At 39.1% G+C, this 72,089-nt stretch overlaps 2 protein-coding genes across 3 annotated transcripts; one reads left to right on the top strand and one right to left on the bottom strand.

The window, feature by feature from the left end:
- Window positions 1-14,026: 14,026 nt before the first annotated feature.
- On the bottom strand, window positions 14,027-23,606 carry LOC105060452 (probable E3 ubiquitin-protein ligase LUL2). The gene is made up of 3 exons (XM_010944168.4): window positions 22,923-23,606; window positions 14,532-15,042; window positions 14,027-14,332 (listed from the first exon to the last, which is right to left on the bottom strand). The coding sequence occupies exons 1-3, from the start codon at window positions 23,456-23,458 to the stop codon at window positions 14,219-14,221; spliced, it is 1,161 nt and encodes a 386-aa protein (XP_010942470.1). The 5' UTR covers window positions 23,459-23,606; the 3' UTR covers window positions 14,027-14,218.
- Window positions 23,607-30,583: 6,977 nt separating this feature from the next.
- LOC105060453 (uncharacterized) lies at window positions 30,584-55,736 on the top strand. 2 transcript variants are annotated; one of them, XM_073260812.1, is made up of 6 exons: window positions 30,584-30,798; window positions 31,057-31,287; window positions 41,369-41,665; window positions 41,990-42,151; window positions 55,185-55,268; window positions 55,346-55,736. In XM_073260812.1, exons 1-6 carry the CDS (start codon window positions 30,769-30,771, stop codon window positions 55,523-55,525), a joined length of 984 nt encoding a protein of 327 aa, XP_073116913.1. In that variant the 5' UTR covers window positions 30,584-30,768; the 3' UTR covers window positions 55,526-55,736. The 2 variants fall into 2 exon arrangements, with proteins under 2 accessions (XP_073116913.1, XP_073116914.1); XM_073260813.1 differs by having other exon boundaries at window positions 30,594-30,798; window positions 55,418-55,736.
- The last annotated feature ends 16,353 nt before the right edge of the window (window positions 55,737-72,089 follow it).

Below are 72,089 nucleotides of genomic sequence, written 5' to 3'. Positions count from 1 at the left end.
TTTCTAGTATTAAACATTGCCCTCTTAGGTATTCTTCACCATTGAGTTTTCTTGTGCTAATTACCATGGAGTTTTACCAAACCACTTTCAAAATGATCTTCTGTGCAGATTATTGCAAGATCAACACATTTGGCTCCTCTCTCCACCTAATAGTATGTAAATCTAGGCTCGGGTTCGAGTGTGGCAGTGTCAAGGCCAGAGCATGTATCAAATTGTACATTCTACATCTAGCCCCTCGAATCTATCCCTTCAAATTTTAGGTTTGATATGCGACAAAATATAGTTGGTTGAGAAAAATCCATAAGCTACCATGTGAAACAAGTTCACAGGGACTGAAACAATGGTACTTCAATTGATATATTGCATGTGTTGTTACAGAGGTGGGAGGAAGAAGAGCATGAGTAAGAAGAAGAGAAGTGGTGAGTAAGACAGTATTATGGAGATTGCATCATTCGAGAATAGATTTATTGTACTTGGATTACTTTATAAGGTAACCAGGTTATCAAGGGTGATCAACAAATTCCAAGCTGGAGTGAAGAGTTTTGTGAGTTATTTTCTTCGACACCCTATAAAATGAACTTTACATCTAGCTCTAATCAGGTTTCCAATAAGGGGCCAAGATGAAAGATATGAAACACTGAGTTCAGCCCCATAGTGCAGAGTGGGCACGTGAACCCAATCCCCCCTATTGGATATTTCACCAGCGTTGAGCCTGTTATTTAAAAGCTTGCCAAAGAAAAACCTTGGACATTATCGGGACTTGAAGGACAAAAGGAAACCCTAACAACATAAAACCTCATCTAAAAAGATAGTTAAAAGATATTATTTGAATTTTTTGATTCTATATAAGTACGCAAGATGTTTCCAGTAAATAACGGATGTGGGACTATACATGACCGTACGAATTCTTACACGCTCTCTCCTATTTAAGTTCTAATGTCCTCTCTAGGTTAAGGATCCAAATCTATATTTTCATTCACAAATATTATGATCGGTCTATGATCAACCTCAATAAATCTGTACCGTTGTATCTCATAATCCACGTAAAATATGAGGTAGATCGATTCTAATATCATTTTATCTGTCATACCAGATCGAGGCTCGAGACGGGCATACGACAGATATTGTCTTGATTGAGGGAAAAGAGTTGACATATAATATCCTTGCTGAATTCAATTTTCATTTTCAAACTGGCTCATCGGGATAAAGGCTAAGCTAACTTACAAGATATTTGTAAGCTCTTTTTTTTTTTTTTTTGGCACAAAAGATATCTGTAAGCTCTTTGAAGAGGAATAGACCAACTGCAACTGAAGTTGATAACATGAGCTTCTCTATCGTGAGAGTTCTCAAATAAGTTGGGGAAGAGGATACCGTCCAACCCAAACATCCTCTAGAATTTGATTGAAAGTTCCATTGAAAGATCTAAAGATGAGGATATTTTGGCCCTTGAGGGCCTTATCCTATAAATATTGCATTTCTGTCTCCCGGATAATTGTAAGCAGGTTTATTTGGAACAGTTATTCCTTCCTTATTCCGATAATTTTCACCTGTATGGCAAGGACCTATTCCAAGCTTTATCGTGCTTTATCCAAAGCAAACACCAAGTAAAGAAGGTTCCTCGAGTACATTACCAATCAGAACACGGCAGATGCTGTGAAAATAAAACGCAGTTAGTAAATGCCCTTGAATAGGGTCATTATGGAGAGCTAAAACAATGAGCATTGGTATGGACACTAATCATCATTCCACCCACACATTCTTTTTTTTTTTTTTTTTGGGTACAATTAGAAGGACAAATCTTTGAAGTGTTGAGTATGTTGACCTATAATTACGTTTCCCATTGGAAGGTATAATTTGATAAGTTCATCCCTGTTCTTGTCTCTGCAAAGGATAACTAAGAAGAGATGCTTAAAAGAAGTGCAGCCAACAGAGGAGAAATATTTTTTTATAAATACTTTATATATATATAGAGACAGAGGTTGCATGATCAACATAGGTGACTGTTTGGAGTCTCTAGATGACAAATATGAAGCGTTTCTTTAAATGATGCAAGTGTATAAGTATAGCTTGAAGTTATATGGTGGAATATTTTGTCAAATCCTAGCACTAATATGTTGGAAATGTGAGTTGTTGGTACATTTTCATAAAATCCATAAATCAAGTTGCACTTCTTGAGGGCTTCAACTAGCTGTGTAGATAATTTGGGTTTGAGTCCCCTCCTCGACCAGACTTCCTGCCATCATAATTCTAGAAAAAGGGTAGTGCTGCAACTTCTCTTGATGTGAATTCTCTACATTGATGAGTGTAGAAAATTTGAGTAGTTTAGGTACATCGAAGATTGTTATTGTTGGAATTTGAGCATAACTTTCAACTCTCATCAGATTAAGGGACCACCAAACTTTAGTTCAAATGATATCATCTGTTGTCACCTGGGCAAGAGGTCAAGGGTTCAAATTCTGATGAGGAGTAGCTCCTCCTGCTCTCTCTCTCTCTCTCTCTCTCTCTCTCTCAAAAAAAAAAAAAAAAAAAAAAGAGATTACTCGGATAAGGGTTGGTGATTTGGAGACAAAAATGCCTAATTGTTACCAACATCCAACTTTCTTCAATTAGAGTTATAGAGGATTTGCACCAATTAAAGCTTGTAAACATCCTGAATATTACGAAAAAACATTTTTTCAAATGCAAGTGCCAAATGCTAACCACCAAGCCTAGAATGGCTGAAACTCTATAATGTGCCTAAGTGATTTTTTTTTTTTTTTTGTGTTTGCCTTCCTCACTCTACTTTACTCTCCTGAATCATTACATCAGCCCTAGCATATTGTCATGGCAAACCTATCCTCTACACTCATATAGACATCCAAAATTTGCCATCAGCTTCTTCAATCCATCACTCCCATAATATCTCAAACTCAACATTGTATCATATGGCATTAACAATGACATTATGTGCCTAATGGATCCCCATCCCTAACACAACTTGTTTGGATAATTGTAAACATTCAATTGCAATCATATTATCTAATCCATGCATCATGTAAAACCAAGCACAACCACTAGTGAGCACATCTATTACATGGACGAAAATATATTAAGACTGAAACCGGATCAGATATGGATCGGATACCAGCATATCCATATTTATATTTATTTTTTCTTCTGATGAATACAAATATAAAGATGGATATTATTCGAATTTATATTCATATTTATTTTAAATAGATATAAATACAATCTGGATATCCAAAGTACAGATCTAATTATAGATATAAGTTAGATAATTAAATTTTATGATTACATAATTAAAGATATTACTAAATAGATGATAAATCAAGTTAGTATATTTTTTTAAAAAATTAATAAGTATTATATAAAATTATATAAAATTTTAAGTAAATCCTAATATTTGGATACCCATCGAATAGTTATCTATTTATATTTATATTTATTTTTTTTATAAATATAAATATTAATATTAATTAAATTTTTAAATTTTTATTTATATTTAAATTAATTCGAATATGATAATGAATCCGTATAGATATTATTCATATTATTTTATCTCTAAAACGGATATGTTTCATGTTTGTAGATAGAAAATTTAGCATGTGTGTACTGAAATTATGATGCAGTAAAAGTGAGATGTGGAGAACAGTCCCCAAGAAATGCGTTCAAAAGGGAACATAAACCGAGTGGGATTTCACATGGCAATGATTCCACATCGCCAAAAGGAGCCAAGGCGTTTTTCCATCAATCATATTACTTGGAGTTATACCAACAAAAAGCTAGTGGAATAAAACATGTATGTTTTGGTGACAAAACAAGCGTGTTTTGGAGGCCAAATCCTATTTCTTTAGGCCGTGAACCATCTACTTCTTAGTGCTTGCAGTTTGCCTGCTTCTTTTCCGTAGTTCTGATGGAAACCGCAAAACAAAAGCATCCGGTGACGGCACCTCTTTTAAAAACCAGCGCCCCTTTTTTTTTTTTCCCCGGCTTCCCCTCTTTTGTGTTTCCCCAAGCGACCATTAATTTATGTCTGCTCCATGGCTGGCAATGGAAGCATGCCAGGATTAAAATTATATGTTTTGATCTTATTTTTTTATAATTATATTAGAATTAAAATTATTTTTAAATATCAATGATACTAATTTAGTCGATAAATATCAAATATTTTTTTTTACAATTTAATATTTAATTTTTTAAAAAATTACTCTATATGATCTTTTAATCTAGCTTAGGATAGAAATAAATGGTGGCGGAGAAGGAAAGTCTATCATTTTCTATTTTCTCAATCGTGATGTCAATCGGATGGTGTTTATGAGTTCTAAATATAATAATTATATTTCTTCTAATCCAATTATGAGCTTGAGGTAGCTTGAATTCTAAACTATAACTAATTCATTTAATTATTGAGTTTATAGTGTCCATACGATATATAATAATATAATTTTTTAAATTTTTAAATTATATATTTTGAGTTTAAAAATATAAATGATACTAATTTTGTCGATAATTTTTTTTTTTGATAGAGAATAAATATAAAACTTTTTAATAATAAGGATTGAAGGGCAAGCTCCCGGAGATACAGTACTGTCAACCCTTGATAACTTATACCAACACACAGTGGCTTTATCTATCAACCTAATTTACACACTGATAATACAATCTAATATTATTTAACTCATTGGTTAGCTTTAAAAACTTAAAATATTGAAAACAAATAAATAATATCTATCAAGTCTTATGTACATTTTGAGTTTAATCAATCCATATCAAGTTTAACTACAGCTTGAGTTGTTTGCCGATCAAATTAACCATTTTAAATTGGATCTCCATGCTAACACAAGCCTAGCTCACTAATATTAAGCTCTGAGAGCCGATCAACCACTTATCTCTAGCAGCAAAAACCAAAAAAAAAAAATTTAAACAACTTGCAAGTCCTTGCCATGAAGTCAGCAACAGTGAATTCACCTAACCTTGGTACCCATTGGCACACCTCCCAATGCCATTACATGCCTCTGGGTCAAACCAGAGCCAAAATAATTGTGTCGTCTACGTCCGAAAGAACTGGGACCCAGTGGGACCTTGGCCCTCTTTTTTGAATGGCTTTTTCTGAGGGAAGACCCAAGGATACGGCTGTGAGGCCTCGCACTCTTCTAGCTCAGAACAACACACTCTATCATGGAGCTCTCCTGCAGTTTGTATTGGGACTGGATGAGGGGTGCAGAGGAGAGTGGAGTGGAGAAGATTTATTCATCACTCCACTGTCACAAGCTTGTATGGCCGACATAAAAAATTAAACAAGCTCTGTTTTCTGGATTGGGTGGTGGTAGTGGTAGCAGTAGCAGCAGGTAAGGCTCATGGGTGTTGGATAGTTGGCTGTGGGTATGGGGCTGGCCATGTTGTGCACTTGAATTATTTATTTATTCATTTATTCATTCATTCAAGTTTGCAGGGTTCAGTGCATGAGTTATTAATTTGGATGAGGACCTTGTAGTGGCCCACCAGTTATATCATAGTTCATGTGCATCACTATACATGCTTATGAGATCATAAATTGGAGCTTGCAGTGGCCCACCAGTTCAAAAGCTTTTCAGATTTACCGCAGTTTAGGTGAAAAACTAGGAGTTGGTGCGATATATGGAGAGTTTGGCTACAAATATGGAGAGTTTGGATGCACTTATGTTCACAAGAAATTTACCCTGTGCAATACATTAACTAGCCCATTTTTCATCATCAAATACTCTCTATATTTGATACAGGTCGGATCAGATATAGATCGATTAAAAGTTTATCAACCCAAACATAATATATTTATTAAATATATAAAAATTTTATGTTTGAATGTGATTTTTTTATTAAATAGATAAGCAAATCTGACCTACATAATCTATTTATTAAGCAAGTCAAATCAAATTAAAATTGTTAAACATGCTAGGTGGAATCCTAATGGATTAAATGAGTTGAATAGGCGAACTAGGTTAAATTAAGCACCAAAGAAACAGATTGTTTAAATAGATTTTGATCGGATAGATTAAATGGGTCGACTCGTGATACGATCTAGTTATTAAATGATTTAAATAGATTAAAGACTTAAATCTATTCGACCAAAAAATCTTGATAATTTGATTCAAATCTATTTATATTAAATTTAAATTAATTTAAAATAAATCATGTGTAGACTGATGGATCAGACCATATATTATCACACCTATTAAGCAAATATAGATGGATTGTTATGGTGAACTGGATCTTTATAAGTGGATTGCATATCGGAAAAAAAATTCTGTCATGCATCAAGATAAATAAGTGTTATATGATGAGATATATTGGATCAATTATAAACTGCAAGATGGTAGTGAAAAATTTTACAGTTATTTATTTATTTTTTTTCATGAAAGATGCAATGTTGTTATTGTTGGGTGGGGCTTGGGTGTGGGTTGGAGGGGAGGAGGAAAGAGAGGCGGAGCGGAAGAATCTCTGACAGAAAAGTTTTGGCATGCGGGCGCGCGTATGCACTGCAGCCTTCACCGCTCTTTTGTCATTTGGTGTTTGTTTGCGATGGCGTTTTGTTTGCTGCGGACGCGGACGCGGACGCGGACGCGGCCGCACAACGGGCGCTGCATCCTGCATGGATTTAATGCCTCTGCCCCATCAACTTTATTTATAATAATAATAATAATAATAATTAAAAAAAAAAAGGGAAAGGGAAAGGGGAACTCTGGTCCAGGTCCAGTGTTGATGAGATACCTGGTGGGAATGCTGAGACCAAAAATAAAGCATTATGAGGTTGAGCATCCTTCTATATTATATGAGGTTTGGCATCCTCTATGATCCTGAATGATCTAGATTATTTGATGATCGTCCATCTTCTGATGACGGTCATCGATCGATGTATAATATTGATGTATCACAAAAAATTTTGATTGTATAAGATTGGTGGATTGTAGAAAAACAAAGAATATAAAAAACCTAAATAGATTGCTACAGAAATCTTGTTCAGTATGGAGAGTGGGAGCACGCAGAGTCCCTCCGTTTTTATTTTTATTTTTTTCTTTTTTTCCATTTCAGCTTGTTTGGAATAAGTTGGAAAGGAATGGAATGATCTCTTTAAATTGGTGCAAGCTAGAAAAATCTTAGTTGCCATGAAGGGATATTGAAATGGAATGCAAGAAACAAGTGGGAATAGCCAGTAGAGTGGCCTGGGAGGGAGTTTAAATGGAAATTGTGTGTGGGTAGGGTGTCAGCTGTTTGGTTTGGAAGAGATTCTCAAACAGCTGCAACTCCACCATTAAATCCCTTACAGAGTTGTGCTAGTTTATAACTATGAGGTGATGTTGGATGACATTATTGCTTGGTTGCGCTTCTTGTTCTTATTGCAGGTTTCACATGCGTACAGTGAGGAAAATCATGTCATGGGTTGGCTCTCCAAGGAAAGGACTTTGCTCAACTTATCCTAAGTAACAAGGTATTAACTTTTTCTAGGGTGGATGCATCTCTATTATGATTCACAGTGTAGTCAGAGTGTACTTTTATTGAATAATAATAATAATAAAAAGTATTAATAAGATGTCTCTAATATATGGTTGGCAACCCTCAGAGGGGTTTATTCTCAGGGAAGATCCATGGTTCAGACCCTGGGGATACCACATTACCATTGTATTGTTCAATAAAGGGGAAAGTAGGAACAAGTGATCCATATGAATTTGAAGCCTCTCCAATTTAGATAATTACTGGTACTCTCCTGTCATCATCTCCAAGTTACTGCTATATAAGCTATTGTGAGAATAATGGAATGAAAATGTGTAGGGGTGGTAATTTAATTCGATCCATTGGGTATCCAATCCGATCAATCTGAATAAGATGGATTTTATCTGATTCGATTAAAATTTAGGATAAATATGAATTTAAAAAAAAAAAATCTGAAATGAATACGGATCAGATATGAATAATAATATGCCTTGCCTCAAATCTGACCCGATATATATATATATACACACACATATCCAATACAAAATCTTAGCGTCTAAGCTTTCCGTATTTTACCGCTTCGCCTCTCTTAAGCTTGCATATTCGGCCACTCCGCCTCCCATCCGATTAGGACCGTTGAGGATGAAAAAAATGAAAGAAAATCAGAAGAAAAGACTTCCTTAAGCTTTCCTATTCGGCCACTTCAAGCCTTCCATCTAATTGAGACTTCAAAGGATGGGAAAAAAAATAAAGAAAAGCTAGGAGAAAATAAAAAAAAATCAAAAAAAAAATAGCAAAAAAAAATTAAGACGTAAGACTTTTTTCCACATAGATTGTCATTTATTTTTGCATTTCGTATTTTTTTTCTTTTCATTTGTTTCTTTTTTTTCAAAGATATATGAAAATAGAAAGCACTTGTGAGAGATTGGAGAGATAGAGAGGTTTCTTAAGTTTCGTGAGATATTTTTTCTATTTAGCCACTTTAAGCCTCTCACTTAATTGAGACTTAAGGATGAAAAAAATAGAAAAAAAAATAGGAGAAAATAAAAAAAATTAAAAAAATTAAAAAAAAGTAGAATTAATTGAGAGGTAAGACTTTTTCTCACATAAATGATTTTTTTTTTATTATTATCTTTTTTAGAGATATGTGGGAAAGGATAGCACTTGAGAGAGATTAAAGGGTTTCCTAGGTTCCAATTGAGTTTGTTTCTCAAGTATAGGCATTTTGTGTGAGTTGTGGTGGTGTGAGTTGGTTCTTTAAGGTTTTAAGAGCTTAATCTTGATAGAAGCACGATATTTTGTCAGGTTGGAGGCATGGTAGAGATGAACAAGGGCTATTGTAAATTTTTTTTTGAAAAATTATATAAAAATTTTGGATAATCCAATCTGATCTAATTTGTTCTTGAAGCCCGGACCGACGTGACTCAAGATGGATACGAGATAGGTACAGATATAATTTTTTTTATTGGGATGGATACGGATATCGATCGATCTGATCTATACTCGGTCTATTGCCATTCCTAAAAATGAATTACAGTCCTTTTTCAATTAGAAGAAAGTCTCATACACAACTATGCTTGATTATATACAAATATTTGTGTACACACATGTATGTATCTAGACTTAGCTCCACTTGAGTGGACCTTTACTTAAGTCCAATCGGGTATAAATTAGACAATGATCCAAGCAGTTGAAACATGATCTAATGCATACAAATTATTTATATAAAAAAAATTATATGATTTAAAAATATCTAATTTATCATCAAATGATTAAAAAATATATTGTTTCGTACTATTTAAACTATCTAAATATTTGGCTACTTGATATATGGTTCAAAAATTTTCAAATTATATGATTTTTAGATGATAAATCATATCGAACGGCCCGGATCACTTGTATGAGACCCCATCATCCAATCTAAGTCTAACTGCATTTAAGTAAGGATTTGTTCCAGTGTAACCAAATCTAATGCACTCTCTCTCTCTCTCTCTCTCTAGAGGGGGAGGGGGTACAAAAATGGTACAAAAACCCAATGGACACCAAATCAAAATGATAAAAGGGACTCCAAGAAACAGTATTCTTTAGTTCTTCCCAGTTTTAACACCTAGGATTCCATTTACGATTCAAATCAAAGTCAAAAGAAAAAAAAATAAAATATTTTCTAAATCACCAAATCCAGAGCGGCACTAGCATGACCGGAGCACAACAGAACATCCACCCATAGAAAGTTAGAAACTACCCATACTCTGCAAAACGAGAGCAAGCATGGCCAACACTAATGTCAAATGTGCTACTGTACGTGACGCACCAGGGAGACATGCAGCATCCAAATCCGTATAATCAATAGATAGATGGGGCAGGACCGATGACCAAACAAGATCTTTGCCAAGTAAAGAAGTGGGATTTTGGGCCTGGCTCCTTTCTAGACCCTATATCGTTGTTTTGGCTGGTGACCGTTGCCAGTAGTACCTGAAAGATTTGAAAGCTCCTCCGATCCAGAAGAAGGAGAAGAAGAAAGAAGAAGATGAGAACTACTGAACGGACTGTGGACAGTGAAAGATGGACGTCAATACGACTCAGAGAGGGTACAGCATTGAATTCATTGAATGGAGAGTGGTGGGGGGCAGGGGGGCAGGCAGGCAGTCCCCCTTTCTCTGGCACACATCACGTTCCCTTCCATTGAGACAGCAAGCAGCACCGACAGCTTGTCCGTTTCAAATCAATGTAAGAGGATCCGAGATCACCACCACCACCTTGGAGGCTTCTCTTTTCTTTTTTTTTTTAATTTGTTTCCCTTTACTTTTGATGGTCAGCCAGCCAGTCTCTTTTGAGCTAAAAGATGCTTGAATTTGATTGATGTATTACTTTTTGTTCACAAAGAGAGAAGAGTTGCATGAACTTTTAAAATAGCACACTACTGCAACGTTCGTAAGGTCGGTCCTTCCTTTGGTGTTTCATGTACCAGAGAAATTTGAAAGGAGAGAAAAAAAAATTACTATGCAACTTTAGTGTATTTTTATTTTTTTACAAACGTAGTGTTCTTTTCTTTTTTTTTTTTCTCCCTCGGATGAAAATACCCTGGGCTCTTCCCATTTGTAGTGTACCTAGGATTGCGAAGTTATCCAAGAGCTCGACTTGAAATAAGTTCAATGTAGATTAACCAAGTCAAGGTTGAACCTAGCTCGTAGCCTTAAGTCAAGGCCATAATTTGACTGATTTATTGTTCAAGTAAAACAGAATAATATTCTAAAGTTCAAAACTTTGTTATGCAATGAAAAAGAAACTCTTATTCCGATAATAATGGTTTGAGAAAAATTACCTAATTGTTTCTCGTTGCCAATCATTGTTTTTCATGAACGGCTACTTATAATCATTATAGAAACCAATATCTCCTATTTTGCCATGGGTTCCCATTATTAGAAGAGGAGGAGGGGGGTTGTGGCATTAAGCTAAGCTTGAGATTTAACGAGGGCACTTGTGTTGGGCTTTGACTAAATTTGTTTATAAATAAGCATTATATTTTGTATCTAGTTAATTTTGTAAATACAAATTATAATGCACTTGCAAATGCACAAATTCCTACTGGAGATTTTACATAGAGGACAAATTCAAAAAATATTTTAGCATGAATTATAAGCCAATAATATGTCTTTTCATTAAGTTGTTGACATTTATTCAGTATCTTACATTCTTAATTTAGATAAGTCTGAATCTGCTATAATTAAGCTACAAATTTGATGCATAGAATTATGAAATTTTCTAAGAAGAAATTCTCCCTTGGACTCCTCAGAATCTAGCTATTTTAGAATTCTCTTTTTCTTATACAACCTTAGTATACTTTAAACCTCCATGGGAAAAAAAAGAAAAAAAAATCTAATTAGGATTAGCATGGAAATTAAAATGTTGGAAAATATAGCTGCATTGACATAACATTATATTATCTAAAGTAGAATATATAATTGCTATTTGATTGATGCTAACAACAGAGATGAGCGGAAACCACATCTATGAAAGCCTCACAACTTCATTACTCTCAAATGAACCAATCATAGCTCACGAACAGCTTGAGTTTGATGCAAAATTGGGCTGCACTCAAGCTTAGCTCGGATGTAATAATAAGCTGCGCTCAAGAATGACCCATCTAGCTACCTATATGTATGGCAAACATCTCACCATGCATCATGCCACCAGGCACTTGCATCAAAAATTCATGAACATACTTGAGAATATGACAAATGCTATAGTGAATACATCAACCAACCAACATACAATGATCCTAACCTGACTCATGGCAAAAATTTTGTTGGAATCGTAGCGAAATATTAATTACTCCTGCTCCATATTTTGCATGCATCGAACACGCCAACCACTAACGATGGATAGAGTCAGATATCGTGCTAGATACTCCATGGGTTCTAGCAGGTTTGTGAAAGCTCTGGTTCCAACAGGTGGGCAGGGACCGTGTGAAGGTTGATCAGGTTGTGGTCCAATAAACTTGAAGGGCCTCCTACAGAGGGACAGGGCACGGATCTCATGAAGATTAGTCAGGTAGTGGTCCAACAAAACTTGATGGAGATCCAGGACAGAGACACAGGAGATTACCAGGCCACCATTTATAACATGCATGGTTGCAGAATTGCATCAACATTTGTGAGTCACCTGTGCAAAGTTTCTTCAGTTTCCCCTAGGTTGTTTTCCCACAAACTATATAATGCTAACAAGAGTGCCTGATGAATTGCAATGGATCTTCTGCAGGGTCTTCCCTGTTAGATATTGAGAGCATCCCTTGAACTAAGGGTGAATGTTAAATGCATACTCAAAGTCTAGAAAGGATGCCTCAGAAGCTGAGACAAAGGCCTTTTGGTTGAGTTGCTTTATGGTTGTCCAAAATGCTTTTATTGATGAAAAGGAACCTTTCGATGACTGCTATAATCTTTCCACTAGAGATTGTCATGAGAACATCAAGAATGACCGGTGATGAATATTTAGCAATCTTCCCTGATGCTCTAGGATATTAATCAAAGAAAGCAATAGGTGCAAGATTGGACACTTCAAGCAAACAACCACTTCCAACACCTTGAATGTAAATGAATTGTCAGACAAACTGCCAACAACATCACCTCTTAACCATCGTAGAAAATAATAAAGAAATATGGAGCAACGTAGAGTTCCACCCACAACTTCAAGCTGAGCATGTAATTAGGCTGTTCACTTGGGGCAAATCTGACCAAATAGGCTTAACTGTTTAGTGATAAAATAAATACATGCTATGACGAATATTTTGGGAAACATGCTTTATTAGATAGGTTTTTCAGAGACTCGCCAGAGAAAGAAGGGAAAAAAAAAAAAAACAGACTTTCACCTCATCCCTTCTAAAATTTGCTTTTTCTAGCATTCAGGTTATGCTGACATAAATTTCATAAATCTTAGCAAGTTAGCAGCTCTTAGGCAGTGGATTCTATGCTACTAAGTAGGCTTGGATAGAACATATGCTGAGGATTACTAGGTTCAAGTCGACATTACATGGATATGCTCGAAGTGAAAACTCAGTGGCAAGACAATCACTAGAGTTCTTCAAGGACAAGATTCCTTCAGAACACATTCTCATATGCTAAGCAAATTCTCTAACGCCAGATCGAATTGTGCAGTGTCTCCTTGCACATCAGTTGTCCACTCTCTTGGACCTTATGCACACTCCTTTGTGCAAGACCCTAACACAGGCTCACAAGTCAGGGCGAACACCTTCTTGAACATTTAGAAGAGCAGAAGAAAGAAACGAATGCAAATGTAATCTTCTGTTGGATCCATTGAGTCTACATAACAAACAAGTAATTTCTATTTATAGACCCCTGAGTCACCTCTAGGACCTCAGTTATGCCAAATGGGAAGTATTTCTCAGAAACCATCAATAATTCCCAAGATTTCAAGGCATTTACATATGTATAAGATCTACATACAAAATAAAACAGGTTTAAGCATTTAAAGAGCAAAATTGATTCATTCTCCTAGGGAATAACAGAAGTGACTGAGTTGGTGGTACTTCAAATTTATCCTTCAGTTGCATGAAGAATTTATGTTCATATTAATAATTATTCATAGATTGTGCAAGAAAACTTCCTTTGCAGTATTTCTTCCAAAACTTGTCCAACATGGGTTACATATCATGCCTGCTTGTTACCCACTAAGCAAAATGAGGGTCTTGCACATGTGGGTAACAATGCATGTATATGTGCACTCATTTTTCCACATTTCAGGCAGAAAAAATGCTCATTTTACACTATTTTTTATGGACAGAAAAGCACCATCAAGAGTGTCAGTATTTGTCTAACAGTATGTACAATGAATGCAGAGTAAAATTGACATTGCATGCCTTGCAACCAAAAATAACTTATATAACCAACTAACCAAACATGAAAGAGGACAATCCCCTATTTTGCAATTGCAGCAATTCTCTGCTGACATCCATTGAAGAACCCATTAAAGCAAGATGATACATCATGCAGGGAGAAGAATAAATGAACAATGATGATATTAAAAAAATGAACGATTGCAGTCATCATTCAAACATTCATTCTTGTATACCCATTCAATTAACTAAAATGCCAACTCCATAATGTACTTTGAAACTTTAACTGTACATTATTATACAAGAGTAAGGACAACGTTATTTAACATAAATATGGAACAAATTAAAAGAAAAACTGTAGAATCCAGCATACCAGCGCGCCTCATATGATGTTATAATGATTCACCGGTTAGCACTGTTCACCTTAATCTCCATTAGTTTTTCAACGGGCTGACGACATATTGGACATTTATTTGATTGACGTGTCAATGCTTTCGCACAGTCACTGCACATACACTGAAAAATAACACCAAGTGTCAGAAAAAACTGCTCTCAACATGTAAGAAGAAAAATACTATAATCATTAAAATCATTCTGTCAGCAAAATTGGGATCAAATGTGATGTCCCAAATAGTAGCCATTCACCACTTAAAATAGGAGGAAAGAATAGGAAAAAGTATGCGCATGAACACATGATGGTTTGTTTAGTTCTCACCATATGCCTACAGGGCAACACAGTAGTATCTCTTGGCTCAGACATGCAAATTACGCATTCTTTCCCAATATCCTCAGCATTATCACCACCAATTTCTGTTTTAACTGAGCTTGCAATACCATATATTTCTTGCAACTCATACCGTTCATTATCAGCCCACAAGATCTGCTTAATTACCCTGACTTGAAAGGCTCCACTGTTAGTCTTCTCTATGACAGCTTGAGTAATCTGTGCATTAGCAGCAGCAGTTGATGGGCCAACCTGTTCATCTGTGGATGGAAGTGGTGGGCAAGCTTCGGCACAAACAACAAGTGGGAAGACATCCCCACCTACTGGTCTTGCAAGATCATCTAAATCGAAAAATCCCAAATCAATACCAAATCCTGAAGGCTGGATGAATTTCTGGCCTAACCCTTTTTGAAAAGCTACCTTCCTGGGTGTGTAAATATCTGGATATATTGGAGAGAAACGACAATTGGCTCCTTCCTTTGCAAAGTAATATATAGTGACACTGCAATCCAAAATAAAAGTCAATGCAGCTTAAACCAAATGCAAACTAGCTGTACCACACAAAGTGATAATCCTCAATGAAAATCCACTTGACTTTATTATGGCATGTGCTGACAACCAGTGATATCATTTGTTGATATGATAGAACTTTTGAACAAAAACACTTATCTTTTACAGCAGATAAAAGAGCAGTAACATAGAAATCCTAAATTCTTCCGGAGTTGTTTTAGCTGAAAATCTTTAAATTGCATACAAAAGTGTTCTCGATTTTTCAATTCCAAAAACAACTTTATCTGATCATTGTATTAAAAATTTAAAATATTACAAATATTACTATGCTAGTGCCAATTAGGTTTTGCTCTTAAAAAGCTTAAAAAAGATAAACCTTCTATAGATAAGGGATCCCGATGTTGGACTTTGAGAGAAAATCTGATTTTTTTAAAAAAGAAAGAATTCAAAAACTTCTATAAGATACATTAGTATATTTGAATTCTAAAAACTTTTAAAGGAGGAAAACAGATAAGAAAAATGGTTAATTGTAAATTAATTATTCTCTAGATCTTTCTAGAATTAAAACTGCAGTCAACTTATTCCAAATCTAATCTTTAGCAGCAATGAGCATCTGGACATGCATTAAAACTAGTGAAAAATAGCTTCATGAGACATATGAGATTACCTATATCAATCTAATCTACTTGTCCCGTTTTTTGAGAGTCTACAAGCATATATTATAGAACACAAAATAGCATAAATTTAGTAGGGGTAAGAGAAGAAGCAGAAAAATTATCAGCCATCTTAGCAGCAGCAGCAGTGATAGACTGGTAGTAGTAGACCAGTAGCGGATGTGGCAGTAGATTAGTAATAACATGTGTTGCAGAAGAACTAGCAGTAGCAGCAGGAAAGGAAATCAACTGATTACTTAACCTCAGAGAAAGTTATTCCAGTAATTAAAAGATAATATCAAAGATTAAAAAATAGATCCACGGTATACTGTATTAACAATGGAAAGGAAGAAACAGAATAAAGGTATTCTATGCAAACTACAGGAATTTCTTTTCCCAAAAAAAAAAAAAGGCAACATCGATTAACCAATGCTACAAATTAAAAACTGCTATGACTCTGGAAAAATAACTTAAACGACAATGTAAGAAAGAATTATGGTGTATACTGGCTATAATAGTAAAATAGAAAGAAACCACAAATAGATTATGCAGAAATATAACAAGCCAAGCATCCGCAGATTTGATAGGAAAACTGGCCACAAGAATTGCAGTCAGATTGAAAAGAAATGTCTAGTCTCCAGTATTTTTTTCCAATTTACATTGTCATAATATATGATGCCAAAGCATGCCCATTTATTACAATCATGTCAGAGCCTACATTTCCCACAATGTACACTCATCAAGAACACCTGGTATCGAAGTGAAAGGGGTATTTTGGCACCAGAACGACATGATGACTTGTTGATTGGCATACATGATAAACTTGACACAATGGTGGCATCTCTACAAGATTTAATTAGCACTGTGAAAGACAAAATTGTGAACATATCGAATCACAAAGTTTCCAAATTGGGACATTGTTAGGTGTGCAACAAAGGCAAAGCATCATAACATTAACAACTCCAAGGTATACATGGAAAAGTATCACATCATGAAAAACCCAAGGGTGTTCTCAAACCCATGGAGTCATAATGAGGAAACATCATCATCATCTGCATCCTCCACCATACCTTACTTGCACCAGGAATCTCACATCTGCTCCACTGGAACAGGATTGGAGCAAGGAGATACAAAGGAGCCCTTGCATCCCATTGCAATTAACACTGCAGCTCAGGAAACTCAACAAGAACATGAAATTGCTGTTGAAGTTGAGGCCACCATGGATGACACCCTGGAACTGGACAGTTCTGATGATCTTGATGATTATGCAGACAAAGCAACACGTGTTGCTCATCCATCAAAAGAATGTTACTTGGGTGCTGAATTCCCTAAAGAAAAGGTCAAAGAAGTCAGAAAACTTGCTCTTTGGAATGTTCCAAGGTATAACGAGCAAGTTGGCACACATTCCTCCACAAATCGAAGAAGTTGGACCAGCTCCTCCAAAAGTTTAAGAACAAGTTGCTCAGCAAGCTCCACCACAGACTAAAGAAGTTATCAGTATTGAGGTGACTAAGGTTAATCCGAGACAGTTGCTACATTCCATGCTGAATCCTAATTGATATTGAAGACAGTTGCCTTAAAGATCATTATCAAAGGATGTGGATTCCTTTTGCATCAACACATAGAAGGAGAACTGGAGAACAATGCAGTCAAACACTTGCAAGCAGCTGCTAGAAAAGAACTTGGGACATTGAAGGCCATGGATAGGAATTCGTAATCAGATTTTAAAAGGAAGAGAACAAGAAGAAGACAATGAACTTGAGACAAGTTCCAGGGCAGCAGAAGCAAATGATGGAGATCCAGGATCATGCAATGATGCATCACAAGGCAGCAACTTAGGGTTTACAACTTAAAGTTAGATTTATCTTAGCAACCAATTATGTATTTTTTCTGGTTATTTTTGGTTTTAATCGTTATTTTGGAATGAAGGGATGAGACAAAAGATCCCAGATTTTACTAGATTGTTTAATGAGTCAAGTAAATGCAGTGATACCATTCATATTACTGTAACCATGAACAATAACCATGCCTTATGCGGACAGTTTTGGGATTACAAAAGATAATTAGGGATTCCTTTTCTCATAAATGTAATCAGCTTCTATGTGGAAGATGATGGAATATCAGTTTTCTCCTTCCCTCCCTAATGGTGTGATGCTGCAGAAAAAGCATGATGCTTCAAACCCCAGGAGTAATTCCTAGGTTCCATAGATAGTCCGATATGATAGTCTTTCACTTTTTTTTTCTTAATAATCTATATTCGCTTTTAATTCTTTATTGCTTTAGATATATTTCTGATTTTCCTTGTTTTCTATTGATCCCAAATTACTGCACTTGATATGTAAAGAGGCCATCATAGTCATAAATTTTACAACATAGAACAGTTGTTTAACAACCCTTTTCAAACCTTTTTTCCTTTATTTTAGATCTTAGCTCATCAGTTAAACCCTGGAACCTAAATTCTTAGGCTAGATTCTATGCTATCAATTGTTTTTTTCAACAGAAAAATTACCTTGCTAGTTCGTTGATATGAAAAACATATCTATTTTCTGATGGACAGCAAGGCATTAGCGCCTCCAAACTTGTCTTGTTCCCTAATCAAACCTTAGTTTCATATTCTCGAGATTCATCTCTGCATCCACTATCAATCTAGAGTTGAAATTTCAACTTTCATTTTTCAAATTTATTGAAAACTCAGGACTGAACTGAAATTCAAGCAAATCCTCATAACAGCTGTTTCATCCTAAACACTAATAGGTATTCTCCCCTTGATTATCCTACATCATGCGACTTGCAATTTTTCAATGGGTCTACTTGTCTACTTTTGATAAGCTACTAATGTTTTCTAAGTAGTCTATAATCTTCTTTCACTCATTCATAGATCTATTTCTACCATTTATGAAAGCTGATAGGCACATCTTTATGATTGTTTGACTTCTCTTAGTTTTCTCTTTCAAAGAAACTAGGAATTGAATGAAAGGTGTTTTGAATAAAGACTGGACTTCAAATAAAATTTGGTTGGACAGCTACAAAGGTGGAATTACTCCATAGCCAGTCAACTCTAGATGTCAATCTAATGGTTGAGATAATATGTTAAGCCTAAGCTGCATGGTAGAACATGAGGAATAGGACCATGCCAGCCTCAACCCACTCTCATCTGCTATCCAAGGAAGCTCCCTTCTTCCTCTATTCCTTTCTTCTTCCTTCTCATCTCTCTCCACCATCTTGTCCTCCCCAGTTTTACCTTCCAATGACGTTTGATCTTGCCATCCAATAATCTGGTCATCCAATCACAGCTCATCAATGCCTTGAGTTTGTCCATTAGAAATCCATCTCATTGCCTCATGTCAATATCAATATGCCTCCCTCCACCTGCCCCCATGATGACCACCATTCCTTTTCCTCTCTTTTTCTCAAGTTGTCAAAACAAATCAGGCTAAAATGAGTTAAGCTTGAGCCAGCTCAAGAGTTAATGAGCAAGCTTAAGCTTCACCCAGCTAGCTCATATCAAGCTCAAGTATGCCTCATTGATCACCAAGCCAACATCGAGCTTGCCCCAGCTATGGAGATCAATTCATTTACATCCCCAGTGGTGATGAATAATTTAGTATTTGCCAACTGGACTACTTTTATTTAAAACATACAGATCGCTGATAGAATCTTCTTAGTACATAAGTTAATAAAGGGTTTCAACCCTTGTTTTGAATCAGAGGAGAAATGTTTTAAAAAGCAGCCGCGATCTGTGGGTAGTCAAAGGGATCACATAGGGCATCTGCAATATGTAGGAACATATATAGTTGGCATTTTTTAAATATAAAAAATAAAATAAAATATAAAAGTACAACAACAAAATTACAATAATAATAGTAATATTCTTTTAAGAAATAATATCAATATTTAGAACAATAATAGTTAATAATAAGTGCCCATTACTTAGTACCTAATACTAGTATTGATAGTTACAATTAAAACCCAAATCCAACCTAACCATTTGTTTTGGACATGTTCCATTTGGATATGAAAAATTACAATAATAATAGTAATATTTTTTTTAGAAATAATATCAATATTAATAACAATTATATCTAATAGTTAGTGCTCATTATTTAGTAACCTAATATTAGTGGTGATAGCTACATTTAAAACCCAAATCCAACCTAACCATTAGTTTTGGACATGTTCCATCTGCATATGCCTACATAAGAGTGTACCACATATTTGGCCCCATAATACTATGTGAAGTTATATATGCAGCCGCATAATACTAACTGAACCACAAATATGGCCAAATAGTGCTAAGTGGATTGTCTTTCGGCCCATATGTAGTGAGTTTACATGTAGTGACCACATATAGGTGATGCAATACGGTCAAGAGATCATAGCCACATATGCACCCTTATGCGCCACATTTCAAAACATTGTAGAAGAGCTTTTATCAAGTTAGACTTCGAAAAGGATTATGAGAATGCAGACTATTGTGGCATGCATCAAGTTTTATGGGTTTCAACTCCACACAAGCCACTCAATGAAGATGTTTGCTGGCAATCCCTCCATCTTGGCAGATAGTTCTTCCATGTAACTTTATTAGGACAAATCATAGGCTTCATCAAGGTGACAATATAAACATAAATACAACTAAGGTAGAGAAAAGTTATTCAAGTCCAGTTTGCCCATAGTTCAAAGCACATACAAGCCCTTGGCCAAGGATTTGAAGGCCTTGGAGGGGTTTCTACACTATGACCTAAGAAGCATGGCCTTTATATAATCACAAAGAAGCATAGGTTGTTACTTAATAATTAATGCACTTCCACAGATTTCTAAATTGAAGAAAATCTTTTCCTAGTTCACAATTTTCTAATTGTCATACGAAAAGAAAACTTAATGGGCCCAAGGACAAACCATTCTGGTTTGATAGAAGAATTGAATTGAACTAAAATTGTGAATTAAGTTGGCAAAACATTACTTTAATCATATTTTACTAATTTTCTGCCTTGAAGCACTTGAAGAAAATAGAAAGAATGTTATGTTTCTTTGGAGGTGTCCTTGTATGTTAATAGTTGGCTGAAACTTTGTTGAAGAGAAGGTGGGGTTCTTTGGTTCTTTGAGGATTAGTTGAGTCGAATGAAGCAACTAGCTGAGTGTGAGCCCTGGCATAATGGTAAAATTGCTCTATTGTAACCTGGGTGCCATGAGTTTGAAACATGAAAACAGCCTTTCTGCATGTTAGGGTAAGGCTATGTACATTTAACCCTCTCCAACCCATGCAATGGCAAGAGCCTCATGCAGTAGGCCACCTATTTTTTATGAAGCTACTAGCTAAGAAGGAACTGACAATATGATAGTTTTGGTTGAAAATTATAAAACAATCCAAAGAAACTCATTAATTTAAGAAGGAAAAAAAGAAGAACTCATGAAGCTAATATTCCCAAATAGCAGATCCTCTTAAAACTATTATCTTAGGCTGTTAGTTGTGTTATTCAACTTGGATTTGGTTTAATCGGGGATAGAACAATATCTATTATGATCGCCGATTATAACCATTATGACAGAGAAAAACATACAGCAATGGAAAAATAATGTTATGACCATTCAATCTTTATGGAAATAATAATTATTTGTTCTGGTTAGCATGAGAATTTGAATTTCAAAAGATACTATTTAACTCGATGAACGGTGTGTATTTCCAATAACAAGAATTTTTCCCATATATCATGATCATTGTAATGGAATAACATCAAATATAAAAGTCGTTTTTTTAAAAATAAAACTTCTTCATTTCATATTTAACAAAATGAGAGATCCAAATCATTGTAATGATTAATTATTCAACTCAACTAGGCCTTGATCCCAAATAGTTGGGGTTAGCTTACAATGATTATTATTCTAAAAATTTAAAAACAAAATCAAACAAAGAATATACATTGTTTAGAACTTAGAACTTTGTATGCATCATTCATTTAATGGATTGACAATGGACAACTGAAATCATTTTTTTTATAACTAAAATGTGAAAAAGAACATTTGTCGCATTGATACATGTTCTTGTCTAATGGCACCAATAATATATGAAAATCTTCATGTCCACCACATTGGTATGAGCTCTAGAATAACAAAATCTTGGTCAAAATATTTTTCAAAACTTGAGGTTTAACATTGAAAGGTTCAAAGCCTTCTCAAAACTCAAAAAATTAAATTTAATATACGAAAATGCTTTTCAATATTTAAAAATTAAACACAACAAATTTGTTCTTATAAGTTAGTTTGGGCAAGACTCCAAAATGATTGAAATTTCATATTGTCTCGGGCCAAAACTGAAATATTTCAGTTTCAAAGTCTTGGGCAGAAGTCTAAGCATGGCCTAGTTAAATTAGGTTATAACAAAGGATTAAAGTCCCAATCTAAGGTCTGCCGTCTCGGTATCGGACCCCATATCGGTAAAATCCTAGTATAATGTCAATACACAGTTCGGTATGGTACAGTAGTATTGGTACGCTCCGAAACAGCATATCAATACGGTATGGCATGTCAGGTATGGTACAGTATGGGGCGGAACGGCATTCCAGGTCCCAATCAATCTTAGTCCATCATGAACAAATGAAAAAGGGGTGATTCCTGGCTTCTAAAACTGGAACAGTTACCAGGCTGGCCAATACTCAACATTCCACTACTTGGGATGGCCTGGTATCTCAATATTTTGTGCGGCTGCCATTTTTCATTTTTTTTAATTTTTTGTTTGTCTGTTGTCTTTAATGGTTGTTTGGAGGTTTTTTAGGGTTTGTAGATCATAACTGAGAATTAAGGGGTGTTTTTGAGCATTTTTTGAGAGTTTAGGGTTTGGGATTTGGTCTCAAGTCTTGGGCACCCTGTTCCAGGACATCCTCCAAATACAAGAGATAATAAAACAAGGCAGAAAGAGAGGAAGAAGGGTTGAGAGCTCAGATCATAGGTATCATAAACCAAATACTAAATTATTATGGGTACAGGTATAGACATTGCAAACCCAATCACAGGCTCAAAAGCCCTCTCCTTATCCTAAATCATAACAAATAAGCCCTAAAACCCTCTAAACAATCATTAACAAAGATAAAAAAGGAAAAAAAATTGACATCCCAGTAAATCACCTGAACACCAACCAATCCTAGGCTTTTATTCATGAAGAAGTAACAAAGTGAATCAACCAAGAATCGAAAAAGAGGAAAAGAACAAAAGAAACACGAAATACCTCCCATCAACCACGGCATCGAAGGTGAAGGAGACGAGCTGCTGATCTGGGTTTAGCTCATCAACCACCAGCCTGATCGAATCCTTATGCAGATTAATATCATTCTTCACGGTTTTCGCCTTCTGATGCTCTATTGGAGGAGGCGGCGGCGGCGGCGGCGGCGGCGGCGGCTGCGGATGAGTAATCGCTGCCGCGGAAGATTGGGGAGGAGGGAATCGCCACCCGGCGCCCGGATTGGGGCCGTAATACGTGGGGTGGTACGGGGTTCGACTCGCCCAGGGCACTGAATTCCTCAACCAAGCGCTGGGCGTCTGGTAGTAGGAGGAGGAATTGGTATTAGGAGGAGGAGGAGGAGGAGCGGGCATGGGATAAGGGTTGGAATAACTGGGGCGAGAAGGCGCGGAATAGGCATAATTGGGCGGTGGGGGAGGGTGAGAGGAGCCGGAAGAGATCGGAGGAGGGATTTGGGAGGAAGAGGAGGGTGAATAGTGGTAATAATCGTCTCTCCTTCTCCCGCTGCTTGATGACTGACCCATGATTTATTCTGGTTTGGATGGGATTCTTATTTTTGCGTGCGACGACGATTATGGAGAATTGGATGGGTTTTTTTTTTCTCTTTTTGGGGAGGGAGGAAGGGAGGGAGGAAAGAAAAGAATTTGGCTCCAAGTCAAAAAGATCGTCCCCCGAATAAACCACCTTGGCCGCAGGAAGGCAAAATTTTTCAACTTGGAAGGTTCTAATTTTTACCTTTCGGACTCGTTCCAACCAAGGACGGATTTGCATGTGAAATCTCCTCTCTCTCCCCTATCCTCAATTTTTTAATTATTAAATAGTATTCAATAATCAATAGTATTATTTAATAGTTCGGCTGGAGTGCGTTACTGAAAATAAATTTTACAACACTTGATCGGCGAAAAACTTACTCAGAAAAGTAGTATCAGAAAAAAATAAAATAAAATAAAATAAAAACAAAAAACAAAAAAAAAACTATATATGATTAGAGGTAATCTGAATATCATCAAATTTTTGATAATATTTTTGAATAAATAATTTAAACAATAATTTTTTTTTCCATATATCTTGTTGATCATTTATGAGCCAGTGACATAAATACTATCAATAATGGTTATTTCAAATATTAAAATATTTTTATGAATTAACAAATATTTTTAAATTAATTATATATTAAAAAATATATGTTATATGAATAAATTTTAGTATATTCTGATAAATAAATAAATATATTTATTAATAATATTATTTATAAATTATTTTTAATAAATATTTATGATATATAACATAATATATATTAATATAATTAATATTAATTATGTAATATAATTAATATAATATAAATAAAGATATTTTTATTAAAAAATGATAATTTTAGATTATCTTTATTTGATGACGTAACTTAAGACAACAAACACCACCAAATACCTCATAATTAATATCTATTTTACCTTTACTCTTATTTATTTTTTATATCAAATATAAAATCTAATATGAAATTTATTTTCTCATACCAGATTATCCAACCCAAATGAGTCCTAAAAGATTTTCTCCTTAATTTATCTTTTCATCTATGATTAATCTTTCGCCATCCGATTCAATATAAATAGCTTTAATTTAGCTACTAGCAATTAGATACAATTAATGATGTACATGGTTGGTGCGGTAACTATATTAAATATTAAGAATATATTCAACCACTATAGATGTTATTTGAATAATTCAAATAAACTCGAGAGGCATTGTTGAAAACTCTTCTTTCCCCTTAAGTAGATTGGAAGTGGATGACGAAGGTGGATGGGAGATTAATTCTCTCCCTCCCACTCTCTCTCTTGTGTTCTTTCCTTTCGAGTTTCCAAGAGAGAGATGCTAGAGATTGCTGCATAGAATGGTGATCAAAGTGAGTGAGAGCAGCGAAGATTGATAATCATTAAATTGGTGGGGTTTTGATGATAATGCTTGGACACAAGATGGTGGTCAGCAGCGGTCGATGAGAAAGGAGAGGAGGAAAGAGAATGGGAAGACAGCAAGTGTGGCCAATGGACTATGAAGCAGGGGTCATTATAGAGATTGTTAGAGGTGCAAAGTACGAGGATTTGATGATAGTGATAAAGTACTCGATGGATCCATTAGCATACATTAACTACATCGCTTGCCTTAAGGGATGGAGAGAAAAGATGGTTCTTTTGAACGAGATCCTTGACAAAGTCAATGTCGAGCATGAGGGGCTCCAGACCAATATCTTGTATGGTGGAAAAGAAGAGGTCAATGATAGAACTGTCACGCCTCCGATCCGAGATCATGAGTCGGAGGTCATGATAATCGTCGCATATTTATGAAAAACTCTCTCTATAAGCATGCAGACATCTCATCACGATATCAATGCATCACAACGGAATAAAATTTAAATAATTATTATTTAATTTTAATTCAAATAATTAAATCAACTATCTTACATCCAATAAAGTTTTACTAAAAATAAAATAATAAATCTAATTTCAATGAAGTTAACAACGCTAAATCTTGCCTCTAAAAGCTCTGTCCCAATATTATTTTTCACACTCGCAATTAATTATCTGAATCTGAAAAAGATAAAAAAAAAAAAAATGAGCTAGATAGTCCAGTAAGTAATAAATATCTCAACTAGATATTTCAGATATTATATGATATTCAAGAACAAATGCTGAGAATAAATATAAAAATATATTTCATACTAATTCAATACAAATTCAATCTTTTTAAATATTCACATATAATATTCTCATAAATTTGATTCGAATCAAAACACTCGTAACTCAATAGCCTCGATTATGACCAATGTTTAACCCTCATTGACGGGTCCACTGAATACCAGCGCATAACCCCCACTAACAGGATCCACTAAACACTAGCACACAATTCTCACTGGCAGGGTCCACTAAATACCAGCGCACAACCCCCACTGGCAGGATCCACTGAGTACCAACATATAATCTCCATTAGTGGGGCCCACTAAAACATAGTTAAGCTGAGAGTATAAATCCAATCTGTATCAAAATATTTTTGTATCATAACATATCATAATTTTTACTGAACATATGCATAATCAATAAATCATAGTATTTCAGAATCACTTTTCGTTCAAAACATAATTTCATAAATCATACATAATTTTAAAGAATAATTATTTAACTTCAAAATAAATATGAAATATCTCGAGAAAATATTTCATTACTTATTTTTCACAGACCACTGAATGAACAGATCGACTAACTTCTAGGAGATTCTTCAATGCCTATTATCTAAAATTATATGTTTATATTAATTTTAATTCAAAATTAAATCTAAATAAATCCCAAATCAAAACTCCACTTAAGATTGGATCCTTCACTAAGCTCGATCAAAATTATCGAAAGGAAGTCTTTCACTATGCTAATCTTAAAAAGATAACTTTGAGAGAAAAAAAAATCCATCAAGAGAGAGAAACAGTCTAGAGAAAAAAAAATTTGGAGAGAAAAAATAGAGAGAGAAAGTTCAATTTTAGAAAGACAAAGTAATGGTTCAGGCTGAAGGGAGAGAAAAGAGAGAAAATTTTTTTCTCATATTTTTTTTTCTCATATTTTTTTCTTTTCTTTTCTTTTTCTTTTCTTTTTCTTTTCTTTTTTTTTTTTTTTCTTTTTCTTTTCTTCCTTCTTCTTCTCGTGGCTCTCCCATGGGTGAAACAGGGGACCGTGAGGTCCCCTCATAAGGTTGGCTGACCGACAGCCGGCTGACACAAGAATGGCCGACGATCGGAGGAGAGCGCACCGCCATCAAAAGGAACCCAAAACTGTGGCTGGCGGCGACCACCGACATCCCAAAAACTAAAAAAAAAAATCAAACCTTTATTTTGACAAAATTTGTTGACCTCGGTCGCAGACGAGCATGCACGTTGACACGGGAAGGAAGGGAGAGAGGAGAGGAAGACAACCATATGCTTACCTCAAGCTCCGACGACCTCTCCGGTGAGCAATCGCGACGAGCACGGTGATAGTTTTCACGGATAATTTCTGACGATCTTCACCGTTTCGCTCTGAGTTTTTATGGTGGAAGGAAGGGAGAAAGGTCCCCCCCTTAAATAGAGTCAAAGGGGAGGAGTTTGACTCCTCCCCGGCGGCCTTTCCGACTCCGATTAGGAGTCGTCGGCGGTGGAAGAAGACTTCCATAAGGAGTCTTCTTCAATTTTTTTTTTTTGTTGGGCTGGATTTAAGGCCTACATGGGCCGGGTACTACATTCTTCTCTCCTAAAAATAAATTTCATCCTCAAAATTTTTTTCTACTTAAGTTCTAAAAAATTCAGATTACTTTTACGTTAAATCATGTCATCCTCTAATTTCAAAATCGAATCTTTCATCATAATATCTATCAAATCAAATTACTGTTCTGATCAGTTTGAGAATAATTCAGACCACTATATTTTCGTTGCGCACTCTGATTCAATCTACTGGTACACGTATGTCAATTTAAAATTTTAAATTATATCATAATCAGTATAAGTCATTGTCTCAATGTTCCTAGTGTCTATCCACCTACACTCATATCTGATTCTATATGTCATATAATTTATCCACTTATGCTCTAATATCATATTAATTATCACGCCTCCGACCCGAGATCGCGAGTCAAAGATTGCGGTAACCGCAGCATACTTATGAAGAACTCTCTCCATAAGCATACAAGACATCTCATCACGATATTAATGCATCACAGCGAAATAAAATTTTAATAATTATTATTTAACTTTAATTTAAATAATTAAATTAACTGTCTTACATCCAATAAAGTTTCACTAAAAATAAAATAATAGATCTAATTTCAATGAAGTTAACAACGTTAAATCTCGCTTCTAAAAGCTGTCCTAAAATTATTTTTCATGCTCGCAATTAATTATTTGAATCTGAAAAAGATAAAAAGAAAAGAAAAGAGCTAGATAGCCCAGTAAGTAATAAATATCTCAACTAGATATTTTAGATATTATATAATATTTAAAAATAAATATTAAAAATAAATATAAAAATATATTTCATATTAATTCAATACAAATTTGATCTTTTTAAATATTTACATATAATATAATTATAAATTCGATTTGAATCAAAACACTCGTAACTCAATAGCCTCGACTATGACCAACGTTTAATCCCCATTGGCGAGTCCACTGAATACCAGTGCACAACCCCTACTGGCAGGGTCCACTAAACACCAGCGCACAACCCCTACTGGCAGGGTCTACTAAATACCAGTACACAACCTCCACTGGCAGGATCCACAGAGTACCAACGTATAATCTCCATTGATGGGGCCCACTGAAATATAGTTAGGCTGAGAGTATAAATCCGATCTGTATCAAAACACTTTTGTATCATAACATATCATAATTTTCATTGAACATATGCATAATCAATAAATCATAGTATTTCAGAATCACTTTTCGTTCAAAACATAATTTTATAAATCATACATAATTTTAAAGAATAATTATTTAACTTCAGAATAAATATAAAATATCTCGAGAAGATGACTCATTACTTACCTTTCACAGACCACTGAATGAACAGATTGGCTAACTTCTAAGAGATTCTTCAATGCCTATTATCCAAAATTATATTCTTGCATTAATTTTAATTCAAAATTTAATCTAAATAAATCCTAAATCAAAACCCCACTTAAGATCGGATCCTTCACTAAGCTCGATCAAAATTATCAAAAGGAAGTCTTTCACTATGCTAATCTTAGAAAGATAACTTTGAGAGAGAAAAAAATCCATCAAGAGAGAGAAACAGTCTAGAAAGAGAAAATTTTAGAAAGAAAAAGTAGAGAGAGAAAGTTCAATTTTAGAGAGAGAAAGCAATGGTTCAGGCTGAAGGGAGAGAGAAGAGAGAGAATTTTTTTCTCATTTTTTTTCTTTTTTTTTTCTTTTCTTCCTTCTTCTTGCCGTTGCTCTCCCATGGGTGAAACAAGGGATCGTGAGGTCCCCTCATAAGGTTGGCCGACCGATGGCCGATCAGCACAGGAATGGCCGACGGTCAGAGGACACGGTCCCCTCATAAGGCCGGTCGGCCGGCATAGAAATGGCTGACGACCGGAGGAGAGCGCACCACCATCAAAAGGAATCCGAAACCGTGGCTGACGGCGACCACCAGTGTCCCAAAAACTAGAAAAAAATTAAATCTTTATTGTGATAAAATTCGATGACCTCGATCATCGGCGAGCATGCACGTTGGCACGAGAAGGAAGGGAGAGAGGAGAGGAAGAGAACCATATGCTTACCTCGAGCTCCGACGATCTCTTCGGTGAGGAATCGCGACGAGTACAGTGATGGTTTTCACAGGCGATTTCTGACGATCTTCGTCGTTTCGCTCCGAGTTTTCATGGTTGGAGGAAGGGGGAAAGGTCCCTCCTTAAATAGAGTCAGAGAGGAGGAGTTTTGACTCCTCTCCGATGACCTTTCTGACTTCGATTAGGAGTCGTCGGTGGTGGAAGAAGACTCCCTCTTCAATTTTTTTTTTTTGTTGGGCTGGGTTCAAGGCCCACATGGGCGGGTACTACAGGAACAGTAGTAACATGACTGGATGAGGATGAAAATGGGAGAGCGGATGAGTTAGGATCAGGAGGTGGGGCTGGAGTAAAAGCAGAGGATGGAGATGATTAGAATGTGGGGAGGCCATGGTCATATGCAAATATAGAGATAAACCTCAATGATCATAGTGGAAGGTGAATGAAGATGGAGCTATAAGAGCTTGATAATTTTGGTATGGAGGTGGTTGTGGTTCTTCTCCATTAACTATTGTAGAATGTCTTAGATATCAAGCACTAAAGTCTCTGTCTCCATCTTCGGACTTCATGATGAGGTGGATAGAGATCAGAGAAGAATAAAGTTTTATAAAAAAGATTAAAATATTTTTTATTCTAAAAAGTAATAAAAAAAAGGTTGGCAAAAGAAAGGAAATAGAAAATAATAAAAATATTATTTTTTTCAAAAAATAATAAAAAAATTAGGAGGCCGGCAATCTACAGGTGATCTGCTGCTAACTTGTTAAAAAAATAATTGGAGTATTTTAATTTTTCGAACGGTGCAGATATATTTTTTTTAATTTTTATAAAATATTATAAAAATCTACCGTAGTAGAATTCTACGTATATATAAAAAATAACTGTGGAAAGTGAGACGGCAGTGGCAGGGCAATTTTGACTTCTTCACAATATATAAAAAGTTTTTGCCAATTTATAACCCATCCCGTCATGTCCTTTCGCGAAAACATATCTATACCTACCATAAAAAATAAAAAAAATCTCTATCGTCTTCGTATACCACCTTTATCGATGGCGACCCCAAGATCAAATAGGGTGGGACGAGCACCAGAAATGACAAGCTTCACGACAAGGGATTGAAACAGTCTTATACACACATACGGCTAACAGCAATCCCACGGTTTTTTCTCACCTCGCCCTCCCACCCCTCGCACGGCCTTTCTGTTCCCAATCCTATCAATTTCGCTGCTTCTTCTGTGATCCATGGTCCAACCAATAATTTTTTCCAGGAACTGCCCTCATTTTATATATTAAAAAAAATTAATATAAACAAATATCAGCCTCCAGACAAAAACTCAACCACTCCGTTGCCAGCTTTCTCCTTCCCACGATGTCTGACGTTACTTTCTTGCCTCTCAAGTATTCAATTCCCATTTGGTTTTCTCTCTGGCATCCGTTCACCTCATAATTATCATCACTCGTATTCCAAAGCTCTTCCATTTCAGTCTCCCCCCCCTCTCTCTCTCTCTCTCTCTCTGTGCTTTTCTTCTCCTTTCCTTCCAAAATGGCAAAAAGAGCAGTGAAGTACGCTGTGGTTAGCATCTCCGTCTTTTCTAACTCCTCTTATAGACAAGGCTTTAAATCTCACGAAATGGGACTGTCTCGATTTTTTTATTTTAAAAAAATATTTTAAAATATTCTGATCAGAACGTTGAAATACGAATGGAATGATCATGTCCCGACTTATAGAATCACATCCCGTCTCCATGTCCCGACCTGAATCCTTGTTTGTAGGAACTACAAGAAATTAATTACACGGAGTCTTTTTCTCTTGTTTTTTTTTGGGTTTCAGATAGATGCCTTTACTGATACTCCCTTCAAGGGGAATCCGGCTGCTGTGTGCCACCTGGACGATGAAGTGGCAGGAGCTGTGGATGAGGAGTGGATGCAGACGGTTGCCAAGGAGTTCAACATCTCAGAGACTGCCTTCCTGACTCGCGTCGCCACCACCTTTGGTTCAGACAGCAATGGTGTTCCCACCAACCCCCGGTTCGACCTCCGGTGGTTCACCCCCGTCTCTGAGGTCACATTTGCCACTTCACAGTTCTCATGAAACATGCTACTTTCTGCATGCATGTGTACCGCATCACTGTGATGTCCGATTCAACTTTATGCAGTGTCTTTTTCTTATCCATATATAGCTCAAGTTATAACAAGGGGAAGTCTGGTTCTCTGTAGCCCAGACTTTAATTCTATAGATCCTTTTATACTTGAACAAGAGAAGTTTGACATGGGAAGCCAAAGGATGATTTTCTCGTAGATGGGCTGCGATTATTGTGAGGACACGTAAAGGCGTGTATGCAGTGCCATATCGATTATTTGTCGGAAAGATCTTGGATGTTTATACAGGATCAAAAAAAATTCAAATAATATCTTCGGACTAGCTTTTTTGATGAGGTTTTCGATTGTGACAATTGCATAATTGGATGATAACTGATGTTACATAGTTGAACCTGGAGTTCACTCATTTCCTAAGGTGTAAATCGTACCAAAAATTGTATCATTAACTTTGTTTTGTTTTTGTGGTGATCTAATGTTCTAAATAAGTTTATTCCGGCGTGGCTTGATTTCTTTGCTGATCTATGGTTATCGATCAGAATTGTTAGCAGTGTTGAGGTGATAGGACAGGCTTCATCTTTTTATCTGAAGCAAATACTATGCTGAGGATGAATACTGTTGCGGCCAATCGCCTCGTCGCCCGATCGCCGGGAAGCGTGCACCTGCAAAAGGAAGTCCGCACTGACCGGAGGCGGCTCCGGCGGGGACCCTCCGACGGTCAAGTCAGAGAGGTGACTGGGCAACAGTGAAACGCAGACAGAGAGCTCTGAGAAAGAGAGAGGGAGAGAGAGAGAGAGGAGCGAGCCTGCGTATGTGGGAGAGACGGGCGGATCGACCCTTTGCACTGTTGCCTTCCCCGGTATATATAGTAGAGCTAGGTATGGCGCCGTCATTAATGGCGCGGACAAGTGAGGAACTGTCAACTCACTGCGGACTGTCAGAGCCACCGTAAAAACGTCATGTCGCCGTGTGGCCGTCCAATAACCAGGGTTGACCCGGCTCTTGGCGGGACCATGTCCCTAGGTAACTGCGCCGCATGTCCGTGTCAGAGCTGACAACGTCTGGCGGCTGTACGGTGGTTGGAGGAGTCGGTCGACCCCAGGTCGGTGGCCAGCAGAGTGGCGTCGGACTCCTCCGTCGGTCGGCGAGCTTCATGTGGGTCGGCTACCAGACCTCTGGGTTTAGTCGGTCGGGAACGGACCGTGGAATGGCCGTAGTTAGCCGCTGATGACGTCCGTCGGCCTGTCGCCCGACCTACGATCGGCCAGTCAGAGTCGTCCGTCGGGCCGTTGGTTAGTCGGTCGGGCCCTCTGATAGTCAGTCGGTCGGTCGGGCCGCCAGCCGGTCGGGCCCTCCGATAGTCGGTCGGTCGGTCGGTCCGCCAGCCGGTCGGGCCCTCCGATAGTCGGTCGGTCGGTCGGTCCGCCAGCCGGTCGGGCCCTCCGATAGTCGGTCGGTCGGTCGGTGGGTATCCCCCAACAGTTGCCCCCCTCCACTCCTAAGTCGGGTGGAGAGCTGGCCGATGCCTTCATTCGGGTAGCAAGACCGGACGACTGGGAGTGGATTTGTCGCATGTGCAGATCCGACCATACCGCCGGCTGATCCGTTGTCAGACACCTCACGAATCCCAAGTGATCCGAACGTCTAGTCGATGCCAGAGGTCGCGCCGGCGTCAGGTGTCAGACGCCACGTCTTGTCGTCGTCAGTCGTCACGTCGGTGTCAGAAGATCGGGCGCCGGACGATACAACGTCAGTCGATCGGATATTCGGCGCCGATCGCGGGTGAGGCGTCCCATCGGAAACGCGGACCGGCGCGGGCGGCCGACTGCGGAGCCAACCCCCGCGCGCCGCGTGTCATGGTGGTTGGCCGGCGTCCGCTCCGGCATTTAATGAGGGCGGTGCGGGCGTCCCGGGGCGAAGCGCGCCGAATCCTCAGCCAACCGGCGGGCGCCACGCGTCGCGCATCTGGAGGTCTTTGGTCGGCGCGGGAGCATCTCGGCCGTCGGTCGGCCCTATATATATGGGATCTCCCGGACCCAGGACCCACACTCGCCATTTGCTGGGGGAAACTCTGTCCGGGCGATTTCTTGGTCGTCGCGGGCAGAGCTCTTCTCTACTTCCGGAGGGTCCATCGGGTTCGTGGTCCCCTCTTCTCCTTTGTCTTCCCTTTCTGCTCTTTTGGTTCCTGCATAATGACCAGGAAACCGACCCAGGGAGCTCGGTCGGGGAACCCGACCGACGACTCTCGATCGGCTCCGGAAGATGAGGCTTCCTCGCTTTCGGGGCCGAATGTCGATCAGCTTCGGGAGCACTATCGCATCCCGGAGCAGTTTCGGCTCTCCGCTCCAGGGGCCGGCGGTCGGGTCAACAACCCTCCGCCTGGCGACCTGGCGCTATATGTCGAAGACCTTCGCGCGGGTCTTCGGCTCCCGATTCCGGAGTTCGTCCGGAATCTGCTTGATTACTACGGACTCTGTCCGGCGCAGCTGGCGCCGAACTCTGTTCGTCTGATAATCTCCTTCGCGTTGTTGTGTCAGCTTTTGCCGACCAACCCTCGCGTTTCCCTCTTCCGGGCATTTTTTGTGCTCCGACCCCACCCTAAGGCCCGAGGGTGGTGGCTCTTCAACCCCCGGAAGGGTCTTGCTTTCATAACCGGTCTTCCATCGTCCATTCATGGATGGAAGAACCAGTTCTTTTTCATTTCTTCTTCTTCTCCTTGGGGCTTTCCTTCCCGCTGGGGTGTACCCCGAACTGAGGCCAACGACAACAGTCGGGTCGACGCGGACGACCGGGAGGACTTCCACCGACTCAAAGACATGTCGGTCCCGAAGCAGAGGGAGCTTGTTACCGAGCAAGCTCTCTATGATGCCGGCCTGAGTCTGGTCCCCCGAATAGGTATCGCCCGATCCCCCAGCTTTTCTTTTTGTTCGGCTTTAGGGTAGTTCTGGTCCGACCTTTGACACTGGTCGGTTTTGCAGGGACACCACCGAGGATGAGGCCGACCGATGCCGAGATTCGTCAGTTTGCCGCCGCGAGGAAGAGGCCAGCGTCGGGGGCTGGCCCTTCGCGCCCTTCCAAGAGACCAGCCCCAGTCCCGCCGACCGTGGAAGCATCGGCGACCGAGGGGTCGGAGCCGATCATAGCCCTCGCGGCTCCGACTGTCCAAGTCGAAGAGAGGCCGACCGAGGAAGTGGCCGAAGGAGTATCGGCGGCTTCGCCGCCGCGGGTGGAGCCGGATGTCGTTCGGGAAGCCGAACATCGTCCGGAGGCGTCCGCTGGCGCAACGGGGGGCGCCGGGTCGAACTCCAGCGTCCCATCGCTGCCAGCCCCGTCGGTCGGGGCAGCTGATCGGGGGAAAGCCCCGATGGAGCCCTCAGAGGAGGAGAGATCAATGCCCCCCAGCGCATACTACCCTGAGGGTGCATCGGCCTTGGCCGACCACAACCTTGCGAGGAGGTTGTGCCAGGGGATCCTCCTCCCTACCGACGTGCAGTCGTTGCGGTCTCGGCAGGTGACCGAGATGCTGTCGCGGTTCTACCCGACAATGGTGGAGGTAAGCTTCGCGTCACCTTTTTTCTTAGAAGAATTTTTGCTTGCCACATAATTCTGACGAAGCTTTTTTCCGTCGACAGCTGATCTTCACCATGTCCGAGTTGGAGGCCGGATACCGAAGGTTTGGCGACGTTCGGGCAGCCTTTAAGGAAAGGTCGGCGGCGGTCGAGGCCGAAAGAGCGAGGCTGGTCGACCAACTGCAGGAGTCGGCCGACCGGGAGGCCAAGTTGACGGACGAGGTCTCCCGGCTTATGGCCGAACTGAAGTCGGCCAAGAAGGAGGCCAAGCACAAAGGTCGGGCCGTGCGTCGTCTTCAACGCGAACGGGACGGTGCCACCTCCGAACTCCAAGGGGAACGCGAGCAACTTCGGGTCAGCCTGGGGAAGCTCGCGGAAGCCGAAGAGGAGTTGTCCATCGCCCAGATCGACGCCGAAATTGCTAGGGCCGAGGCGGAGTTGGCGAGAGAGGAGCTGGCCCACACTGAGGACGAGGCACGGTCGGCGAGGGAGTCGGCCGATCGTGTGGTTGAGGACTTCCGGGCCTCCGACCGGTACAAGGAGGAGATGCTCGAGTCGGGCTTCGCCTCCTACCGGGTCGGGTTCGAGGATGGTCGGGATGCCGTCCATGCCTTGTACCCGGAGGTGGACGTCAGCCGAGTCGTCCCGCTACTCGCCGAAGAGGAGGGAACCGAAGAGGAGGCCGACCAGCTGTCGGGAGGCGTCATCCCAGCGGAGGAAGCCGTCCCGGAGCAGGAGCCGACCGAAGGTCCCTTGCCGACTGAAGGACATCCTTCTGCCGTTGACCCAGCGCCGCTCACGGTCGAGACGCCGGTCCTTCCCGATCCTCCGTCGGTCGAAGAGATCAACCAGGACGAATGATCGGTCCAGCCGACCGTCTTCCTTTTGTTTCTTTTTGAAAATACGTGTAATCGGGCTTCGGCCCGACTTTGTAATTTCCTTCGATCAATGAATGAAATTGTCTTTTCTTGTGTCTTCTGTTTGAAATGTCTCTTATTGCTGTAATGTCGAACCCTAGTTACCAACTTAGAGAAGTCGCCAACTCGGGTAAGTCGGTAGGACTTAACCGACTTGCACAGCTCCGAAGTAGCTTGTGTCCCGACTTTAGGTCGGCTTCCAATAGTTGAAGTCGCCGGTCGGGCGCATCTGTTAAGTCGGGAGCCGACCGAACCTGGTAAAGGTTCGGTAGTCGGACTTCCGTAGATGCGTTCAGTCGAACATCGACCGACGCAGTGTCGGGGGAGCGATAGTAAGTCGGATCCCCAAGCTCTTGCGTCGGGTTCTGTGTCGTCCGACATATGGTAGCAAGCCGGATGTCGTTCGACCGACCGTCGATCGGTCGGGAAGCTGTGGGTGCGACTAAGGTCGCGTTGTGTGAAAACGGTGGTAAGCCGAATATCCCTCGACCGGCCGCAGCCTGGTCGGAAGTCGCGACAACAATCGCGCGGGCTGTCGACTCCCGTAGGTGCATCGGTCCTGGTAAGGGGCCGATGGATCGTTGAACGTCGAAGGAGTATCGACTCCCGTAGGTGCATCGGTCCTGGTAAGGGGCCGATGGATCGTTGAACGTCGAAGGATCAGGACTCCGAAATTTAAAACTGAACTTGTATTCCAACCACAAAATTCACTGGTAATACAGCTTCAAGTTGTCGGCGTTCCAAGTCCGGAGAATGGGCTTCCCCTCAAGGGTCTCCAGCCGGTAGGCCCTCGGCCCGAAGGTGTCAGCAACCTTGTAGGGTCCTTCCCAGTTGGGAGCCAACTTCCCTTGGTCCAAGGGCTTCGACACTTCCGCCTTCCTCAAGACTAGGTCGCCAGGCCTGAAGAGCTTTGGTCTGACCTTAGCGTTGTAGTACCGGGCGACCCTCTGTCGGTATGAGGCCATTCGGATTTGAGCCTTATTTCGCAGTTCGGGGAGAAGGTCTAGGTCGGCCCTCCGGCTTTCGGAGTTGTCCGGCTCGTGGTACTGCTCGACCCTTGAAGACGGCAGGCCAATCTCGAGCGGGATCATAGCCTCTGTCCCGTAGGCCAAACTGAACGGCGACTCTCCGGTCGGGACACGGGGGGTCGTTCGGTAAGCCCATAGGACGGAGCCCAGCTCGTCGACCCAGAGACCTTTGGCTTCGTTCAGTCGGGTCTTGAGTCCATGGAGCAGGGTTCGGTTCGTCACCTCAACCTCACCGTTGGACTGTGGGTGCCCGACTGAAGTTAGTCGATGACGGATGTGGAACCTGGCGCAGAAGTCCTTGAAGTCTTGGTTGTCGAATTACCGTCCGTTGTCGGTGATGATGGTGCGCGGCAATCCGAACCTGAAGATGATGGACTTTTGGATGAAGTCCTCCATCTTCCGCTCGGTGATCTGCGCCAAGGGCTCGGCCTCGACCCACTTCGTGAAGTAGTCGATGGCGACAACGATGAACTTCCTCTGGCCTAACGCCGGTGGGAAGGGGCCGAGAATATCGACTCCCCACTGAGCGAAGGGCCATGGAGCGACAATGGGAGTGATTTGGCTGGCCGGTTGGTGCTGAATATTGGCATACTTCTGGCATGGCTCGCACCTTCGGACCAACTCTGCCGCATCCTTCCTCATGGTCGGCCAGTAGTAGCCCTGTCGTAAGACCTTGAAGGCTAAGGACTTGCCCCCCAAGTGATTCCCACAAATTCCTTCGTGAACCTCTCGGAGGGCGTAGTCAGCGTCGGTCGGTCCCAAGCACCTGAGCAGAGGGAGGGAGAACGACCTCTTGTAGAGTCGGCCGTCCATGATCACATATTGCGACGCCGACCATCGGAGTCGCTTGGCCTCCGCGAGATCTTCGGGACTGGTCCCGTCGGACAGGTACCGGACGATCGGGTCCATCCAACTTGGTTCAGACGTTAGCTGCTGTACTTCTTCGACCCGATCGATGCTCGGCTGTTGGAGGTTTTCGACAAACGTCCGACCCAAAGAATCATAGGCCGACGTTGCCAATCTGGAGAGAGCATCGGCACGGGCGTTCTCCGTCCTGGGGATGTGGGAGATCTCGAAATGCTCGAGGCGGGCCACGAGATCCTTTACCTTCTGAAGATACTTGATCATGGTCGGATCTCGCGCCTCGAAGTCGCCCTTGACCTGCCCCACGATCAGCTGAGAGTCGGAGAATGCCCGGAGGCTGTCGACGCCCAGTTCCTTCGCCATCCTCAAGCCCGTGAGGAGTGCCTCGTATTCGGCTTGATTGTTGGAGGCCTTGAAGTCGAACCGGAGGGCGTATTCGGTGACTACCCCATCCGAATTCGTGAGCAGGAGCCCAGCCCCGCTTCCCTGAGCGTTGGAGGCTCCGTCGATGTGAAGTACCCAGGTGGAGATCGGGTCTGGCTCAGAGACCGAATCTCGTCCCGGGCCTTCAGCTCCCGACCTTCGGTCGGTCGTCGGGCATTCAGCGATGAAGTCGGCCAAGACCTGAGCCTTCAAGGCAGGCCTCGGTCGGTACTGAATGTCGAACTCGCTAAGCTTCATCGCCCACTTAGCGAGTCGTCCGGATGTGTCGGGTCGGCGCAGTACGGCCCTCAGGGGCTGGTTGGTGAGTACCATGATGGCGTGGGCCTGGAAGTATGGTCGGAGCCGTTGCGCGGAGACGGTCAGGGCGAAAACCATCTTTTCCGTCTCCGAGTATCTGGCTTCGGCGCCGTGGAGCTCTTTGCTGGTGTAGTAGATGGGCTGATGGGTTCGGCACTCGTTTTCCCGAACGAGCACCGAACTGATCGCCTCAGAAGATGTGGCCAAGTAGAGATACAAGGTCTCCCCGACCTGCGGCTTTACGAGCAGCGGCGGGGAAGCCAGGTACCTTTTCAGGTCTTCAAAGGCCTGTTCGCACTCATCCGACCAAGAGAAACCGTTCGCCTGGCGCAAGGTCTTGAAGAACGGGAGGCACCTTTCAGCTGATCGAGAAATGAATCGGCTAAGAGCGACGATTCTTCCGTTCAGCTGTTGGACCTCCTTCTTGGTGTTCGGATGACGCATGTCGAGGATCGCCTTTATCTTCTCAGGGTTGGCCTCGATCCCTCTCTGAGAAACGAGGAATCCGAGGAACTTCCCCGAGGTCACCCCGAAGGCGCATTTGGTCGGGTTGAGCTTCATTCGGTGTCGTCGAAGGGTGCGGAAGGTCTCCTCGAGATCCTGAACATGGTCCGGGATCTGCGTGCTCTTTACCAGCATGTCGTCCACGTACACCTCCATGTTACGCCCGATCTGATCTTTGAAGACCTTATTGACGAGTCGCTGGTAGGTGGCGCCGGCATTCTTCAATCCAAAGGGCATCACCCGATAACAGTAGAGGCCCTTGGGGGTCACGAACGCGGTGTGCTCCTCGTCTTCAGGCGCCATCCGGATCTGATTGTACCCGACGAAGGCGTCCATGAAGCTGAGCAGTCGAAATCCGGACGTCGCATCCACCAGCTGGTCGATCTTCGGGAGTGGAAAGCTATCCTTCGGGCATGCTCGGTTGAGGTCGGTATAGTCGATGCAGATCCTCCATTTTCCGTTGGCTTTCTTGACCATGACGACATTGGCGAGCCAATCGGGATACGTGGATTCTCGAATGAAGCCTGCTTCGAGCAGCTTGTCCACTTCTTCGTCAATGGCCTTCTGCCTTTCTGGGGCGAAGGACCTTTTCTTCTGCCTCACCGGCTTCATTGTCGGGTCGATGTTGAGTCGGTGAGTAATTGTTTCTGGAGGGATGCCCGACATATCTGCTGCCGACCATGCGAATATGTCGGCGTTGGCCGTCAGCAGCTCCGCCAGTCGGTGGCGTTCGGTGTCGGGCAATTGAGACCCGATCCAAACTTTTCTGTCGGGATTTTCTCCTATCGGGATCGCCTCGAGCTGCTCGGCCGGCGAACCCCGCTCTTCCTCCTCCCGTTGATCCAGTTTGTCGATTGTCAGGGGATCCTTTGTCTCGTCACTTTGGACGGAGATTTGGAAGCATCGTCGGGCGAGCTGTTGATCTCCGCGCATCTCCCCGACTCCGTTTTTTGTCGGAAATCGAACAAGGAGATGGTACGTCGAGACGATCGCCCTGAGGGCATTCAATCCGGGTCGCCCGAGTATGGCGTTGTAGGCCGAAGGGACTTGGACGACCGCGAAAATGAGGGAGACTGTGCTTTGCCGTGGTTCGGTACCGACCGTCACGGGCAGGGTGATTTCTCCTTCTGTCGTGACGGTGTCTCCGGCAAAGCCGATCAAGGGCGTGGAGACCCTACTAAGTCGATCAGTCGGTAGTCGCATTCGGGAGAAGGTCGAGTAAAACAAAACATTTGTCGAACTTCCGTTATCAACAAAAATTCGTTTTACATCATAATTGACTATTGTCGCCGACACAACAACAGCGTCGTCGTGGGGAGTCTGGATGCCCCGAACGTCGTCTTCTGAGAAGGTAATCACGTCGTCCGGGCGCGGCTTTTTCGTCGGCTCTCCCCCTGTAGACGTCCCCGATCCCAGTCGCTTGGAGATCATGTTGATGACTCCCGCCGTCGGCTGGTTAGTCGGCGCCTCTTCAGTCGGCTGGGGGCGTCGATCGGCAGCCGGTCGGGTCGGCGGACCCTTTCGAAATTTGTCGAGATACCCCCGGCGGATGAGATTTTCGATCTCATCCTTCAACTGGATGCATCGCTCGGTGTCGTGGCCGTGGCTCCGATGGAACCGACAGTACTTCCGATGGTCGAGGCCCTTTGCCTTCAGAGGCGGAGGCCGTCGCAGGTATTCTTCCCCTTCGATCTCCATCAAGATCTGCGCACGGGGAGCGGAGAGAGGAGTGTAGGAGTCATACCTGGGACGCACCGGCCTCGGAGTCTGTCGGCGGGGTGATTTTTGGATCTGTCGGGGTGGAGAAAGCCGACTATTGGCCGGTGCCAACCCATCGCCCCTCACCAATCGTGAGGTATTGTCCGCTCTGGAACGGGGCCCGAGCCTTTGACCCGGTCAACACCCCGCCCCTCACGATTTTGCCCCGCAAAAGGCGCCTCACGTGGGAGAGGGAGGCTGGCAGTACTTAAGCAGTAGAAACTCTTGCAATTTTCCGGTATGGGACTTTCGGGCTCGAAGCCCCCGATGCCCATCCCACAACAGAGCCCCCCTGCAAGAGAGGCTACTGCGCAGGTAGGGGACGGGTTCCCACAGACAGCGCCACTGTTCGAGATCTACTGCCCAGTCGTGCCAACCCATCGCCCCTCACCAATCGTGAGGTATTGTCCGCTCTGGAACGGGGCCCGAGCCTTTGACCCGGTCAACACCCCGCCCCTCACGGTTTTGCCCCGCAAAAGGCGCCTCACGTGGGAGAGGGAGGCTGGCAGTACTTAAGCAGTAGAAACTCTTGCAATTTTCCGGTATGGGACTTTCGGGCTCGAAGCCCCCGATGCCCATCCCACAACAAATACATTAAATGATGTTCTATATTTTTAATCCTTTATGCCGGTTCTAATGTTGAATTTTGTGGGATTCTTTTTCAGGTTGAACTTTGCGGTCATGCAACATTAGCTGCTGCACATTACCTTCTCACTTCTGGTGTGGTAAAATGCGACGTAATTGAGTTTGTTACGAAGTCTGGCCTTCTGACAGCCAAGAAAGTTCAATTGCCTTCAAAGTTTTCTAATAATGAAGCAGATGGACGCTTCTATATCGAATTGGATTTTCCGATGGTTCCGGTGGTAGAATGTGATTCTACAGAAATCCCATCGATTCCTGAAACTTTGAACGGAGCAGCAATGGTCAATGTTCAGAAAACAGCGACTGCAAATGATCTCATTGTACTTATTGCCTTCTCATCTCTAACAACTGGTCATGTTGATTAGAATTGAAAATATGGTTTCCTTGGTATTCATGTTTAAAGTATGGTAAATGATTTATCAGTGTACTGCTTTGGGCTACCACTGGAAGAGTTCCATGCTGGAACAACTTGAACTACCTCTGTTTTCCACCATGAATCCATCATGAATAATCATTTAAGCAATTGTTGGAAGGATTTCTGTTCCTTTTCTAAGTAGTTTGCTGCTTCAATTTAGTAATTTCCCCTATTTGTTTCTGCCACACCATGCAGTCTTACTCATGGAATTCAAATTCATGTTTGATAGGTGGAACTCGCTTCAGGAAATGAAGTTGCTGGCATACATCCAAAGTTTGATGAGTTACAAAATTGTGCTGGGGGAGGGGTAATAATAACAGCAGCTGCTCCTTCTCAATCTGGATTTGATTTCTTCACTCGGTTTTTTTGTCCCAAGCTAGGGATCCCTGAGGTATTCATCTAATATCTCTCATACACTTTCTAAGTTTATTTAAATAGCTGATTTTGGAACATTTTAAGAGATTGACATCATTCTTTTTTTCACCTATATTATAACCAAAGTGGCACATATCACATGTATGAGCAGAACTTTGTATCTTCTATCAGCTGATTTCAGATTTTTCCTTTCTTTTGCATCCATACAAATTTGAATGACAAAACCTTTGTTTTCATATGAAAAGCAACTTTTGTGCCAGCATTCAGGCCACCTTCATGTACAATAATCCTGAAATTAAATTGCATTTGTGGTGCAAGGCAAAAGCATTTGTTGTTATGATTAATGTTGTTTTCTTCTTCTGAAGTTCAAACTGAATTCCACTTTCATGCAATTTTTCATAATTTGTTCTATGTGATGAAAACTGGTTACAGTGTTTACATCAATACTAGTATTTTAGATCTATGATACTATCAAGACTACAAAGACACCGTGGATTTCAGTTGTCAAAGATGGCGCTGAAGAAATTTTAAAGAGCACTTTAGTCAAGATTTATGGCTCAAATTCAATTCGATCTATATGTCTCTCGTTCATTGCTTCTCATATAAGTCCATTTGTTTTGCAACCGACACTCCATTTTGTTAAAGGCATTAGGTTAAGGATTTCACACATGGTCCATTTGTGGTGATTTTAACGTAAAAGTGCTGCAAGCAAGCATGTATATGAGAGCTGTAAAAGACAGTCTCTCGTATGGACATGTTTAAACATTTTGAGAAACAAGTAATACCACTTTGTCGCAATTGTGCCTATTTGGTAGACAATATGCCCCCAAATATCATCTTTATGCACTTATGGCTTGGCCTGGGCTCAAGAAAGGAAATTTTGATGCTCATTTAAGTATAGCATGTTGGATGTATGTCCTAGAAGCTAATCTTGACTGACACATTTCATATCTCTAGGACATGATTTTGTACTTATTGGGCAGTTATATTATCATTCATGTCTGTGTCCATGAATCATTCAAGGAATTAACAAAATGATGACACATTTTTTCAAAGAGTTGAGAATTTGAGGCATATGTCATTGATGGTTGATTCCTAAATTGCTCCTAGTCATAGGATCATCATGGGGATGGTGATTGATCCGGATAGACCAGTGCACGGATCGCTTCTTTCAGACAGATGGGTCTCGAGTCTGCAATGTAGAGACACTGGAGCGAGAGTACAGGTGGTTGTTAGAGAACAACTAGCATTGAGCGTGACCAATACGAGAAGTCACATGGATGTCTGCTCACTCATTAGTGACTTTCTCGATGCTGCAGTTGTATGACTGATCCTTTGATCTGAGATGATACTACTGCTCGCAATGAGGCTGTTGGAGTTTGGCTGACACATCAACGTAGGTCTCAAGAAGCTCTTGTATTGGATGTTGGCGACGGTTGGTCTACTGTAAGAGTGTGGTGTGCATCAAGATGGGATCTATCAACCCTAGCAGAAGGGAGTAGTCCTATGAAATTTAAGAAGCTGAGTCCTTAAGTCTATAGTCATAGCAGTGTGATTGATGGAAAAGAATTTTCATAGAATCACATATGGACTTAAGCTGATTGAATCTATCATATGACCGATATTGAGGTTTGACGATTTATTCATGACCTGTTATTTAGTCGGAACTTACGATAGAGAGACTGAATCACACGTTAACTACACCTAGAGGTTCATTTCAGTTCTACTGGGTTGCCATTACATACTGCTATGTGTCATTAGTAGATTGTGAGAGCTCACTAGGGTTGTTCTGGATCGACAATCCTTATTGAGTTAGAGTAAAATTATTCTAATCCATTGAAAAGAGTTTCAATGATACGATAATAGAGATCATTGTATGTCTCACTACTAGATAGAATTGAATCTATGAGGTCACATAACAAAGGAATTAGGTCTGGAATAAGTAATTGAGCTTATGAAGTGTCAATTGGGTTTAGAGAAATTCATTGGGTTCATGGTAACCTTGCTGGCACATGATTGGATCCAATTCTTCTTTTCGTTGGGATTATTTATTTGATAAGTTAATTTTAACTTAATTACCTGCTAATAATCTATATGAATAAGATTAATGAGACTTCAATTATTGGGTGTTTAAGATTATGGATCACATAAATTAAGGGTGCAAGTCCCTTATGAATCTTCTTGATAGTTATCATGGGGCACCACCTTGATTTGATCAATTTGGACATGTTCATTGATTAGAAGGCCTTTTGTTTTCATATGGGGCATCTCTTGGATATGTTTTGGGGTGTCTAATTATGGGTGCAAGGGCTCCAATTGTTGACGCCTAATGGGCTTCTTAATATAAGTTGGATAACTTAAGTTAATAAAAATCCTAATGCAAGTAGGACTGTATTATGAGATTGAATAGGATTCAATCCTTATGCCTATTTAAAGGGACCTTCCCTAAGATTCCTAGAGCATCAAAACCAGCAGTCCTTCACACCCAAAGGCTCTCCCCACGCCCTCTCTTCCTCTCCCTCTCTCCTCTTGGGTGTTCTATACACCCCTTCCTTTGGGACGTGCATCCCAAGGAGTTCCATACCCAAAAGAGTTTGGGTGCCTCTTTCTTGTTGGTTTCTAGCATCTGGTATCAGCATATAGTAAGGAGAAACTCTAGAAAAGAGGAGAAGAAGAAGATCAAGGAGAAAAATCAAGTGTTGATCGTGATTCAGACTTCGTTCGGATTCAGCAGGCTGAATTTTGGAGAACCAAAATTTAGATTAAAGAGAACTGTTCCAGGCTGATCCCGAGTGGATACTCGTAGAGGTCAAATATTTATGTGGCTAACAGAGAGCCTCGTCTCTTTCAGATCTAGATTTGAAGAAAGAAATTGTGAAATAGGTATGTGATTTAATCACAATCTAAATTTCGGCATATATCAATTTCAATATATGAAATAGATCCATATGGTTTTATATTTTTATGCATGCAAAATTCAAATTAAAAGTATTTTAATCTTATTCTCCGCTGCGGTATTTAGAAAATAAAAATTTTGAAACACATATGCATGCATCAAACCCCAAAATCCAACGGCGATATCAAAGCCACGGATTTTCATATGCTGAATTTTAATATACATGTTTTTGAAAAGGTTTGAAAATTAATTTTTTTTTTATATATGAGATGTATGGATGGATCTTCAAATCTAAAATTTGATTTTAGATTTAATTCTAGAATATATAGTTGATATGTTAATACATGCATAGATCTAAAAATTGATCTAGAAAGAGTTCTAGTTCATGTGAAATAGATACATGCATGATATGTAATTGCATATTTAAATTATAAATTTGGCTTTAATCTGATCTATAATTAGTATATGAGATATATGATATTATGTTTAGATCTAAAATTTTATTTAAGATCTGATTTTACATGCATATATGTGATATATATTTGTATGTTAGAACTTGAAAATTATTTTCATGTTTTAATACTTACTTTCATGCAAAGTATTTAGATCTGAAATATGATTTTAGAATCTGAAATTTATGTTTGTGTATGAGGATTTTGGTTATGGAAAAATCAAAAATTAGGTCTTGTAATAGGATTACATCTAAATTTTTTGATTTGGGACATATGGGTCTAATTCAATTAAGTAATTGGTTAAACCAAATCAAGTGTTGAATTAAATTAGATCAATTAAATTAATGATCATACAATTGTTGTTGATCAAATCGATTGAGTCCAATATGTAGAATCGATTAATCTAAGGACTTAATTTGGCTTGTTGATTTAAGCCCGATTCACTTGAGCTAACCAATTCTGATCAATTATCCAATTGATGTCTAAGGCAAGTAATTGAAAGGTGGTTATTTAATTGGTTCCGTTCGCTTATCTGATCAATTTATTGGTGTCTAAAGAAAACAACGAGAGGACCCCCACTAATCTCCACTTACCTGACCAATTTGAAAAATTGAGTCACAAATATAATTGCTTGGTAGTTTGATTTAGCCCATGTCAATTACATTAGTCATGTGATGACTGATTAGATGAGACCTAAATTCAAATCTCTTCACAAAATATTAAGTCCAAGGTCTTCCACTGTTGTAGATGTGCGGATGTGCTATCGATGTTGATTGTTCTCGGCTTGCATCGAAAATATGCGACCACTCTATTAGTAGAGAGTTGCTGCGGGGTAAAGATGGGGTTGGGCCCAATAACTATTAGGTGAGGAACCCAATGATGGCTTTACATCTGCTTGTGAACAATGGGTCTGACTTAACTAAGAAGTGCGGACAATAACTATTAGGTGAGCCCACATGATTTAGAGACTAAGTGGCTGCAATATGCTTAATGAAATATTTGGATAAAGAGTTATCCATGCATCGGTGTTTATTCGTGTTACCAATGACTGTTAGGTGAGGTGCACGGCATCGGTGGGACCGCAGCATCCATTAGAAAGTCAATTATCGCGTTAGGGTTTTCGTTTCTCCATCCAGAGAGTGTGGGAGTTCTGATAAAATAGTGGGAGTCTCTTTTTGCATCTAAAAATTTTTAGAGTAAAATTATAAAATAAATACAAACACCTAATTAGAATCTTTGTTCTCTGCTGTTCATTGTGTGAGTTTTCAATCCTCTAGCTTGAATCCTAGATATCAACTGATTAACCAAAATCAAGTACATAGACTGACTTGCAAACTTAAGAATTGTTCTTAATTTTAAAAAATTAAGGAATGTTCTCTACTAGGTTATTCTAATGTTAACAATCTATCCAACCCATAGTTAATGAGCTATGCTTGACGAGTGGATGGATAATGACAATAAAGATAGGTGCTATGCATGAGTACATGTACACTGTCAATGACATACTGATTTATCCATAACTGTTGTGAGGTGATCAGAGTCGCACAGCGCATGTGATGCATGATGGACAGTCAGTCTATGATCGTTATTTGATAATGATCGAGGACATTAAAGAGCTTAAAAGGCTCGACATGACCATACATAAGGAATTGCTTATAGATTTAATCCTGTGATCCCTGATTAGTTTATATGGATAGTTTATAGTAAACTACCATATGAAAGACCATCATGGTACTTTATCTGAATTGATCAAAATGTTGATAACAAAAGAACCTTGAAAGAGTTCAGAGGTAAATACCTGGAGAGCCTAAAGAAACAAAGATACATCTAGAGTGGGTATGTCAAAATTGCTCGATACTGTCTTTATGATTTCCTCTTCTCCTAGTTGAGCTACAGACTCTAGTATAGAGTCGATGGGAAGGTAGAGGGCTAAGGAAGTAACCCTTGAATTGGTTATAGGGCAACAGTTGCTGCTGCAGCCATGGGTATCTGTCCTTTGTGATCATCGTTTGGATTTAGTTCTTAGAGACAGTCTCTATCATTTGCATGTTGATGCATATGTGAACTTAATTGAGCAATTAGTGAATACCATTGGATCTAAGAGATCCAAGATTGAGATAAAATTTAAAGTATATGTGGAACCTATAACTAAATCATATTGGAGAAAAAATGATTAACAAACTGAAAAAATATGAGCTTGGGTTTATTGACTGTTGAGTCAAATCTAGTTTGTGCATCATCTCTTTGAGAAAATATGATCAAGCTACTCTTGTGGGACAAGAGGAAAAGGACCACTGAGATACTTATTTTTGTACACATTTGATGTGTGTAGCCCATGTGATGTGCTAACCAAGGAGTTGTCTCTACTTTGTATATGAGATACAAATCTGAAATTTTTGAAAAGTTCAAAGAATTCAGATGTAAGTAAAGAACAAATCGAAAAATTTCTGAAGGTACTTCAATCGGATCGAGGATGCAATATCATTGAAAGAAATTTCTCGATTATCTCATAAAATGGTGTTGTTTCATATTGGACCCTTCTTAGTAAATCTCAGCTTCATGAGATAAGAAGAGTCATGGGACTATATAAGATATGATCTGGTCTATAATGAAATTCACTGATTTATTTATATTTCTTTAGGGATATGCTTTATTGCTATGAAATTGGGTTCTCTCTAAACTTGTTCCTACCACACTATATAAGATATGACATGGTGAAAATTGAATTTTGATTATTTTGAGATTCAAGGATGTCCAACCTGTGTCTAGGACAGTAGATGGATATGTTAGAGGATAGGTCTATAAAGCTCTTCTTAAAAGAGTTTGGGATATTACTTTCTGATGGGATTACAATGTGATTGTGACTCAATGCTACCTTCTTGAAAAACTGTTTAACCAAAATGAAGTAGTGGGAGAAAAGTTAAGCTCTGAGAGAGTCTCTGAAGAGCAGGGAGCCTTGGGACCTTAAGAACATATTAATCATGAGCCAATAGATGTGTATTCCTCCTCCATCTCATACACATAGTAGGATCTCCAATCCTCTCGAAAGGTATTTGAGTATGCTTAACAGAGGATGTAGAGAAAATCGTTTCTCATGGGAGATAGGAAACATAGAGATGATCCCAGAACCTATAACGAGGCGATGTGAGACATCGACTCCAAGAAAGGATGTGAAATAGCTTTTCTGAGTAGAGATCTTTTAAAGATTACTATATGGAATAGCCTATGGATTTCACTTCTTGTGATAGGTGATCATAAAGACCACAATAGCCTTGGAGTTAGAACATTTATTTCAATGATATGATCAAATTGTTTGATCAGATATGAAAAATTATGGATTTCAAAAGGGTCAGTGGGAGTGTCCAATACTGACATCGGTTAAAATATAGTTGAATATAGATTTCTTCATGAAACATATAAAGTGAGCGTCCTAAAGATCTATAGAGATAGATGTAATTGGATGCTTGTGTTTTCACAGATAAAATACAGAGATCGGATGCTGAAAGTGTTCAGCATAGAAATCTTGGAGAGGGATCTGCTACCCTCTCAGGCATAGTCATATGCCATAAAGTACTTGAACTGATTATACAGTGATTGACACAAGTAGATATCAGTTGTATCCAGGCTGTAAGTGCTGGATTGCTGTGAAAACATCCTTAAGCTCTTAAGAAGAACTGAGGACATGTTCGGAGAAGAATCAAAGCTAAGAGTAGGAGGATACACTAATTCAGACTTTATGTCTGATGTTGATGGTAGAATGTCTACATCATGGATGTGTTCCTATGTCGATATTTTGGAAGGATTTCAAATAATCGATCAATGGATGCTGAGTACAATGTAGATGTGTAGGATACATTTTGGTTGTAATGTTAGCTGCAGAATTAGATGTCATACTATCAGATATCGTGACACTATACTGCAAAGATAATGGCACCATAGCTCTTGCTAAGGAGTCTAGGTTTCACCAGATATCCAAACACAGAACAGCAGAATACGCGACTACCTCGAGTAGAAATATATAGAGGTGCAGAGAGCAAACTTCACTTGTGATGTGGATGACCCACTGATAAGTCACTTGGCTAGCCTAAGACTATAGTCTGTTTTGTGAAGATAGGGCTTGGTACATGGCAGATTGGTTTTAGTGCAAGTGAGAGATTGTTGGATGTATGCCTTAGAAGTCAATCTTGGCTGACACATTTCATATCTCTAGGACATGATTTTGTACTTATTGGGTAATTATATTATCATTCATGTCTATGTGTTCATGTATCATCCAAAGGATTAACAAAATGATGACACATATTCTCAAAGAGGCATATGTCATTGATGGTTGATTCCTAAATTGCTCCTGATCATAGGATCATCATAGGGATGATGATTGATCTGGATAGACCAGTGCACGGATCGCTTCCTTCGGATAGATGGGTCTCGAGTCTGCAGTGCAGAGACACTGGAGCGAGAGTACAGATGGTTGTTAGAGAACTAGCACTGAACGTGACCAACACAAGAAGTCACATGGATGTCTGCTCACTCGTTAGTAACTTTCTCGATGCTGCAGTTGTATGACTGGTCTTTTGATCTGAGATGACACTATTATTCACAGTGAGGCTACTGGAGTGTGACTGACACATCAACATGGGTCTCAAGGAGCCTTAGTGGATGTTGGCGACAGTTGGTCTACTGTAAGAGTGGAGTGTGCATCAAGATGGGATCTATTGACCCTAGTAGAAAAGAGTAGTCCTATAAGATTTAAGAGGCTGAGTCTTTAAGTCTATGGCCATAGCAGTGTGATTGATGGAAAAGAGTTTTCATAGAATCACATATGGACTTAAGCTGATTGAATCTATCATATGACTGATGTGGAGGTTTGACGATTTATCCATGACCTGCCATCTAGTCGAGACTCACGATAGAGAGACTGAATCATACGTTAACTACACCTAGAGGTTCATTTCAGTTCTATTGGGTTGTCATTACATACTACTAGGTGTCACTAGTGGATTGTGAGAGCTCACTAGGATTGTTCTGGATCGACAATCTTTGTTGAGTTAGAATAGAATTATTCTAACCTATTGAAAAGAGTTTCAATGATACGATGATAGAGATCATTGTATGTCTCACTACTGGATAGAATTGAACCTATGAGGTCACACAACAAAGGGATTAGGCCTGGAATAAATAATTGAGCTTATGAAATATCAATTGGATTTAGAGAAATCCATTGGGTTCATGGTAACTTTGCTAGCACATGGTTGGATCCAATTTCTCTTTTCGTTAGGATTATTTATTTGATAAGTTAATTCTAACTTAATTACCTACAATAACCTACATGAATAAGATTCATGAGACTTCAATTATTGGGTATCTAAGGTTATGGATCACATAAATTAAGGGTGCAAATCCCTTATGAATCTCTTTGATAATTATTATGGGGCGCCATCTTAATTTGATCAATTTGGGCGTGTCCATTGATTAGAAGGCCTTTTATTTTCATATGGGACATCTCTTGGATGTATTTTGGGGTGTCTAATTATGGGTGCAAGGGCTCCAATTGTTAGCGCCTAATGGGCTTCTTAATGTAAGTTAGATAAGTTAATAGAAATCCTAATGCAAGTAGGACTTATATTATGAGATTGAATAGGATTCAATCCTTATGCCTATTTAAAGGGACGTCTTCTAAGGTCCCTAGAGCATCAAAACCAGCAGCTCCTCACACCCAAAGACTCTCTCCACGCCCTCTCTTCCTCTCCCTTTCTCTCCTCTTGGGTGTTCTATACACCCCTTCTTTGGGATGCGCGTCTCAAGGAGTTCCATGCCCAAAGGAGTTTGGGTGCCTCTTCCTTGCTGGTTTCTAGCATCTGATAGCAGCATATAGCAAGAAGAAACTCTAGAGAAGAGAAGAAGAAGAAGATCAAAGAGAAAGATCAAGTGTTGATCGCGATCTAGGCTTCGTTCAGATTCAACAGGCTGAATTTTGGAGAACCAAAATTCAGATTAAAGAAGACTGTTCCAGGCTGATCCCGAGTGGATACTCATAGAGGCTGGACACTTGTGTGGTTAACAGAGAGCCTCATCTCTTTCAGATCCAGATTTGAATAAAGGGATTGTGAAACAGGTATGTGATTTGATCACAATCTAAATTTCAGCATATATCAATTTCAGCATATAAAATAGATCCATGTGATTTTATGTTTTCATGCATGCAAAATTCAGATTAAAAATATTTTAATCTTATTCTCCGCTGCGGTGTTTAGAAAATAAAAGTTTTGAAATACATATGCATGCATGTGGCTCAGGCATGATTTTGTTTTTTGTCTGAAAGTCTAACAGATTTGATTCAAGGAGTTTGATTGCATACACAAAATTTGAAAATGCAAATGTGAAGAACCTACTTGTCATTGACCCTACACAGAATTTAATTACATACCATTGCACCTAATCTTGGAGCTCATGATGCACATGCAAGAAGCTGATGTTACATGTTTGCATGTTCATGGAAGCTCTAGGCACCTTGGCAAGTGAGTATAGTCTCAAGTCTGTTGCACTCATGCTAGTTGATGCTGCAGCAATTTACACCCATGGAAGCAAGGAGAGGCTTGTGCATCCAACTGTAGGTGTAGTGTCACTTGCATAAGTGGCCAGTGTCTCTGTGTTCTCAAGTATTAGGCGTCGCAACTTCCAAAACTTCTCGACCAGCATATATGTATGCATGCATATTTCATCCTGTATATCAGCCTTGATTTGATGCTTAAACAGAAGGAAAAATTGAAGAGTAAGTTGACAGAGATATGCTATCCAAGAAATATATGAATATATCAGCCATGATTTTGCATAGTATTTTGATGGTATTTTTAGAAGAAAATAACCTAATACGATCCGTTTAAAGAACCCAAAGCTTTAATAACTATAAAACGCAAACAAGCATAAAAAGGCTTTTAAAGATCAGACCTTGTTGTAAGGGTAAATTAAATTTCAAATTAAATCTTAAGGTATTTAAGAAGAAAAAGTGAATTTAGAAGCCAATTCCAAAAGAAACCCAACATCCTTAAAAGCACTAAATCTCAGGCCCTAAATCTAAATGGGACAAAATTACTAGTGTTCAGAATTTAGCTCAAGCAGCTCCATTAAAGATGGGGATGAGATGGGGGGATGGGCAAAAGAAGGGCTAGATGCTTTTCATAATTACCACGGAATTGAAAAAAAAAAGGTTTCAACTATTCTCAGGATAGATTCGAGATGTTGTGGTGAAGTTGCACGTTACCACAATGTCTACTAAAGATTCACCACATATAGTTGTGCTTCCTAGAGCAATTCTTTGTGCATCGTGGGCGGTGTAAAAAATCCGACATGGAGCACACCGCCTTGTCCGATTGATCCACATAGTAACTACTTTTCAATACGCATTTAATGCTTGTAGATCGATTTTTTTGTTTAAAAATTTTATGTGACGAAAATACCCCTATCTTTTGAAAGAAAATTATGACATCCTGTGGCGTATTATACGTCAGGATGTCACAATATGGTCCAGGATATCATAATGTGGAAGGAGCATTTTTGTCCAACCACTTTCTAACGCATATTTAATGCCTGCAGATCGGCTTTTTCATTGAAAAATTTTGAATGACGAAAATATCCCTGTTCTTTGAAAAAAATTATGACATCCTGTATATATTATGACATCCTGCGTTATATTATGACATCCTGTGGACAAAAATTATGACTTTATAGACGTAGGATGTCATAATATGGATATAAGATGTCATAATTTTATCAAAAAATAGGAGTATTTTCGTCATACAAAATTTTTAAACAAAAAGCCAATCTGTGGGCATTAAATGCATGTTGGAAAGTGGTGACTACATGGATCAATCAGACAAGACGATGCACTCGGATTTTCGACACCGCGTGCAGTGCACAAAGAATTTGTCGTGCTTCCTAACAAGCTTTTTTGAATTGTTGGTATTGCAGCCAAGGGCTCGTGGCTCAGATGGATGGGATGGGTCGGTTCTCTGCACTCACCTGTGCGAGGTATTATTCGCTTTGGAGGCTGCTTCACATACACTCCCCCGCATGGCTTTGTCCTTTAAAAGGCACATCATTAGGGGGAGAAAAGGCCTCGATCTTATATAAGCTAGAGTCCTCCTTGACTCACAATCGATATGGGACTAAAAGTGTCGTTCTCCCACAACAGTAGTCCTTCAATGGGGATTGGGTCTTCCCCTTCTTCGGGAGGAGGTCCTATAAGGTCAGGTGTCAGGCATGAGGTCGGGAATGTTACAGTCAAGGGCTCGTGGCTCGAATGGATGGGATGGGTCGGTTCTCTATGCTCGTCTGCGTGAGGTATTGTCCGCTTTGGGGGTTACTTCGCATACACTCCCCCATGCACTCACCCGCACAGTTTTGCCCTTTAAAAGGTGCCTTATTAGGGGGGAGAAAAGGCTTCGATCCCATACAAGCTAGAGTTCCTTTTGATTCACAATCAATGTGGGACTAAAGATGCCATCCTCCCATAATAGTCGGTATCATGGAAAGGATTATCAGTCAGTACTTGCTTCATGAAAGTTTTAATGGTAGTAGATATAAGAGGTTTTGTGGAATAGGTGTCAACAAAAGATTGCTGATGTGTTTATTGTTAACTTGCATATTGCCCTAATGTCAGCTAAAGATTCACCGGATATTGTTGTGCTTCCTAACAGGCTTATTTATATTGTTAATGTCATGCATTTTCAAGGGTAGATATGAAATATTTTGTGAAATAGCTAGAAGCATATGCTTCATGATATTTTGTACCGATCCGAACTGGCCAGTACATCTCGCACCGAACCATACCGGTGGGAAGCCGGTCCAATTCAAGTTGGATTTTCAGAAAATGGGCTAAATCGGACCGAACCAATAGGTTCGGTATGTTATCGGCCCGAACCACTTGATATGGAGCGGTTTAGTCCTGTTCGGTACGGTTGAGAGTTGGTTTGGCCCAATTTTTTTTTTTTTTAGTGTCGGTGGGTGAGCTTTTTTTTGATTTTTTTTATTATCGGTACAGCAAGGTATAGTCCGGTATGGTACGGTATGGTATCATACCAGTCGGCAACAGACACAAATTCTAGTTTCGAGTTCGCGAACCTTGATATGCTTCTTGCGAAAAACTTCATTTGCTAAATATGATCATTATCATCCAAAACAACATGCAGCTGTAAGATCAATTGAAACTACTCAGTCTAATTTTCTAGGAAAATATTACTTTTTTACTCGGTCTATTTATCCACAGCTATTAGGAATAAGAGATTAGAATCTTGTGTCACAGTAATCGTGGAAAATATTCTTATACATGCAAATGTAATTATATCAACTGCAAACAGGAAACTGGTGAATGTTTTCATGTAAACTCATTAATGTTCCATCAAAATCGCAATTAACATCATAATGTCCTCTAGAGCACTCCCATTTATATACCTTTCTTCTCATATAAGGAAAGCTGCAAAAGTTTTACATGCCATAGTTAACAACCAGAAACTACTAAACAGCAGGACAAATGAATACTTTTACAGACCTTCTGCTTGTTTTTCTAATGCTTTTGAGAGATGTACAAGTCTGACATATTTTCAGGACAAAGATTGTGATGTCTTAAATCTTTTGGTACTCCTACAAATGGTTCAAGGATGATAGAAGTTATCCTCTCTCTTAACATATGTTGCATCTCACAGGATCCTGTTACTGGTAGCGCACATTGTGCACTAGCACCCTATTGGAGTAAGAAGCTGGGGAAACACAATCTCATTGCTTACATGGTAATATTCTGAATTTATCTTCATGTGAGAATAAATTATTTAGTGATTTCCTTTAGGAAAGAACATTGTTATTGCAGGTTGGACGGTCCTTATTTTTCTTCTTCTTCTGGAGTGTTTATTGTGTTGTCATCTCTTGTATGCTTGAGCAGGCTTCTCCAAGGGGTGGGATATTGGACTTGCAATGGGAAGAGGAGACAGAACGAGTAAAGATTCGGGGAGAAGCTGTTACTGTGATGGTGGGCACTTTAGTGGTCTAGAATTTTAGGCTTCTAATAGCAGAACATGTCACCAGTCCATTGCTGAAACTGTTTCCTTGCTGAAACATGGTTTTGTTGGTTTAATTTGCTTGGAACTTAGATCTTCCCTACAAAATATTTGCCTGATTGTCTCAATGCTTTCTGCTTGTGTGGATGATTAAATTTGTTGGTTCTGCACATATTAATACATCACCAAACCAAATTTCAACTAGTTCAATCTTCTGAGGAGAAGGATAATGTTACAAACTAAATGATGCCAAATTTTTGAGTATATACCCAATATACAGTAGTTGATATATAGCTGGCAAACCTCAAATAATTTGTCTGCGGGACATTGTAAATTAAGATCACCAACAAGTGTAGTTATTGATTCAGTAATTTAGACATTGTTTAGCGAATCACAAATGGATGTGAATGACACATTATGAAATTTTTGAACATTGGAAATATCTGAAAAATTATAAAATGGGCACTGAATATTGAAAACTTATATCCAATGGATACCCATCGATGTTTTAGAATATGGTATGCTAACTCTCTTTTGTTTTGATCACGAGTTCCATGCGTTCAATATTTTAGTGGAATTAGATGTTAGCATGTTGTTTCATGGATCTATTCCACCTCATTGGTCTTCTGGTAAAGAATAAATTTCATTAGGAGATGTTTGATTGGAGAGAATTAGAATTTGAAATTCAAGGATTACTGTATCGATACACGTACCGGCATCGGATTGGTACGGTATGGTATCAGTATCGTATCGTGCTGACACACAATATGCTCCAGTGTACCGGTTAGATATCGGTATAAATTTTTTTTTATTTTGTTTTATTTTTTTTTAAATTTTAAATTATTAATTCATAATTATAATCTCAAAATTATATTATATTGCATAATATTGACATATTTGAATTCAATTTTTGAGTTCAGTAGAGTTATAGAGAATCTTGATTCAAAATTTTAAATATATATTTATTTATATTATATTATAACTCTATCATCCTAAAATTAAAAAAATATATAAATATGTATTAAAATATATCTAAATTTTTAAAGTATAAAGTACAAATAACGATATATTAACCTTGAGATCTGCTCTATATTTAATATATCGTCGAGTTTCTATGATGCTCGTAGATATCTGGATCATTAGCATAGTTTAGAGAAACATCAGTCCATCCCTCTAATCAAGAAGTACTGTACTTTTAAATATTCATCCCATAAAGCATCCTCTCTGGATTGTAAGACATCTCAGATCTCTCATTTAAACTCTAGCTTCGAGAAGTATCATCAGGATGATGGTATGGCTGTGGAGGAGTCCATCCAAATATGTCGATAGTAAAATCTGATCTGTCAGATGCTTCAGGCTGCATAGAGTAGTAACCACTAGAAGATATTTCGGATACACCATATCCATATTGATCATAAGATGGTTGCGAGTAATAGGATCCATATTGCAAGGATGATCCAGATATTTTCATGGATCCTACTCTACGTGCAAGATCGTCTGCAGCTGCATCGTGTTCTGGACAACCTATAGAAGTCCGTCATCTATATGAAATTGGCTCCCCACGATCTCTACCGACTCATCCACCATAGTCCCTATCTTGTATGGCATGTGTAAACTGGAACTCACCGGTGAATCGAATATCATCCTGCAGCTATGTCTCATAAGCAGTGATCTCCTATCCTCTAGTATCTTCCTGATCATCATATCCATGACTACTACTACTAATACCATCATCACTCTTATTAATTTTTGAATTTGAGTTAGATAGCTCCTTTTGAGAGTGGTACACTTGCAACTTCTTTTCTTTTTCTCCTTTTATGCCCCTTTGTGACTGAGTTTTCTGTGATTGGAAGGATGGATGTCTTGTTGCTGGCTGCCGACCTTGTCTAAATATTTTTACCTCAAACCTCTACGAAGATGTATTAGACATCGAGTCATGTGATGAATGAGTCTTTTATGTCTCCTCAGATTGTGGCTGATCAGTTGGAATCTTATGCAGAATATTTTTTTCTGCCCATTGCCCTGAATCTACCTTGATCTCCGTAGCTACTACACTAGCTGGTCGTGGAGGGGATCTCGGCTTATCAAGCTCTGACTCCTACTGCTAACCTTCAAGCTATCCGATGATCGGATCGTCATCCTCGTCAACATAATCATTTAATATCGACTCAGTGTACTTTAATTGTATTTTCTCCTGAACGTATTTTAGTCTCAATCTCAAATTTTAGTGAACATATACAAGATCATTGAGGCACTTTTGTATCAGACGATTTCTATATTTGCTGTGAATAAGGGTGAAAGTTGATCAATTAATTGCGCTCACATCCATTAGCAGAGATCGTTTGGAAAAGAATCCAGATAGCCACACTTCTCAAATATTCTGCGGACATTTCAAAATGAATCCACTATTCAGCTACAAAAGCAGAATTATATATCAAATTTCATGATATTATTAGGCATATGATGTCAATCTATACTGCCCATTATTGATATATAATTTATTTGGATTCATCTTCTTTTTGCTTATAACAGCTGATGAGACTCCAAAACTGTCTGATCCTTTTTTAAACTATTTCGTCTGTAAAAAAATATATGTATTAAATTTATAAATATATCATTGAGTACAGATCGAATTCAGTTAAATAATCACATCTGTTTTAAATTAGTATATCTCTTGCAAACACAATGATGCGATTTCTGGATCGAGCACCATTTTATATATCATATTACGAAGAGCAGTAAGAAGCTCGTTATCCATATCTATCTCAGAAATAATATATTGGAATCTCAGATTTAAATAGTTAGCTGCAGATAAATTTTATAATTGATTAAGTATATTTTTACAAGTATAAGAAAAGAAATATTTTAAAGTATTTTTGAATCCGTGCTTATCGGCTAGATGCAAATCTCTATCCATTTGATAGTCCCAACGGTGCTCAATGATGTTAATGAATTCTTGAGCATGCTTCAGATCATTCTCACTGATCTATTTCTTTGCCCTCTCCATCATGTAATATAAGAAGCCCATCTAGGGATATCTTTCACTATCTACGGTGCAAAATATCTCGTATAATGGCTTAATAACCTTCACTATTTTCTCAGCTCGCTATTAGAATGACTGACTCGTCATCAAGTTCTCCACATGACTTTCATGAGTGCTGGCTCTCGTATATCTGCTCTCTTGTCACTCAGCACTGACAAACATCTGACATAAAGCTGCTTTCTTCTGAAGAAGACTATCAAGTGTTATATAGTTGGTAGCAAATCGTATGACATCCAGTCTCAAGATCTCCCTCCAGTATACGTCCGCATCAATGAAAGAACCAATGTGTGATTGTAGATGAATTTAGTAATAGTCTGGATAATCTCCACTACCTGCTGCACCCCACGAATCTTCTCAATATCCATCAATATAAGATTAATGCAATGTGCAGCATATGAGATCCAGTATATCTGCGATCGCCACTCCATCAGCAACTCTTCAGCAGTCTTATATTATGGTCCATTATCTGTGATGACTAGCACGATATACTGCTCACCCACTGAATCAATCATCACCTCCATCAGATCAAAGATATATACGGTATCGTACATCTTATCTGAAGCATCAATTCATTTGTGAAAATTTTTTTTTTTCCATCACAGTATGTCAAAAATTAATGATGCTCCATCTAGTAGGAGCGATCCAACCATCATATATCACTGTCAGTCTATATGTGAGCCATTTATTCTTGTAAGAAGTAATCCATCTCTGCAGATCCTCCTTGTTACTGTTAAGAAGCTGACCATAGATGTCCTTAGGTCCTGACGGATCTATACCCTGGCCGGCAGTCTTATGGTTGAAATGGCAGATTGATAGTAAGGATTGCCTGCTGCATTTACTGGAACATGACTGAAATAAAATCATAATTCAATAGCTCGCTACATATTCTTTTTTTTATCTTTTTTCACCATAGTGTCAATCCTCTGCTGCTTTGAATCATTGCTGGAAAAAACATGTGGATCCAAATCATGGATAGTGGCTTTTGCTGGAATATCTCTGGAGTATCTCCTTCTACTGCCAAAAGCTCCCAACAAAAATGAAATATTATATCTACTCCCTCTACCATCGGACTTTCTGACTGAGGTAGTCTTCCTGAACTCGGATTCTCCCCCATCGATCACTGATCCAGACCCTGATTCATAGCATGATGGTCCAAATCGCTCTCTATACCTGACCATCTTCTGTCGGTACTAATCATCCAAACTCGTCTGAATGGCAGTCTCAATCTATGCCTCCTCATCATCTAGAGCGGAAGCCTCCTCTGACTCTCTAGAATGATAGGAAGGTGGCTTTGTAGTTCGACAGTCCACCTCCGCCCTCTTTTGCTTTGTCTTTTCTTTGACTGCTTTTGAATCAATGAAGTACTTTTTCATCAACTGTCAGATCTTCTGTGGGCATTTCCGACACATGGACATATTAGGATAATCATCAGCCAGGTGCTACTTCAATCTAGTCACTCCTCTTTTCTTGAACTCTATGTTGTACCATTTGCATTTTCAATAATGCCGAGCCGAGAGCATCTCATTATGATCTCAATCGATGTCACACTCTGAATCTTTCTTCTTACTCATTTTTGCAAGTATAACAAAATACGGCAGTTTAATAATTATTAAAAAATATTATATATAAATTTAAAAAAATAATAATAATAATTTTAAAACTCATAAATTTAAAAAAATATGTTATATGCTTCAAATAATATTTTTAAATTAGCTAAAATATAGTATTAATTTTATATTTTTTTAATTAATTATATTTTTTATTATTTAAATAATTATAAAAATATTTTTAATTTTAAAAATTAAAAAAAAATCTGTGGTTAGATTCAAGTAGCTTGAATTATTCTAAACATGATTCAGAATCTTTGATTTTACATTTTTTTTGAATTTATTTTTTTAATAATTTTTTTATAAATATATATATATTTAATAAAATATATAATTAATAAAAATCAATGATTTTAGTGTCATCACGTAGATTTTTCAAAAATCTATCACATATGATCAAATCAAAATCATAAAATTTTGATATTATTTTTTTTATTTTCTTACTTCTTCATTTTTATTTTTTTTAGTCATAAAAATATAAAAATAAAATATTTACTAAAAGAATAATACATTACCTTACTCCCGATCAAAAATTACTGTTTCCTCGAAAAAATACTGCAATTTGACAGAATTTTTTTTTAATTTTTTCGAAAGGCTTCGTGTCATTGAAAGCTTGAGAGCGCTTCTTGAAAATTCTGAGAAAACTCTTGGATCTCTATCAGAGAAAAAATCCTGACTGCCACTAAATGACAGCCTAAGTCCCCCCACACCTCCCACCCCTCATGTGATATGTCGATATGGTTCGATTCAACGTCGATTTGTATCGAACCGAACCATACCATCCAATTTTGGACGGTATGGCTTCGAACCATACCAAACCGTCCGGTTCGAATGATTTTTTGAAAAAAAAAAAGATCGAATCAGATCGGTTGGCCGTCAGTCCGATTCGATACGCCCCATACCATATAGTTCGATCCGATACGACATTTCTTACTGGAATCGAAATGAAAATGAACGACTCCCATTCTAATTATTTGATTGAAAAAAATTTAATTTTGAAATAAAATGAAAATTTCATAATCTATCTAAAATTTAATTTCTATTCTCTCCTAATTCAAATCTTCATTTCGATTCTAATTCTGACCCCAAACCAAATATTTTAAGAAATTTAATAATTTTTATTTTAATTTTAATCTATTTCGATTTTGATTCTGGTTGTAAATTAAACACCTGCACATGGAATGATAGCAATATGGAACAATAGCAATATAAATGCCCAACGACGGCTCTTTCTCATGGCAACTGTGTATTTGTTCAACTCCAATACTCAATCGCCAATCTCGGAAGGCAGATGTCCGAAAGAGTCTGAACTTCCCAAATAAGAACAAAGTTTGCAACAATAGATCTCTTCTTCTACCCAAAAAAAGAAAAAATAATAGCTCTCTTCAGCAACCAACATCAGCAACATTTAATAGAGGCAGTTGATGCTCTCATCAATGGACAAAGCATGGGCATCTGATGCACACACTTCACCCTACTGCCACGTGTGATGGAAAGTTTGTGACACTCCATAATCCATCCACCAAGAATATAAAACATACAAAAACTCCATATTTCCTGTGTTCCAAGTACTTAAACCAACAGCCAGTTTAAGATCTATTGACATTGACATGTACTTGGAATAATACAGGCAAGGTGACAGGAACATCTAATTGAAGGGAAAAAAAAAACCACCTGAGAGATGCAAATAAACCAAGTTTTTTTACGTGGGACCAAACATTCAAGTGCCCAACTATGAATTTCAAGAATTACAAATAGTTGCCACTTTGTATTCTCATGCACTTGAAGATGATTGCCTGAGTTTTGCTTGTAAGATAATTCCAGCTTCATCTGCTACGTTTTTCTTTTTGGAAGCCATCTGCATGTTTAGAGAGCCAAAGTTAGCTATTCAGTGACGAAAATTCTTACAGTAGGTAGTGGTTTGCCAGTTCCAGAAAGACCATTTAAAGTAAATGAACCAAAATTGTATTATAGCACTAAAATTTGCAATGCATATGATTTTTTTTTTTTTAAGCAGGTAAGTGTGTTGCGTTCAACCCAAGTGCAAAATGCAAGCCAATCATCTAGCCTATGGACCTATAACCATATCCATCAACTGTGTCCCAACTATTTAGGGCGATCTCACACACCAGTACATGAAAATCAGATCAGGATTTTTCATGTGGTTGGAGATGCTTTATACAACCGCATGCCACCATACTGTAAATCCTCCACCTATCTCATCTACGCTTATGACAACCAGTGGCATTGTTACAGAGTTTATGTTTACAATAAGAAACCGCTAACTGATATGCAAGTGCAAGATAATACATTAGAATCTGAAGGTAGTTGTAGAGAAAAAAAAAGAAAATATTTTATTGTCCGGGTGTTTTGGGGAGGTGGGGGTACAGGCACAAGGTCGGTGGTCTTGAAAAGGCAAGATTAAATTAATGAAATACTGCTTTAGTTTATTAAATAGTAAAAGCTATAGATCAGAAAGTGAACAATTTCTATTTGTTATAAACCATTAAAAACTGTAACACCAAAACTAACTGTGACTTCGCTTCCCCGCATCCTTCTGTCCCTACCTTCTCTCCACCCTACATTGTGCAACATAACTCTCATTTTGATGAAGAATATCCACAAAAGTCGTTTTTGACCCAATCTAACCTGAAGTTTGGGTAAAACTAGGTTCTGGTTCAGGATAGGACCATGATCCACTTCAAGTCACGTATCTTATAGTTAGATCTTGAACTAGTTGCAGGCAAACCTCCTTGATAGCTAGAGTAACTATATGGCCAGGTATTCCGGAGGCATACAGCACCTCCCCAAACTCAGACATTAGTGATTGCTTGACCTCTATGATAGAGGACGTGCCATACAGCTAGAGGCCCTGTTAAAAGGCAGACAAAACCAGGCTAATGACATCCCCTGAATGCACTTCACCTAAAAATATATCAACCATGCAAAACCCCTGTGAGACAAGGTCTCCTATTTATTTGAATTAGCACCCTAGTACGATATGCAGGCTGCCACTTTGCCACCCCGAACAAGGGGCTCAGAAAATCCTAGGGTTGTTTTTAAGGCCTTGGTTGGCACTTTTTCCTATAGAACGAGACATGGAGAGGCAGCTATAGACACCACACATTTTGGCACCCAAAACATCCTGCCTGCCTGTTAAACCATGACCGTGAACCTGAGATCATTGCCCCTCCATAGACCAAATTGTATAAACACACACAAACAGAAGCATTACTTCATTTTTGAAATTGGGTCTTCGAACAACGAAGTGTTACCTTCTTGATAGGAAAGTCCTGCCTTCTGGATTCAAAATTTGATTTTGGGACCTGTTTAACAAACTGGAATCCCTAACCGTCTTGGTTGTTTGGATTGTAGCTTCTTGCCACCCGAACTTCCTAACAAAAACATTTGCCGTCCAAGTGTCTAGAGGACAGCCTTCTGTTATCCAAATTCCCTTTTAAGAAAAATCATCGAGTACCAACAGACTTACAAATTTTGAAGCCTAACCGATCCTATTTACACATGGGAATGCCTAACCCCTCGGAATCAGCAGTCGCTGGCCGCTTGAGAACATCAGTTCTTGAATTCCTTCAAAAGGGAGTTGAGAGGATCCAGCAGTAACTTTGATGCTGAGAGAGAGAGGGAGAGATAGCAAGGAGAAATGGAGGTTGGAAAGACTCTTTAAGCAATCATCATCCAAGGCCAAGGGGAAAATTTCATCTCAGGCTCCACCTACTCTCTTTCCTTATCTCTTTATTTTTAGGCCATCCACTCAGACATGCATAGGTTTAGTATTTGCATTTCATAATTCACTTACCTATCTTTATTTTTGGGGTTTTATAAAGGGAAGCAGCAGTCAATCCTCCCCCACCAACCTCCTCAGTGCATAACGGACATGATAGTCTATTTCAGCATACATGCATGGAATTGTTTACTATACTCTTCTAGACTAGTCTTTCATTTCTATTTTGCAGTCATACAGGCGAAGATCCCTAAGCTGAGCATACTCCAACATAGGAAGGCAAACCCATACAATCAACACATCTCCCATAGCAAGTCAAGGCATCTCGGCAACCAATCATGGTGATCGTGGATATTTGTTGATGCAATAAGACCCAACAGTAGCACTCAAGTTGGATATCACAATTAACCACAACCTTCTACAAACATCTAGAGAGCAGTGAAACCCCAGTCCTACAGATGTGCAGCCACATGAGCACATACTCTTGTAAAAAACAATTAAATAACATCCACCAGTGCGTTAACTTGAAAATCATTGCCAACTTAAATTTAGAATTATTGTCAACGATGAAAAGAATCAGCCATTTAAAATTGATGCATTATGTCTCATGGAAGCAATGGCATGTTAATTCTAAATATTTGATATAATAGGGTTTCAATTTTTATACAAAGCAAATTAATTTGCTTTGTCTCCCTTTAAATAAATAGAAAGGATTTAAAAGCATAGCATGCAAGCAGAAGGTTTATGATCAATAAATACCTCAATAAGTTCCTCATAATTAGATTTGAGTAAATTAATTTTTCGATCACAATAGTCCTTGCTCTCAGTCATGGTTTTCTGTAATCAACAAAGTAAAATCACAATGATATGAAACAAGCAAGAAGGATGCGTAAATGAAATACACAGGTGAGCATATAAACATATATGAAATTACATGTAATAAGGCGTATATTATGACCCAGAAATAGATAATCTATCAAGATTATTTTGGCCCCCATTTTTCTAGAGGTAATATGAATTTGGCTTGTTGGCTTGCTATACCAGTGTCAAGCCCCTAGAAATTTCTAATTGCTTTTGCATGTAAAAATCTCACAAACTAAAAGTAAGAAACGAATTTATGAAATTTATTTATTTCAAAAAAAATACACAAGTAGATGCACGAAAGATTGAAGACTCAAAAAGCATGTGTGTGATTCCAAACATTCTAAAGCCAAACAACAGATGCAAGCATGCATATTTTTTATTGATTATGTTGATTCTCAACATTTCATTGTTACAGCAGCATCGAACACCTAAGATCGAGAGTTCTTTCACACTTAATCTCCTTAATCAAACAGGCAACATAATTGACTCAACAATCTAATCAAAGTAGGTTACAGTGGAACCAGATTATTGATTCTTTTGTGTGTGTGTGTGTGTGTGTTTTTGCTTATCGAAATATATAATTGGTTATTTATACCTAAAATTACAGAAACACATGTAATTCATGCACTAAACCAACAATAAAAAAGGCATGACCATGAAGGCATTCAAACTATAGATTGCAAGTACAAGTTGACACAATGTCAATGTTGCATCCTAGATCAAAACAACAACAGAACACATTCCAGTACCAGCATCTTTTGAAAAACCACCATCACCCAAACTATAGTTTCTTAAACTTGAGTTTGCCAACTGCACTTCCATGATTTGCCAGTTCATCAGCAACAAAATAGAACCTAACTACCGAATCATGTCATTGCCAAAATAAAAGTTATAACCACAGATCAATGATATTATTAGCCTTTCTGGACAAAAAATTATACACCATTTTGATGACAGTCCCTCCAAAGAAATACTGAAATATGTGAAACAAAGGCCAGTTAAAATGTTGGGACCAGCCCCTCTTTTCTCTTAAAACTAGAATATTCAAAGAACTCTTTTTTCCCTCAATTTTTTTTTTTTAAAAAAAAGAAATTTGGTTTCTCAGTATTTTTTTTTTATTTTTTTATTTTAATTTTCAATTTTTCACAGTCAAACTTGCATTGAAGCCTGGCTAGTTGGTCAACTTTGCAGCTTTCTGCTTGAGGTATTCAAATTTTCAATATTTTTCTTTCCCTCTTGTTTTTTCGAAACATTTTAATTTTTTCGTCCCCCTTATTGAATCTCAAAATATCTATACCATTATAAAGCAAATCAAAGATCATCATATTTATCTATAACTTTCTATCTCTTTCTCATGTTCCATGCTTTATGTCTTGTTCACTCCACCTTCTCTCACTCATTCTTGCATCACACATGCCTTCACTGGTTTACATAACACATGTATGTAAAAAGATTAAAAATGATCTATGATTCAGGTTCTTAAATCATCTTGCTACATAAAGCACAAGACACGAAGGATGAAAAGATGAATCGGATTGTTTCAAAGAGGATCAAATAAACATGGACAAACTAGACATTAACTCCTAGAATGTTGTTTGGTCAATTGACTAGGGATAATAAATGTACATATGATGTATTATATTTGAATTTAGGTATGAATCAAGATGTTGTGAATTGGGAGGGAATAACATCATGAGATGATTAGATGGCATGGCTAAAATAAGTACAATGAAGAGTTTATTCGGAATAGAATCAAAAAAGATTACTATTAAAAAAAATTAGTTATCGTGTAAGTGCAGCATAATTTTTTTTTTCCCCCTTTATAACCATGAGCATGTAATGGTGAGGCACATAATCAGCTGCTTTCTCCAAGGAAATAATTAGCCACTTGCTTATCAAAGTGGATGAAACAACCTTGGTATCCTCGGATTTGGTACCAAGGACAGAGATGTACACAAGTTCAGGCATCAAAGGAAGTCTAGTATCAACAATTTGCATATATGTCCATCATTAATAACTTTTACATCAAGATGAATGGAAAGGGAAGACAAGGAACTTTTGCCAAGTGAAGGAATGGATAAATCACAATCAAATGGATGGCATCATTAGCTGCTTGGAAAAATACACCCAATAGTCTAGAAATTTAGAATGTGATAAACGGAAATTTGGCAAGTCAATGATGACAAAAACTTAATTTGAACAGGTTAAAGCATTAAGTAGTACCAATACCTACGGCTAACAGAGATCAGATGCTGGGGGTGAATGGGATGAAGCAAACTGTTTAGAGCTATATTTGTTTGCATCATTCTGAAATTATAGTATCAGAGTGATTACATATTCCAATAAGCATTTTACCAGATCAAATAAATACAAGTAATAATGGCATTCATGCATTTTACATGACCAAAGAGGCATATTATTACTCTCAAAACCATCCAGACATATATGGGTGATACAAATCACTGGATTGCCAAAAGAAATCATTCGCAATAGAGCCAGCTTGACCTTGTTTTAGTTCTCAAGTTGAAAGTAAAAAATCTCTGCCAATCTTCACTCTTTATTACCTAATTTACGAAGACAGTTGTCATTCTGGAATCAAGAACATCTATTTTCTAAGTCAACCTATTATGAATACCCTAATTTACCACAAAAATTTTGGGGCAAAAAGCAAATGTGCATCAAGCAACATATAATGATATCAAGAAGAAGAATCTCCTCAGTCCATCAGCTCCAAAACTGTGCGGGGACCCTAGATTCAATCAGTATTGCTAAAGATTCTAAATTTCTAACAGGAAACGATCTAAAGACTCTAAAACACAAGAAGGGTGTTATAGCCCAAGCCAAGCCCATGACATCAGATCCAAGCCCAAAAAAAAAAAAAAAAAAAAGAGTAAAATCGGGAAGAAGACTCCCGATAGGAGTCTTCTTCTCCGGCAAACCGAGTGATTTGGGAGTCCTAGGACCTCTCGAAGTCCTAGGACCCTCTATAAGAAGTCTCCTCTCCTTAGAATCGACCATCGCCTCCTCCTCTCTCTTTCTCCCGTTTTTTCCGATCGGAGCCGCGGACACGTTGGTTTCTCGCCGTGATTTCTCGCCGGTGAGGTCACCGGAGGCCGGGGTGAGCTTCCTTCCTTCCTCTCTTCCTTCCCTTTCTTTCCGTATTTTGCTTGAGGCTGCCGGCGACGAGTGTCGCCGATTTTCGTCGGGAAAGAGACTCTGTTTTGGGCCTTTTTCCTTGGATTTTCCGCGCCGGCGATCGAATCGACCGCCGGCCATGCTCCTCCGAAACGGGGAGTGCCTCCCTCAACCGCCGGTCTCCGCCGCGACGGCCGCGGCCTGAACGGCCGGCCAATGAAGGACCACGCCGGTCCCTGTTCCGGCGTGGGGAGCCGAGAAGAAGAAGAAGAAAAAGAAGAAGAAAAAAGAGAAAAAGAAGAAAAAGAAGAAAAAAAAAAAAGAAGAAAAGAAGAAAAGAAAAGAAAAAAAAAAGGGGGGAGAGAGAAACTCTCTCTCTCTCTCTCTCTCTTTAGATTTTAGGATTTATGGAATTAATTAATTAAAAAAAAATAATAAATTAAATAAAAAATAAAAATAAATAATATAATTAGGGTATCCATGGATTAGTTCGAAAATCCTGGATGCTGTCGACAATTGATCCTCGTGGGGACATTAGATTTTAATAATTTAGTTATTTTTAATTCGATAAAATTTTGATTAAAAATATGATATTTGACGTATCAGGTTCAGAGAAGGATTTTCGAGATTCCTAGAATTTCTAGTTTGGATTTTCTTTTGAGGTAAGTAGTGTTTACTTTTACTGAATTTATCTGGTAAAATTATGAATTAAATAAATTTATGCATGCTTGTGATTGAAATTATTTATTGAAATAATTTTGAAATTATTTATGATTAAAGTTAATTGTAGAAAATTATTTATGATTGAAGTTATTTGTTGAATAATTATTATGATGATATATGATCTCAAAGAATGTTATGATTGATTTGACTCGAATATCATTTATTTTATTATTTTGAAAATAATATATGAATTGGAAGACAATATGAAATTGACAACCTGACTGTGTTGAGGACCCCGCCAATGGGGGCATATACGTTGGCAATTGACTGTCCTGAGGATTTATGTCGCCAGCGAGACCAGCGACATGTCGCCAGAGAGACCAGCGACAAACCGCCAGCGAGACCAGCGGTTCCAAAGGACTTGGCTGCCAGATGATTCGCAGCCCACCGCAAGCAGATACGCGGTATTATGACCCTGCCACAGGGATAATGTGGTCATAGTCATGGTTGGTAAGAAGAACTTAAGAAATTGATGAATTTAAGATGAAAAGCATAATTGAAATTATGATGAATTGACTTTTATATATGATTGACAGTATGAATATGATTTCATGAAATTACATATTGATTTGTTATCAGTAAATGATATGCATAGTATTATTTGCCTGATTTATTCAGTTAAAGGTATACACTGCTTACTGGGCTATTTAGCTCATGATGAGTTTTATGTTTTTCTTACAGATCCAGAAAATTAGCATGATGCGGGATTTCGGTTGGGAGAGCGATTAGAGATGGAGTTAGCTCATTGATTTAGGATTTTCTCAGAATTGATTCAAGACTTTTAGTTTTTTTTTAGTTGACTTTGTCAGACAGTTATTTTCTTTTGAACACTGAGTTTTGATTTGTTATTTGAACTAAGGTTTGATTATTAAAAGAAAAATTTATTTAACTTTTGTGAAGATATCATGATGAGATGCCTTGCATGCTTATGGAAAAAGTATTCTATAAGTATGCGGCGGTTGCCATGACCCTCGATTCAAATCTCGGTCGGGGGCGTGACAATTTAATATGGTATCAGAGCATAAGTAGATAGAAGAGAATGTAGAATAAGTGAAGAGAGTGATGGTAGACATTAGGAAATTGAAAGGTTAGTTATGATGATTATGATTTGACTGTCACAAGTTATAACCTTATTAAGGATAAGTTATTATCTCAAATCTACATAGGTCAATATGCCTCCACGACGAGCGAGGAATACTCAAGGAGCGGTAGGAGGGACATCAAATCCACTTGGCGATAATACTCCCCAATTAAACAGCGGCACAACTCAGCAGGAGGGAATCCATGATCCTACCGAAAATACTCCGACAGTACAGGAGGAGCCGAACATGACTCAACTAATGCAAACTCTGATCGGAGTAGTTCAAACACAGCAACAGTTACTTCAACAACAACATGCACAGCCACGTCAATTTTCCACCGACACCTGGACATGGAGAACATCCGATGCAGAGAAACAATATCGTCGAATTTAAGAAGCTAGCTCCTCCAGCCTTCAAAGGGACCATCGAGCCACTGGAAGCAGATAACTGGATTATGAAAATGGAGAAGGCCTTCGCCGTGCAAGAATGCCACGATGAAGAGAAGATCCGCTATACAGCATATCTGTTACAAGGCGAGGCATACAACTGGTGGCGTATACTGGAACAAAAATATGAGCACGATAGGATACCACTCACTTGGGAGAGATTTCGAGATGAATTCTTTGACAAGTATTTCCCCGAAGTGTCAGAATACAGAAAGAGCAGGAGTTCATTCACCTGAAACAGGGAAACAGATCCGTTGCAGAATATGAAGCTAAATTCACGGAGTTAGCCAAGTTTGTTCCAAGATTAGTTGAGATTGAGCAAGACAGAGTACACAAATTTGAAATGGGACTGAAGACAGAAATCAGAAAACAGTTGTACCCTATGAGCTAACTACCTATGCCTCAGTTGTGAACAAAGCTCTAATAATTGAGAGAGAAGTTAATGAAGCTCATGCGGAGCGAGAACGGAATCAGAAGAAGAGAAATAGGTTTAGTGGAACTCAAGGACGAAATCAGAACAATAAGGTTCCAGCAAAGAAGCCAGCAACTGATAAGAATCGTGAGAATGAGGCAGCTAGATGTTCGAGATGCGGCCGAAGAGAGCATGAGACTTCTAATTGCCCATGGAATACTGGTTCGTGTTTTAGATGTGGACAGAAAGGACACAAGATTGCAGATTGCCCCCAGATGGACGAAAATAGATCAACACAAGCAAAGGACGGAGGTCAAAGGCCGAAAACTCAAGGAAGAATCTATGCACTCACACAACAGGATGCTCAGGCCTCCAATGCTGTGGTGACAGGTACCATTCCTGTATCTGGTATTCATGCTTCAGTTTTGTTTGATTCTGGTGCTACACACTCCTTTATATCCACTACTTTTATTAGACAACATGATATAGTTGTGAACCCATGAAAACCAAATTATATGTTGAGACACCAGTAGGTGGTATTTTGAGTACCGAAAGTGTGTGCAAGTCATGTAGTATCAAGATAGGAGAAAGAGAATTACCGACAGATTTGGTGGTCCTGGATATGCATGATTTCGATGTCATTCTAGGAATGGATTGGCTGGCTACTTATCATGCCTCTGTGGATTGTCATGGAAAGAGAGTGAACTTTCACATACCGGGAGAATTAACTTTTAGTTTTGATGGAAGTACAGGAACCACCCCTCCACGTATTATTTCATTTGTGCAAGCTAGACAGATGATAAGAAAGGGATGTAGAGGTTACCTAGTATCAATAAAGAATAAAGAACATGATGAATTGAAGTTACAGGATATTCCTATCGTAAATGAATTTTCGGATGTATTCATTGATGATTTAGTCGGACTACCACCAGATAGAGAAATTGAATTTACATTGAGTTGGCACCCAATACCAGTCCGATTTCTAAAGCTCCTTACAGAATGGCCCCTATGGAGTTAAAGGAGTTAAAAGATCAATTACAGGATTTATTGGATAAAGGTTTTATAAGGCCTAGTGTATCTCCTTGGGGAGCTCCAGTCTTATTTGTGAAGAAGAAAGATGGTAGTATGAGACTTTGTATCGACTATAGAGAGTTGAATAAAAATACTATCAGAAATAAGTATCCTCTACCTCGAATTGATGATTTGTTTGATCAGTTGCAAGGTGCACAAGTCTTTTCTAAAATTGATCTTCGTTCAGGTATCATCAGTTAAAAATCAAAACAGAGGACATACCAAAGACGCATTTAGAACTCGTTATGGACATTATGAATTTTTAGTGATGCCTTTTGGGTTAACCAATGCTCCAGCAGCCTTTATGGATTTAATGAACAGAATATTCAGATCTTATCTTGATAAGTTTGTTGTCGTATTTATTGACGATATCTTGATATATTCAAGAAGTAAATTGGAGCATGAAGAATATTTACGGTGTGTACTACAAAT

This window comes from Elaeis guineensis, chromosome 7 (assembly GCF_000442705.2).
Source record: "Elaeis guineensis isolate ETL-2024a chromosome 7, EG11, whole genome shotgun sequence".
Lineage (NCBI taxonomy): Eukaryota > Viridiplantae > Streptophyta > Magnoliopsida > Arecales > Arecaceae > Elaeis > Elaeis guineensis.
Note: the sequence above shows the minus strand (reverse complement) of the source record. Positions and strands in the feature narration are given on the sequence as shown.

Bases quoted from the DNA above. Each gene is read 5' to 3' on its own strand.
- LOC105060452 (XM_010944168.4), bottom strand. From the start codon at position 23,458: ATGGGTCAGTCATCAAGCAGCGGGAGAAGGAGAGACGATTATTACCAC. The intron at 15,043-22,922 runs GTATTTCGTGTT...TTTGGATTGCAG, and splicing joins GATGCCGTGGTTGATGGGAG to TGTCACTATATATTACTTTG. The intron at 14,333-14,531 runs GTGAGAACTAAA...GTTATTTTTCAG, and splicing joins TGTTGCCCTGTAGGCATATG to TGTATGTGCAGTGACTGTGC.
- LOC105060453 (XM_073260812.1), top strand. From the start codon at position 30,769: ATGGCAAAAAGAGCAGTGAAGTACGCTGTG. The intron at 30,799-31,056 runs GTTAGCATCTCC...TTTGGGTTTCAG, and splicing joins GAGCAGTGAAGTACGCTGTG to ATAGATGCCTTTACTGATAC. The intron at 41,666-41,989 runs GTACTTATTGCC...CATGTTTGATAG, and splicing joins CGACTGCAAATGATCTCATT to GTGGAACTCGCTTCAGGAAA.